Here is a 59959-nt window from a genome sequence, read left to right as displayed (position 1 = left end):
AGAGAGGTTGTGGAATCTCCTTCTCTGAAGATTTTCAAAACCCACCTGGATGCATTCTTCTGTGGTCTGTCCTACCTAGGTGATCCTGCTTTGGCAGAGCAGTTGGACTCAGTGATCTCTGGAAGTCCCTTCCAACCTCTAACATTCTGTGATTTCCAACTGACTCCTGGTGAGAAGCGACATAGATAAAAAGTATTAACATGAGATCTAATTAAAACTCTTAAATAATCCTAGCAATTTGAAGGCTTGTTTTTTTTTTTTTTAATTATTATTTTTATTTCAGGAGTGCTGGGATTATAATCTCTTCTTTGGCCCTGAAAACATCTCCTATAAACTGTTGTTTGGATGGTCAAAGTATTCTCCTCATCCTGTATATAGCTTATCTACTCAGACCCTAGAAAAACCACGCTCTTCTGAACTGATTGGGGATTGGCACGACTGAAGCTTTCTTGATGGCCTCAGATAAACAAATATATTCCTATTCTATGTCAAACTGAATTTCACAAACACATACCCAAAGACAAAGGGGGTTTAAGATCAGTTTTCTTCTAAATAGATCTTGGAAGAAAAATACTTGAGCACAAAGTGTGTGAAATCTGAGAAATGTTGAGGAATGTGCTGTCACTGTGTGAAAGGTCGGTATCTATTTATCTTGAACTCTCCTTCTCTATGAATGTCAAAACATTAATTATATTGCTGTTGCATAAAAGCCAGAGAGAGTAAAATCTGCACTGGAAGTTCTCATACAGACATGCATTGAGCACACAACTGGGTTCCAAAGTCACACAGACCAGGGGTTGCACAGTAGCTGCAACATGTTGAACTCATTTTCCAGAGTTTCAAGATTTCTGCCAGGCCAGGTGCAGTGAGGACAAATATTGCATCAAACTTTGAAGGAAATCCAGTCCTGCTGCTGACAATACTTTTTTGGCAATCTTTCTTTACAACACATTATACTGTTTGCCATTGCCATTACAGGAATTCTGTGTTGTAGAATAATTTTTATATGAAGAAGAAAAAAAACCCAGTTTCATCTATATCAAGTGTACAAAAGCCATTCATGTGGTTGAACGCAGACATCTCTAAAGCTAACCTGTAAACTGGACCCCTGCTATCTGACACAAAGGGCAGCTGCCCACTTCTGTATGAACAAGCTGGTTCCTCTGTAAAGTAGAATAGCTGCATCCATGGGGGATGTCTCTGGCTTGTTTTAGTTCTTCAGCTGTGTCTGGGGACTACTTGGGGACATATTCATTTGCCTCAGGCAGAAAATGCACCAGGAAAAATTTCCACAATGTGAAAGAATGGAGAGAGAATTTCCATGGAGAATCAGCACCACAAATTTAATAGTGCAGATGTAGCCCAAGAGTCCTTTTCTAGCTAATCTGGAGCAATGGACACTTTGTCATAAACAGCAAAAGTATATTACTCACACCTTTAAGCTGCTTATTTCTATTCATGACTGTGAAAGTGTGAAGAGTGACTAGGTGAGAGATAGACATCTCCATGGTAGAAATCTAAAGGTTGGCGAGATACATCTCCTTGAATTGTCTGACAGTTGCATTTCCAACGTAATATTCCATATTAAATTCAGTGGGACTTAATCAATAGTTTAGTTTTAAGCTTCTACTCCAGATATCCTTCTTGCCCATCAATGATCCCTAAAATCAAGGCAGATTCACTGAAGCTGATGGCAAACTCCCATTTTCCTCATTGGAGCGTGGATTTCCACATTAGAGTTCAAGTCTCCAAATAGAAGATGCTTGTTTTAATTGGATTACTTGCTAGTGTCTCTACTGATAGGCAGCAGAGTCTGACAAAAACAATTTTATCTAATAGTCTGGACAGCATTGCTACTCTAGCTCTCCCCAACATCTGAAGAATTGGCAGTTCTTAGAAGAAAGTCCATACTAAATTAGGAAACGTTCCTCTCTGCTCTATATTAACAGCTTGCAAGCAGCAGGAGACCAAAGAGTTTTGCTCTATGAATTATTTTTTAAATGGAGAGAACTGGTTCTTTTCTTGTCCTCTATTTTTGTTGCAACGTTTTTGCCAGGACTCCATATGCCAAGATGTAATTAGTTTTCAGGGAAGACATTTGGAGCTCTGGCACAGACCATGGATAGTTGTAACAGCTTCTTTTCTCTTTCTTCTGAATATTAAGCAGGAGCATGCAATTGTCTGTGACTTCTTTCAAGGCATTTCTGGAGTTTAAATTATATTTCAGAATCAAATGCATTAAAAATAAAAATAAGATTAACACAAAGAAGATATTTTAAGCACATAAAATATCAGGAAAATCAGGGATTCCTACAGTTATGTTGGTTCATTTCAGTGTTAATTCAGCTCTGTCTTTTAATTATACATACATTCATTCTTTCTCTCTTTCTATATAAAGACAAGCAAGACTGAATAAGGACTGCCAGGTGGGTGCACTAGAGAAGAGCTGATTTTCTGAGTACAACTATGTCTTTTAGTATTTCTTGTCTCAGAAGTGCTTGATACTCCATTGATTTCTCTTTATGTATTGTGTCTCTATTTACTCAGCAATTTGGTGCTAACCAGACATCTGGAACTAGCACAATATTTGCTGTGAGCTGGAGGATCACAGCAGGTGAAATGTCACCTCTGTCTTTCACATCACCCCAAAACTCTGTGTGCTTCACATGGCTGCAGTCTTGAGTTTCTTCAGGCTTGCTGATTTTTGCTGGTTTACTTCCCACCGTCTCGTAAGCCTGATATAAAGGAAGTACAACCTCATGACCATGGTGATATTCAGCTCCACCTTCCACCTTCCACTAAAACAAGCATGGGGACAGGAGTGAAGTAAATTTGCCTTAATTCTAGAGACTGAGAATAAATTGTTATCTGACTAAACACTCAGATCAGATTGGAATGGATGTTACCAGTGATGTGCTGGCTGAAGGATGTTCTCATGTCCTGCCGGCATAGTGTCCTTTATGTGTAATGGGCCCTCTGACTACAGCAGCTCTGAATAATTTCTGCAAGCATGCTTGGGTCTTTTTTTATGGGATTTCCACAGCACACATTCACCTCTCAGCTGACTGGATGATCTTCAGCTGTGCAGATGTGTGTTCTCATAGGTGGCTGATGTTTTGAAGTGCCCTTTTCCAAGCTTGCAAAAATGGCTCCTCTGTGCACTTTTCCTGTGGCTCCTGTGCAAATGCAGCTGTCAGTGGGACTTGCAATTGCTGCTTGATGGCAGTGAACTTTTACTTCTGTAAGATTGTCAGTTATGGTAATGCAAATATTTGATAGCCCATTGCTAGAAGATACTCAGACATGGGGACACGGGGGAGACAAAATGGTGAAGTACATAGACATGACATGAGATTGCACTGTGCATGGCAGCTCTGCAAGATGTGTTGCACCCTATGCAGACTCCATTGTTGAGAGTACTTTTCATTTAAGTACAAAAACAGCTGAGGTAGGAAGAAACACTCAAAATATATAGGTCCTCAGTTAAAATAGAGTGCTTGCACAAGTCCAATTTAAAGAGTGCTTAGGATTTTAAACTAACAAGGGCTGAATACATGGAAGACATAACCAAATTCAAATTCTTCCATAAAATACTTGACTGAAATGCTTTTCTGCTTGACTGCAGCTTGGCAATGCAACCAGAGAGAGAGGGGAAAGGGATCTCAGTGTGCTCAGCAACTAAATATGCAGAGCTATCAAACAAAAACTATGTCAATGTTCACAGAGCTGGTAACAGAGACTAATCCTTTGCAAGGCTGGAAGAAATATGTCTTGGGTCTTACATAATCCAGACAGCTTAGTTCCAAAGAGATGTATTTTTGCATGTCAGAAAGGCTCTGGCCGTTAAGGCATTTAACATAACTGACATGGTTTTGATTAAGAAAAAGTGACAAACAAGCAGAATGTGTCGCCTCCCCTTCCCTCTGACTCCTCCTAGACACAGCTTCAAATCCCATGCTAATTAGATGCATGTACAAACAATTGATGTGGCATGCCTTTACCAAGCAAAAGATTGTTTCCTATGAAATACAAAGGTTTGTATTTCTATTAGCAAATTTGTTTTTTCTAATTCCAGCACAAAGCCATGCAAATCCTCCCTGCTTATCAAAGGCAAGGGGTGATAAGAATGGCTGAGCACCACATGCTGTGGATCAATTGCTTTCAACTTTCTGGTATCACTCACCAGCTGACTTCCACTGCCTGAAGTGCTCAGTATGAGGCATCTGCTGTCAGAGTCCCTTCATTGCTACCAGCCCAAAGTCTTCAAACAAGTGCCTGGAATGCTGCAAAGTTTCTTCACCTCTCCTATATGAACACTCATTCAAGCCCCAAACCAGAAGGCTAGCTGTCATCGTTGGAGTATGATAGTATGAATACTGCAGTGGGAGTGTTGAGAGAAGCCATGAATGCTTGATCAAAACTGTAATCAACTTATGAAGTCAAGCATAAGCCATCTGGAGGTTACTAACACACCCAACTCCTCATGAGACCCCTACTTAACCTGCAACCTTTCTGTGCATCCTTCTCCTCTGCGTGTCTAAATTCCTGCAATTGTTCCAGCTGTCCTCCATGCTGTTAGGATCTTCTCTAACAGGATCCTCATTTTATGTTTCACTTGGCTGCATCTCAATCAGCAAAGTGCTCACAGTGAAGGTTAACCGAGAAATGCATTTTTAAATGTGGAGAAACAATGGCCAGATAAAGAGAAACATGATAGTGTTGCTTAGAAAGCTTTCCTTTGCTGAACCAATAAATAGAAGTAAACATTTTCTAGGCCATGTTTCATTTCAGTATTGGCTCATCTTTCTTCCTGGCACAAGGTTATAAGATCAGGCATGGGAAAGAATAATAATCAGTGATTTCTGCATTAGACCTGGTGTCCCTCAGGAGTCCATACTGGGACCTGTACGGTTTAATATTTTTATCAATGACATAAACAGTGAGATTGAATGCAACATCAGCAAGTTTGCAGGTGACACCAAGCTGCTTGGTGTTGTTGATACAGCAGGAGGATGGGAAGTCATCCAGAAGGACCTGGACAAGCTGGAGAGGTAGGCCCAGGTGAACCTCATGAGGTTCAACAAGAGCAAGTGCAGGGTTCTGCACCTGGGTTGGAAAAATCCTCACTATCAATACAGACTAAGGGATGAAGTGATAGAAAGTAGCCCAGTGGAAAAGGACTTGGCAGTAGTAATGGACGAGAAGCTGGACATGAGCAGACAGTGTGAGCTTGCAGCCCAGAAGTCCAATCGCATCCTGGGCTGCATCAAAATATTAAGTGAGGTTGTTCTGCCAATTTACTCTTCTCTGGTAAGAGCCCACCTGGAGTACTGTGTCCTGATTGATGTTCTCAGGTTCATTGATGTATTTGGTACTGCCATTTGAAAGGCTAGGTTTAGACTCCAGAAACTTGCTTCACTCCAGAATTGTACACAATGGAATTCACAGTGAATTTCTTAACTAAAGTCTAAAGAACTCTTGCATTTGTTTTTTATGATCTGCCATATTTCTATCACAATATCCAAGGGTAAATTTCTATCACAATATCCAAGGGTAAATTGTCAGGGTCTGAATCGCCCGACAGAGTGCAGTAATAAATTTAGTGGAATCACTGTAATTGCTTCTCCTCAAAATGCCCATGAATGTGATGAATATGATAAAGCTTCTCACCAACCTCTTACCATTTCCCAGAAAAATACATCTTCTGCAGATACTAATTTGTTAATTGTCAAACAGTCAAAGACATGCAAATGATGTACAAAGTGGATCTACTGAAGACTATTGACATGCAAATAATAAGTTCTTTCAAGTCTAAAGGGAACAGGAGAACATTCAACTCTTTCCAGCTCTAGTGCAGAATAAGAGTTCATTAGCTTTGAAAGAAAAAAAATGTTAAGAAGTAATTTTGAAATGAGTTTCTGAAGGTAAAATTAAAAATTTGCACTACTAGCTGTTATCTGCTGAAATGACCTTCTGATTGAAATGACGTTCTGATTGAAATGACCTTGGTGAAAAACATTTGACAGATTGCCATAGAAGTGAAGACAGCAGATGCAAAGGTCCCAGCAGCTTACTGTCAGGAAGTGACATGGACAAAAGTGCATGGAATCTCAGCATGTTCTGCCGCCTCAGCTGAAGTCCAGAAGGAGGGAGGACTCTTCTCTATTTTGTGACATCTATTGACAACATCTTTTTCATCCTATCATCCTTCATGGGAGAAACCTCATGTGGATTTAACTTATCTGAAAAGAGCCGGATGAGAAGTAAGAAGTGTCCTTTTTTTGTGCTTTTGAGATGTATTTTTAAAATTTCTTACCATTTTGCTTTGTGACCAGCTTCTGCCCTCAGAGATGCTGGGGTATTCTACTTGCTATTTTTGTATCTCCACATAGACAAGCCAAGTTTTTAAAAAGTTACTGATGATCCTGGATCTTCAAGTCTAAACTCCTCCAAGGGAATGACTAAAGATACTGAAAAAGTGAAAAATCACTGCCCTCTAAAGGCATCTCCTATTAGATACAAACCATGGAAAGAAATGAAACCACTAGTCATTTGAAAGCCTCGCTTTTGATATTTCAACTCAAATAGAAGTTGGGGTTTTTTTTGTGAGCATGTGTAAAAGGATGTTCTAGTTGACATAAGGCACTCAGTTTTCAAAAAGCTTTTGACAAGGCTGCAAGATTAGGAGAGAACTAAGATGTTATGGCATAAGAAGGAAGGTCATCTCAAGGATTAAGAGTTTCTGAAAGTCAGGAAAGAGAGTAGGAATAAGTGGTCAGTTTTCACAATGGAGGATTGTCTGTGGATATCTCTAGAGACCTGTGCTCAAAGCTGAGCCCTCAACAACTTCTCAAATGGTACAGAAAAAGAGATGAGTAAGGAGATTACAGAATTTGCTAAAATAACTGTTGAGGTGATAAAATGCCTTGCAGCAGTCATATCAAACTGCCTGAGAAGAGCACAAAAATATCTGAAAATCCCAAGTGGTTGGGTGATTGAATTAAACAAATAAAAAGGGGTTAAAGAACGACCTAACCCACCTTGAACTGTCAGTACACAGAGGAATGCTCTTGTCTAGAAATAAAATTTGAGGCTCCTGTAGACAGTTTTTCAAATGTGGGCTCACTGCTTGACAATATTCAAAAGATAAGAGACCTTTAAGCATCTCTAGGGAAGTGAGAGTATAAAAGCACGGGGCAAACACTTCTTATACATTGTCCTGGTTGTTCTAGGATGTAATAGAGGTAGAAAAGGTTCTGAGAAAGACAGCAAGAAGAATCAAAGGAAGCAGGAATCCCCAAGGAAATGTTGAAAGTCTTAAAATAAACAAAGGTCAATATTTGCAAGGTGCATAATTAGAGCATGAAGCTTGTAGCCACAGGATGCAGAACAGAGGTTTGTAAAACATAGTTAGCATGAAATGACAGCACAAATTCACAGAGTGTTCCATCAAATATAATTGCATTTTAGCCCCTAGGTCAGGATATCCTGTAGCTGCTGACTTGAGATTGTATCAGGGAAGGATCACTATTGTCAACATTTCTTACTCAGAACAAGGCTGATGCTTCCCAGCAGAGTGTGCAAAATGGATTTTTTTCCACCCCCAGAATGAGGGGTAAGGGATTAGGCTAGGCTGGGGTGTGCAAGGGAATCACAATCTCAGTCCTGTCTCCCATAGAGGGTTAGCAGGCATTGAGGGGCTGCCACACACAGCCCTCCAGAGTGGAGGGTATGTATACCGCCATTCCCTGCCTATGCTGGCCTGTGAAATGTCCTGCTTGGTATTGAAACACATCTTAGACTAAATGGATGTCTGATTTGATTTTACCTGGCCTTGCTTATACATACTGCTATGGGCAATGACATAAGAACTTTATCAGCATATTCATGCCTCCTGCCCTCAAGTGATGGGCTTCTGAATTATATCCTCAGTTCTGTTACTGTTGGATTGAGTGACTGAGGTATGTCACTTCATATAAGATTCTACATGTGCTCACCTGTAAGAGGATATCTTTTCTGACTTTTGACTCTTAGTGCACCAATAATTTCAATATCAATGAAGCTGAGCTATGTGTGGGAAGCTTCCAGACCTCCTCTGGAAACTAGTGGAGACTAGAAAAAACAGTAAGGCTCAGGCCCTTTTGGGAAACTGGAGGGTATGATGTAGTGGGTCCTGAAGCAAATGAACTGTGGATCTGCATGCTGGGAATTTCTTACTACAAAGGTACTTTATTCCTTGGTCAGACTGAACAAGAGTTTGCATCCTCTTTCCCAGTCTGAGAAAATCTCCATGTTAAAAAAAAAAACCAAACCAAACAAACAAAAAAAAAAACCCAAATACACAAGGACTTTTACAACACGAAGGGAAACCTGAAGTCTTCATCTGACCAAAGTATAGGTTTTTCTCCTGATTCAAGGACCCAGTGATAAATTTAAGATCTGATATCTCAAAAGCTAGCAGTTGCTAAAACTAATTCAGTGCCTCATAGAAAAGGTAGACTCCTCTGCCTGGAAATTCTCTGAAATTCTCTGCCTGGAAATTCTCTGAAAATTCTCTGCCTCTGATTTCTCAGTTTGTGCAGTATTTTTCTTTAATCTTTTGATTCAGATCCAGTTTATTCTCAATAATAAAATCTTTATTAGAATAAACCTTTATTAGAATAAACCAAACCAGGTTGGAAGAGACCTTCAAGATCATCGCATCCAACCCATCAACCAATCCAACCCACCCAAACAGCTAACCCATGGCACCAAGCACCCCATCAAGTCTCCTTCTGAACACCTCCAATGATGGTGACTCCACCACCTCCCCGGGCAACCCATTCCATAGCGCAATCACTCTTTCTGTGTAGAACTTCTTCCTAACATCCAACCTGAACCTCCCCTGGCGCAGCCTGAGACTGTGTCCTCTTGTTCTGGTACTGGGTGCCTGGGAGAAGAGACCATCATCAGCCTGTCAACAACCTCCCTTCAGGAAGTTGTAGAGAGTGATAAGGTCACCCCTGAGTCTCCTCTTCTCCAGGCTGAGCAACCCCAGCTCCCTCAGCCTCTCCTCATAGGGCTTGTGTTCCAAACCCCTCACCAACTTTGTTGCTCTTCTCTGGACTCGTTCCAGCAAGTCAACATCCTTCCTAAACTGAGGGGCCCAGAACTGGACACAGTACTCGAGGTGTGGCCTAACCAGTGCAGTATACTCTACTCTCTCTCTAATCTCTACTACTCCAATCCCAAAATGATTTAAATGTTCACTTTTGTCAGTTGTCCCTGAATCCTCTACACTGAATCTTGAACTAATACAATGGGAAAGAAAAATGAGCTGGTTTTGTCTATTGAAAGAACATGAAATAGATATAATATTTTCAATGATGAGATGCAGGGTTAAGATGACCCAGGAAAATTAATTTAGCTGAATAACTAGGACTTCCATGCCAAATATTCCTCTGCTACTTAACAAGCAAATATTAAACTATGTAATCCCTTTGAAACAGGCTTCAAAAAGGCTTCCATTCGTTATTAAACCCTTCCAATGCCTTATTAAGTCTAGCAGTATAATCTGGTTTTGATTAACCAGGTTGTTAAGTATCCACTGTCAAATATTGATGAAGAAGGACAATTTGCTTTACAGATAACAGGCATGTAATTATGTATCCTATCACAGATGATAAAGTGTGAGAAATTACCTCCTGCCCCACAGAAATCACCCCAGTACATTTAGCACTAAGTAATCTGTTCACATCTATAAGGTACATATTAACATGCTCCAGCAGCCTTTGACTCTTCACTGTTTGAGGATGTTCAGACTGAGGCTCAAGATTTATGGGAAGAAAACTGAAGAAGTTTGATTGATCTGAAATACTACAGGCTTGTACTGAAGACACGCTTGGAAAAGTTTTAAGATGGTGACTTCCATGCACAAATTCACAGATTGAGCTAAACTGTAAGCAGCTAATTTAATTTTTTATTCAGAATATTGAAAAATAGAGGATTTACTGTAGCTATAAGGGAAGATGATACCTAAGAGAACTTAACTATCTGAAGCTGTAACTAGATGCTGAGCATAGGCACACAGGAAGTTCTGAAAATTATGCAGGATATCAGCCTCTTTAAATGTTCAGAAGTCCAATACCAAGTCTCAGGTTCACAGAAAGAAAAATGAGTGGGGGAAAAATGGACTTGATTCCCTTTGGGGATTTCCACTGCAAAATGGAATTCTGTGCAGGAAAATCAGACAATCTGGATTTCCTTCACAGCTGACGTCATACTTCTCTTCAGCTATACTTCCTAGGTGACTGATAAATTGCTGTGGATGTTTTCTATTTGAAATTTTTATACTGCTGATGTGCTTTCATTTAAACTTGGAAGCATATTGGAACTTTATTATCAATCTCAGTGAAATTCTTAATTAAAAAGTCAGATGGCTGCCTGCCTGGTTGTAAAACCAGAGGAGCCAACACTAATTTATGTACACTGTAAAACAGGCATAATTATGCTGCCAGTAGACTTTCAGATGGTTAGCACGGAAAGCACAAAAACAAGGGTCAAAGCATAGATGCAGCTCACAGTTCTAACCAAATGTTCACCAGTCTCCTCTTCTAAGCACATATTTTCTGTGAAGTTTCTGAGAAATGTTTAGAGTTTAGATCTGAGGAGCTTTTAAGTGCCTCTGGTCAGATGATTTATGCTCTAACTCCAGAGATACTTTTCTGCCGGCACTATGGCTGTAAAAGCCTGAAAGTTGTATTTCCAGTAACTGCAACACAGCTCCCACCTACCTGGTCTTTTGCACCCAGAGATCTAGCACTCTGGCCTTCCTCTGCATCTATCCTACTAATAAAAGAAACTATTGGATATGAGTTTTTTTTCAGTGCAAGTCAGTGGTTGGTTGGGCTCATGACAAAGGGTGTACATATAATTAGGTTAGTGGATGGATGTCAGGTGCTGCAACTATGATTACAATTCTGTGTGGAAAGCTGCTTTTCAACAAGTCCTACTCAGTGCATGGATGTTATGTCTGCGTTAGCCTGCAGGCAAATACTTCTGATCCCACTGCACAACAGTTTCTCTATTGTCATTTCATTTCCAGAAGTCCTTCTAAAGCTCACTTCTGACTGTGGCCTCTGTAACATTTCATCTGAGATCCTAGCCAATGCAGTAATTTCTGTCAGCATCTTTTATCTTGTTTCATAGAATCTTCTATGCAGAAGGTGCTGTTGGTAATGGTGTACTTTAAAAGAAAGAGTCTGGCAGGTAAGACAAAAGCTTAGCACTAAAACCTACCCTCTGAAAGTATGATTCATAAACTTTACAAAGTTTCACGAGGTTCAGTATTGTGTCTGCTTCTGGGCTTCTTAATACAAGAGAGACATGAACGTAGTGGAAAGACTCCACTAAAGGACCATAAACATGATGAAATTGACTGGAGCATATCTTCTGTGATGTAAGGCTGAGAGAGCTGGGACTGTTCAGCCTGGACAAGAGAAGGCTCAAAAGGAACTTATCAATGTATATAAATATCTGAAGGGAGAGTGCATAGCAGAATGGAGCCAGGCTCTTTTCAGTGGTGCCCAGTGAAAGGATCAGGTAATGGACACAAACTCAAACACAGGAGGTTCCCTTCAAGATCAGGAAACACTTTACTTGAGGGTAGCTGAGCACTGGCACACAGCGCTCAGGGATGTTGTAAAGTCTCCAATCACCAGATATACTTGAAATACACCTGGACACGGTCCTGGGCACCTAGCCCTAGGTGGCCCTGCTTGAGCAGAGGATGCTCATCATCATGCCCCTAAGGGAATCAGCATTTGAAACATGCAGTGGGAAAATGTATTTTTTGTGTCCAATACCATTACCCGTACTGAATATGTTCAGATATCCACACAAAACATCTAAGGCTGAGACAAAAGGCAGTTTTGAGTCATGTTTTGCTGGTTTAGTGTATGTTGTTCTGCAATACAGATGTAATTGTAAGTGAGTGCAGCTTTACACTTTAATTGTGTACAGGTCCTCCTCTGATTTCTGGTTTGTTTGGTTGTTTGTTTTTTTTTTTTTTTTAACCCAGTTGAATTAACTTTGCTGTGGGAGGAACCAGACTCTGTCTTGTGCATCAACAACAAAACCCTTGTCCTGACTGTGTAAATACAAAACTTAGATCCCATTACCCAGTTTTAGAGCAAGGGGTAGATTTAGTGGCAAATCCAAGAAGAACCTTCCTGAACCATTGTAGATCCTCTTTCTTCTTGGTACTGCTAGAATTTACATTAACCCCATCCATCTCCTGTCTTCTGGATGATTAACAGGTCTGTCCACTGCACACTGCTTAAATTCATCCACTCATCTACTTAGATGTGAAATACCACAACACACACACACACACACACTTGGAGTGCTCTCTGAAGTGTTAATCTACTTACCACAATTACAAACTAAGAGATAATGCTGTATAAACAGCTGCTGAGTCTGCAGTGGCAGAATGAAGCAAGTAGCAAATCAAAGAGTAGCTCATTTTTGCTTCTTGTAGGTAGGAGCAAACGGCTGCAGTGGCTACTGTCAGAACTTCTAGTGGCTGAGCTTTCTCTTCCAACAGCAGGTGACTCAAGAGAATCCCTTTTTACTACTCAGTGAGAGTTTTCACTAAATTTAGAGAAGCTATATCTGTGACATTTTCTTCCGTCTAATAGGGTGAAAATAACAGGAATGGCATTCAAAAGCAGAACTGACATAAAGATGACATGAGACATTTTCTTAGGAAATCAGGCAATAAAAACCAAAAGAAAATGGTCTTGCCAAATTCAATAATTCTCTAATACAACTGAATGTACTTTTGTTCTTTCATGCAGCCTATTTCAGTCATGGAGTGGTCCAGAAGCTGAGGGAAAGGAAAGAAAGACAGAAAGGAAAGAAAGAGAGAAAGAAAGAGAGAAAGAAAGAGAGAAAGAGAGAAAAGAAAGAGAGAAAAGAAAGAGAGAAAAGAAAGAGAGAAAAGAAAGAGAGAAAAGAAAGAGAGAAAAGAAAGAGAGAAAAGAAAGAGAGAAAAGAAAGAGAGAAAAGAAAGAGAGAAAGAAAGAGAGGAAGGAAGGAAGGAAGGAAGGAAGGAAGGAAGGAAGGAAGGAAGGAAGGAAGGAAGGAAGGAAGGAAGGAAGGAAGGAAGGAAGGAAGGAAGGAAGGAAGGAAGGAAGGAAGGAAGGAAGGAAGGAAGGAAGGAAGGAAGGAAGGAAGGAAGGAAGGAAGGAAGGAAGGAAGGAAGGAAGGAAGGAAGGAAGGAAGGAAGGAAGGAAGGAAGGAAGGAAGGAAGGAAGGAAGGAAGGAAGGAAGGAAGGAAGGAAGGAAGGAAGGAAGAAAGGAAGGAAGGGATAATGTAGACTTTGGTTGCTGAAAATGGTCTGGAGTGCAGAGCAGGGGCAGCTAATTCTATCACAATGGCTTAAACTTATTTCATCCAAAAGCTAAAAATTTCTCTTGATATTGTTAGGGGAGTCTGAAAAAGTTGGAGCAGTTTAGAGTAGCTGCATAAAGGAGGACTGGAATGGTCTGGTTGATTTCATCCAGGCTCCCCATGGTGCGACATCTGAGATACTGTGTTCATCCTCATTCTCTACCAAAACCTTCAAAGAGTGGCAGTGCTCCACGAGGTCCAGCATTATTCTGGAAAACTTACCATGTATGGCAGGTTACAGCAAGGTCTCTCACTCTCAGAACACTTTGTTTTCTTTTATTGTTGTCCTCTATGAAAAACATTGAGGGAACACATGGAGATTTTTTGCTACCTTCAGTTTAGTAAGAGTAATCACAAATCTTGTTACTTCTCTTTTTCTACAGTGATATGTCATCTTCTAAGCTAGACAGTGAATTCTTCAAAGAAATGTTAGTCTGACTTATATGCTCCCTATTCTGACTTGAGACTTACTAGGTAAACAATCCAGAAAAGAAAAAAAATACGTATATAGCAATACACAAACAGAAATTACCAGAGAAAAGAACAGGTATAACAAAGATATTGTTAAGGAATGTTATACTATTTGCAAGTTCAACTCTATTATACTTTAGATATAGGGAAATGAAAACAACCCAAGCGCACACACCATTTATTGAGGCACTATTTGAGAATGCTTTAAACTAAGGGAGGCACATCTTCACTATTTTCAAAATCAACATAAGTATGCTTGGCCTCAATAATCTTCCCTAGCTGTAGTTTAATAGGCCCCTGTCCAGGTCGTTCCTTTTCTTGGATGATCTTGGTCACATCAGGGAATGAATATTTACCAGGATCCACTTCTAATTTCTCAATTTGTCCACTCCTGAAACAAGAGGGAAACAAAGGAACAAACTCAATTTCGGTGTCAAATATAACAAAGCTATTTTGGGTGTCAGCTTATAAACCTGCTGACATCAGTGTGAGAGTTGTTACTGAGTCCATTTAAACCAAGATTAAGAGCTTTTACAACCTGAAAACTGATTGTTATAAGAACCCCCAATATATAAATACAGAAAAGTACTACAAAAATCCCTAAGGTATTGTACAAAAGAATCCTTAGCTTACAATGTAATTTTCTTTACAGCAGACTAAGATACTAAGACTGGTATCACATTCCAAATGGCTGTCATTTGATATAAGACATGTTTTTTTTTAAAGCTGATTGGGTTTTTTTGTCTTCTTTGTTTCTGTTCATTTTTATCACAGTTCCTTCACACTACCTGTCTGCTGATTTCTATGTGATGGATTCATCTTTGGAAAGCAGAAATGCTTTTATTTAGAATGAAAATGTAATTGTATGCATTTATTTGCTTCTGTCAGCTAATTTTTATGTTTTGTATTTTAAAAGAATATTGATATGAAAGTATAAGAAAGGTCAGAGCTATATCAGAATTTCCATTTTCTATTACTAGGAAGGATACTCTTTTAAATTACACTTAGAAATGTGTACAGGGCATTCATTAAGGCAATGTATCTACATCACACAATAACCAAAATTTGAAATATTATTATCTTTTCTGTCCTGAAGCATTTAAAGCCACTGTTCTTCTCTAATAAAAGAGCTCAAAAATTAAATAGGAAAAAAAAAAATCTAGCTTTTCTGGAAGTAATTTGTAACTGTTTACATGAAAAATGGCAACATGGAAATTTAATTGCAGACTGATGTTCTAATTTCTGAAAATTCCAACATCATTTTACATCTCCATACTAATTTTCATATTATACTGAGTGCTACTTTGAGTCAGAGTTCCAAGCTCAGCATTACCAAAGTTAGTGCATCACTCTTAACAGATGTGAGAAAACTTCATGTTTACCCAGCAGATCAGAAGAGCTCATTAGAACTGGAACCAACCAAGTAGCAGTCACTCGATGAAAGAGTGCAAATTTTTGATGACAAAGGTCATGAAAATATGTAATTAAAATATATTGAAAGTTTTTTTAACTTAAAATACATCAACTTTATATGTTAAAACAGAGAATTTTGCCAAGCAGCTTCCTAATCTGCTGGTGATTTTCCACCAAACCTCCATGAGACCTGATCGGACATCACAGCCCACGCTTGTGTGTAGCATCTCTGTCCCTGTGAAAGAGAAATGCTGAAGGATTCATGGGTGATTTCTTCCTCTCCTCCTATGCTTTGCTGAGGAAAGCATGACTAACACAAGTCATCAGCTTAGCCACCTCTTTCAGCTTTATGCCACTAGATTTTTCTTGTGATAGAGGAATTTTTTGATTTTTTGCTGAGCAGAAAATAACCAAAGAAGCACCCTGATGTAATAATCTGGATAACCTTTTCCAAGAAGTGGCACAAACAAAAACTGCTCAGAGGAGAATTTTGTGGGTAGTAAGGACAGATAAAATTCTTATTTCTTAACCCTTAATGTTCTTCAATTTATAAAGCTAGATTTTTTTCTTGTACTATGCAGTTTAATGAAATAAACATGGATTCACTTGTGGTAACTTTCTAGAAAATTATCATTCCCAAAAGTTAAGAGATAATTTTGTTTAAGGTGTGAATTATGAAACGTGCTGTGACTGGCACAGCAGGTGTTATGAAGATCCCAAAGGCAGCACACTCTTCAGAATCTTAATCCAATAACTAATCTGAAGCACCTCAGAAAAAAAGCATAACTATGAACATGAATTAACCTCAGCCTGCCTTTGTGCCATAGATTAAAAAACAAAATCTGTGATTTGAAGTCTTTAATTAGTAGTAGCATTTAACACTTGTTCGTCAGCTCTAAAATTGCACAAATTGCTAGCCACGAAACTACAATCAGTTCTACAGAGTTGGAATAGCTTATTGTTTAGTAGCAGAGTAAACTTCAATACACCAGATATGAATTAACAGGGAGCAACGTAAAATTTCCATTAACAAGCTGTGCAAGGATTAAACACATTGATCATTCTCGAAATATAACCAGCACACAATATCTAGGAGTATCTATTAGCAACAGACAGTAGGAAAGACTGAGAGTCAAGCACAAGTGATTTTTTTATTTTCAGAAAACAAGTACTTGCTTAGTAAAGCTTCATAGTGCTCTTCCTATTACCAAGATGCAAATATTTGTCTGAGAACAAGACTCAGTTATGCTGAACTAAGTTCATGAGAATCTGCTCCTCTCATCACGTGGTCTATGCAAAAAAAGGAGGCATAACCCAACCACCTGAAAATGTTTGGAAGAATGAGGTGTAGGTCATCTAAACATTTTTTCTGTGAATTCTACTTAGCAAAATAAAATAAGAAGCTCTTCCACAAACAATGGATGAAAAGAATAATACTTGCAGGATGAGCTACAGCACGTATGAAAATCTCAATGTTTGTAGATTATTTGGATTTCAGGTTTAAGAACAAACAAACCAAAATCCAAACAATGATATTCACAGTTTTTGGCACTGCTAACCTGCTGCTGAATGTTCTCTACTCAAGGAAAAATTATGGTCTGAAGGTTAGAGCATTGTATCAAAATAAATAATACTGGATTTAACATTTTTTTTTTCTGACTTTTCTTTTTTTTTTACAGCACCTGCTATCTTAGGCAACCAGTGCAATCTCCACTTAGCTAAGAGGAAAGACATTTCTAGCAGTCAGATTTGCAGTGCTCAAGCTACTCAAATAGAAATCACTTCTATCTTACATTCCTTATTTCATTATAAAAGATGTGTATAGAGCAGAAATTGCTGATTTATTTCTAATCCTGCCTTGTGAAGTACCCTAGAAATTCTTGCTGCACTCCTTTGCCTCTTCAATTTCCTCAGTATCTCTCAACTTCTCCACATATAAATCTACAGTAAACAGTCTCTCTCATATATTCCTGTGTATTGTTCTTTACTAGGCGTATTCCAGATTAATTATTTTGGTTTAATTTTCCAACATCTTCAAGGAAGAATAATCTACAGCTGAGGGTGAGACAATGATTATTGACTTTATGTAAATGTAACTTTTACAGTTTCCAGTATGAATTTGGAAAAGTCAGTTTCTACCTAGTTCTGAATTTCACCTACGGTGAACTCAGCTTCTGTGCCTCACAGATGAGGCCAGTAAAGAATGCCATAGTCAGCTACTACATTAATGGAGGGTTTAAAAGTATAATAAATCAATCAGTAAGTATAATAAATCAATCTGTCAAATTCCTCCCATAGAACTTGTCTCTTTGAAGATTTAAAATACAGATTTGTAGACAGTCACAGAAGAAATCTCTCTTACGTGGTAGAAGTAAAGATAGTATCATCATGTAATCTAGTGAACAAGAAGTAAAGACATTTAAAGTACTACATTATATTTTAGCAGATTCTATGTCTGACAGCATTTAGCCAAGACATCTGTAGCTGTCAAGTGTAATCACTGTAATGAATATTCTTCTGTAATCTAAGAGACATCTTTTCAGCAAAATTTTAACATCTGGCAAGTCAGCGACTTTTCAACTAAGGAGGTCAAAGCTTACTATTTTTACCAGAACTGCAATTCAAAGGACTGTTTTTACTTCTCCTTTTGTGATACATATTCATCTAATATTTTAACAGTGAATTTTGTATTTTTCCTTCAAAATCTGAAGTAAGTATATTCATAATTTCTTTAAATTGCTTTGAATTCGAACACAGCCTTGGAATTTTGCTATGCCATGGAATATCTTTAGTTCTCCAGCTCTCAGGAAAGGTTATCATTTCATGTTAGTACTTCCATTAATTCCGTGTTGCCATTATTACTCCTGTTTAGACATTTACTGTGCAGACAAAACTAAAAGTACACAGAGGGCTCTAAGGAAATATACAACTAATCCACAAGTTGCCAATTCTTTCACCATTTGACACAGTCCATTCAGAAGAGATGATGTCAATTATCTAATGAAGGAAGAACTAGTTTTCTCCTGGAAACAGGTTATGACACTTTTCAAACTTATTTAATATATCTAAATCATTAGCTGTACTTCTGTGGTAAAGAACCATTCCTTTTGCAAAGTAGAATCATAGAACTGTTTGGGTTGGAAGGGTTGCTTAAAGGTCACCTAGCTCAACTCCCCTGCAGTGAGCATGACATCTTCAGTGAGATCCAGTTGCTCACAGCCCTGCCCAACCTGGCATTGAATGTCTCCAGTGATGGAGTACCTACCACCTCTCTAGGCAACCTGTGCCAATGTTTCACCATTGCCAATAAAAAATTTCTTCTTTCTCCTTAGCCTGTATCTACTCTGCTTTAGTTTAAGACCATTAACCTTTGTCCTGTCACAACAGGCCCTGCTTGGTGTTATCTGCAAACTTTGCTGAGGGTGCACCCAGCCCTGCTGTATGTCATTGATGAAGATACTAGGCAGCACTGGCTTCAGTAAGGACCTCTGAGGGACACCTCTTGTCACTGATCTCCTGGACACTGAATTGCTGACCACTACATTATGGATGTGACCAGGCATCCAGGCCCTCATTCAACAAAGAGGCCATCAATCAAATACATCTCTCCAGCTCAGAGAGAAGGATTTTGTGAGAAGCTGCATCAAAGACTGTGTCCAGAGAAATGATACTCATAGCTCTTCACTTGTCCACTGATGTATTCACTCCATCATAGAAGACCACTAGGCTGATCAGGCAGGACTTGCCCTTAGTGAAGCCATGCTGGCTATCTGGAATTACCACCCTGTCCTCCATATCCCTTAGCATAGCTTCTAGGGGACGCAATTCCATAATCTTCTAAGGTACAGAAGAGTGGCTGACAATTTCCTTTTTTCAGCTGAGTGTGATGTTTCCCTTAATAGTCACCAGGGACTTCACCTGACTGCCATGACTTTTCAGTTATAATGAGGAGAAAGTGTGCACCATTTGGCTTGGATCTTTTAAAAATATTTTAAATATTCAGTAACCACAGTGTTCCTCTGTAGTAATCACTGCTTCCTAGGGAAAGGGTGCAGTGCATGTGGCTCATTAGGAATCTCAACAAATCCTTTCTGTTGCCCTATCATAGAATCAATAAGGTTGGAAGAGACTTCAGAGATCATCAAGTCCAACCTGTCACCCAACACCTCATGACTACTAAACCACGGCACCGAGTGCCACGTCCAATCCCCTCTTGAACACTGCCAGGGATGGTGACTCCACCACCTCCCTGGGCAGCACATTCCAATGGCAAACAACTCTCTCTGTGAAGAACTTTCTCCTGACCTCAAGCCTAAATCTCCCCTAGTGCAGTTTGAGACTGTGTCCACTTGTTTCGGTGCTGATTGCCTGGGAGAAGAGACCAATCCCCTCCTGGCTACAATCTCCCTTCAGGTAGTTGTAGAGAGCAATAAGGTCTCCCATGAGCCTCCTCTCATGTAGATCATTCGAGAAAAGAAGTCATGACTTATTTTTGTTAAAACCAAGAAATAAAAAGCAGAATAAATGATACTGAACTCTTGCAGTGCCATTTTGCCAGTATCCTAAATATTGAAACCAAGAAGAGAGATATTTTTTTGCTAACTGCTTGGCTTTTGCATCAACATTCACCACAACAAAATTAAATAGGGAAACAAATGCAAACCTCCAAATATAAACCGATAAATGTCTTAAACTTTGTTGTTAGTGCATCTTATTCTGGCATGGATACCATAGTCTACAGCAAAAAGAAAAGGAAATATTAAGATATACATCATAGTATTTGTACTTAGGCCAAGTGTCCAACAAACCTAGTACCCATCTAAAGCAAAGGCTCGTAGAGTTAAGTTAGAAAACAGTGTACCACTGATATTTGCTTGCTTCTGGCAGTTATTAACTTCAAAGTTTCAAGAGTTGGTGAGCACACTACATCTAATAGAATGGATCTATGTTATAAACTTTCAGAACTGCTTTCTTGAACCATTTATTCATTCAGTAGCTAAACCTCTATACCAGCAAGCAAATATATTCATGAAAAACATTCAAAATCATCCCATTCCAAATGGTTTTCAGAATTGTGTTACATATCAAGGAGCTCTGGATGATAGGTTGGACGTGATGATCTTGAAGGTCTCTTCCAACCTGGCTTATTCTATTCTACTCTAGTATTTAATCTATCAATATACCAGTTTAATAATCTGAATGATCTGATGGAACAAAAATGATCAGCAGAAGTAAGTGCTTTTTCTGGCTCTGCTATTGGAACAGATCACTTTATAAACACCACCAGACAGGCTATTAGTCTCGAGCTTTCAGAGAAAAGTTATACTCTACAAAAATCAGTATTTTCATACTTCTGATAATAACCTAAAAAGCATACACATACACTCTGGCATGTGAATAACACATAGACACACAATAAAACTAATGCAGAAATAAAAGTGAATTACCTTCTTGCATTTTTTTGCAGTGTATTGCAGTCAGAACGTTTAATTGAAGTTGATACTTCTTGCTTAGCCAGGATTATTTCTTTAGCCTGAAATAAAAATAGGAACAGAAATAATTCTCAGAGCCACTGATATTTATGCTCAGAAGCATTTAAATCATCTCTCAAAAGTAGACAAATTAAAAGAGTCCTAATAATTTTTCTCAGGACATTTATTCTTACAGTTAGATTTTAATGCTATTTGCTCAATGTGAAACACATGCTTGAGGCAATTTTAACCAAATTATCTCAATGGAATTATATTCAAGTACACATGTATGAGATTCTCTGTGTGTGTGTGTATGCAAAGTTTCAATATCTAAATGTCTTTGCATGCTGTCTTGTTTAGTACCATGTTAATAATGCACATTACTGATTTTCTCCCTTGCTAACTAAATAGTGCATCATGTGCCTCTCACTTGCATCTCAGTTGTGGTGTCCATGTGCTAGTTTAGACATTTTTACTGAAGAATCTGCTGCAGGCTGGACTTCTCACACTTTATAAAAGATACAAGTGACTATAAACTCCCTCAGCTCCTTTGCTAAAAGAGAATCTCAAGTTCAAAGTCCAAGTGAACTCTCCTTCCCAAAGTGGGGAATCGCATGGCAATCACTGGATTTTTGGAAGATGGGTTATTGAGAAAAGGATTTCTCATGTTAAAATAGCATCTTTCCCTTCTTAATATCATGGCAGATAGACTCCTTAAGTTTTTAAAGTAAGGAGGTGATCAGGAACTATACCAAATAGTTAATTTTATTGACTGTTTCTTAGTGTAATTGATTTGATGATCGTCTGTTTGAAAAGCCCAGTGAATTTAAAGTATATGTTCTAAAGTCTACAAGAAGTAAGACAGCACCTGGAGCTGCTGTCATTCATTTCTGAAATTCATTGTGAAATGGCTGTTCTGCCAATTTTGCATATACTCTGGTGAAGGAGAGGCTCTTTGGACCTTCTCTGTCTTTGCAGGAGGCCCTCTAGTGTTCTGTTCTTTTAACAATAATTCATTCCTCAGATTCTCTTGAGAATAAGGTTCCTTGCTTTGCCTTCAGAGTACATTAAAGACAGTGAGGAAAGCTGCCAATTCTGCAATGAACCAACAGAAATGGCTTCACTGACAAGAAGTGATCCTGGAACTTGTGGAAAGGTTACAATTTGCCTGCTAGAACATCTACTATGAATTATCAAATATTATTTGCCATAAATGCTTTTCTGCACAAAAGATAATTTCCTCCCTCTGTTCAAGAAAAAAATAAAGAAAAAAAAGAGGCATATTCTCTAAATGTTCTTATCTTTTGAAACAAACCCATGTGAAATAATGGTCTGTGAGCTTCGCCAAGCCAGTAGCTGACTGTATGTGCTAGTTTAACACAGCCTTTTCCCTACGACACAGAAGCGAAGGAAAGTAACAGACACAAAAAACTCCAGCCTGAGATAAAGAGCTGAGATAAGAGTTTATGTAAATGAGATAACATAATGCACAGCTACCTTTTACCTTAGCCTATTTGCAGAAAAAGCACAGCAGAAAGCAGTAGCAAGCAGAAAGCTAGTGGACTAAAAACACAAGCCAGGGAGCTACTCCTCCATCCCTTCCCATTCAGTTGCTGTGCCAGCAGAAAAGAGCCGACACCCAAAACCCGGAATCCAAAAGCAGCAGCCAGAACAGGAAGCCTCTCATGTTACAGTCTGAACTTCAAGCCTGTTATGAAATTATTAATATTGATTCAGGTGAAGATATCAATAATTATAGCCCCATAATACTTTCCTCCAGCCAACACTATGATTTTGAAGCTGGCATGAGGAAGGTTGGTATGAATAGACACAGATTAAAACAACTTATGACACTGTGATCAGCCGAGGGTAACTGTTCTGGAAAATGGAATTGACACAGCTTCAGCTGTGGCAAAAAACAAGGTTTTGAGGTCAATAGAAAGACAACTACATAAAATGGAAAGCCTGTGGTATACAGGAAGACAGACTAAATTAATACAATAAACCTTTCTGAAAGCTATTGTATGAAACCATTGCTAATATTTGCATTAATTAGGAGAAACAAAAGTCTTACAAGTATTATCAGAAAATTCTAGACATTGATGTGTTAAATCTAAAACATATTTAAGAAAACAGAAGCAAAATATGAAAACAATATTTATAACCTGAGTCATCTTTTTTCAGTCAACATTTTTTTTTCCTACAGTGTCTTTCCTCCTCTACAATGGGAATTCCAATGACTAACAGTTTCACCGAAACACTTCTATTCTGGAGAATGAAAGGATTTATAGGGTTCTCACCTGTATGGCTCCACCTGCCTTTGACAGCAATAAAATATTACTGCATTCACCATGCCTAGATAAGTGAAAACTATATAATGAAATTTTATCAGATAACCTTTACACCGACATGCATAATATATATCATTCCCATTTTAAAATTAATTAGGGAATCTAACTCCATTGATCTTTACATTTCTAACTGTTTTTGAAGGCTCAAGCAATAAAAAAGCTGTCAGAATTTATTAGTGACTGTTTATATAATAAAGAATTAATCTAAAAGTCCACATTTTAATCTCTGATTCACTATGAAAAGTGAGGTTTTAGAGCATGACACAGAATATCTCAACATTCTCAGTAAAAAGTGCTCATAACACTGAGGTCTCATGCTTTTTCTCAGACATTAATTAAAATGCTATTGGTGTAATTAACTGATGACATCTTACAAAAATCACTGACTTAATATGCCAATTTTGGTCAAATTGTATTAAAGAAACTCTTGGTTTCTGCATGATTGGCAAAGATGACTTGGCTAGATCATAGAGTTTGAAAAGCTTCATGTCACAAATATTTTTCCCAGAAAAATTAAGCATGTACAATGTAGTCACTATCAGCTCCTTACACAAAGGCTGTGCAGATGATGGTTACTGTACAAACACCACACCTTTAAAGTGTCACTATATCATTTCACCAAATGTTGTGTGCTTCAGTTTGTTTCGATGACCCTCCAAAAAATTTTGCTGGACACTGTCTTAGACACCCATTCTGCAGTGATTGCTGTGCAGGAAATAGTCCATTTAATACATTGTTTTATTTCTTTCACTTCATATGGAATATACTCTCTTCAACATCTGTAATATGTCAAGGTCATGAGAGACAGGGAAAAAGTTTGGAGTTTCATTTTAAAGGCTAAGGAACCATAAGCAGGTTGGAAGATGAGTGGTGGAAGGTTAAGTAACTGGATTAGAAAAATCACTGAAGTAAATGGCAAACAGTGAGTTCAGCTATCATTCTATTCTGTTACTGAGAAGAGAGAGATCTTTCCAGGACACTGTTGCAAGAAGCATGTCATAGGACACCATTTCTATGTTAACAGCATTTTTAACAATCCAGATACTTAAGGAACATGCTAGATCATTTATCTAGTCACCAATAATTTTATTTCTGTAGTAGCTGTTAGTCTTACCACTCATATAAGCTGAATACAATTGCATTAACTTTCTTCTTTCCATTATCTCACTAAATGAAATTCATACTGAGTTGATGATCTCAAATCAGTATTCTCAAATGTTGTTTATAATCTCAGCCACAATGATTTGAAAGAAAATTATCTTTCGGCTTTCCACTTCTGCTCTTCTTTTTTTATTATACTTTGCTTCCCAGATTACATCCCATTAAAACCAATAAAATTTGTAAGGTAAATTGTTTAGGAAGCTATAAATTCTCATGAACAAATTTTTGAAAAGCAAAACATGGAGCTTAACAAAATGCATACAATTTTCAGCATTCTTCAGCATTTCCTGGTGAAACTGCAGGCTTGATGCTAGAGTGACAGTTTGTGATTTAATGAGAGGCTGTCCAAGTAGGCAAAAACAGATGGTAGGGGATTGGAGCACAGAAAAAGCCATAAAAGATATAGGACTACAAGTGGAAAAAGCCAAAAGCTGAAAAGTAACATATTACTTACATCTACTAGTTGCATAGTCTTAGAATTAAATCAGACCACAAAGAGAAAGAAATTACCCCATATAGCAGCTGAAAGTTCCTCTTTCAGGAAAAGATGCTATAATTGATATGTCCTGGCAGATTCATATGTAACACCATGTCCTACTGCTCCTACACACCAGAGAAACTTGCTAGAGGCCAGAAGGGTAAAGCTACAGCAGCAAGGATTATTTTTTTCATGTAACTATCCTTGAGAAAGGTTACCATGCTTCTGAAAGCAAAAAAATACATGATGTAGTCCTAGAGGTCTTAGAAACAGCATAACGGCAGAGAGCAAGATGATGAAGTTGATTACTCTCTCCCACAGCTCCTAGAACCCCATCATATAATCCATTCTCACCTCGAGAACTTTACCTTCTTCAAACTTCCACCCCCAAATCAAAATACCATGTATATATCCAAGGTGCAAGCTACATTTACTGAAGACACACAGTGCACATGAAATGGAGATACCTATTGGTTTGCTCTCATTTATATTGCAAGAACTGGGCTGGGCAGGGAAGAGAGTACCAAACCCACTTGAAGACAACCAGCTTTTTTTGCCAGCAGAATTCTCAATTGACTTGAATCCTGGTCAGCACTATACAGGCAAACATCAGAGCACAGGTGAGGTAGGAGAGCACAGAGTGAGGAGTATTAGGGGAATATGTCTTTGATGCAGACTTCTTACGTCCTAGGAGCTACTGTGCAGCATTTTGCAGTTGAAATACCATGTTGCCACAACCCTTTTGATTACATATACTCTGTACAGCTGCTCAGAGGACACAGTCTCAGGCTGTGCCAGGGGAGGTTTAGGTTGGATGTTAGGAAGAAGTTCTACACAGAGAGAATGATTGCCCATTGGAATGGGCTGCCTGAGGAGGTGGTGGAGTCACCATTGTTGGAGGTCTTCAGGAGGAGACTTGATGGGGTGCTTGGTGCCATGGTTTAGTTGTTTAGGTGGGTTGGATTGGTTGATGGGTTGGACATGATGATCTTGAAGGTCTCTTCCAACCTGGTTTATTCTATTCTAAATTCATTCATATTCGATTCTTTCCAATCAGGGAGAGCGTAAAGTGAAAATGAGTTAAGAAACTCTTCCCCTGATGACCTGAGATGTGAGAGCTGTACATCAGCTCTGCCCTTGAACCAAAAATGTAGTGTGTGCCACACAACTCTCGAAAAACTGATTTGTTTTTATTATTTCACAGGTAGGAAAAAAAAGAAGAGGCAGGTAAGTTGCTTGTTTCCAGTATTTTACAAAATAAATCTTCTTACACATTTGTGCTGCACATTTCACAGTCTCTTTTCAATATATATAAAAATAAAGGAAATACTGATTTTTATAATATTTTTTTAAAGGGGTCTTAAATGCTAAAGTTGGGCTTTATGATTAAATTGTCTTTCTGGAATATTCTGTCTTTGGTAAATATGCCCTGATAGAAAAGGCTAGACTGAATAACTTTAGGTAGCCAGATGTTACCTGTAACTCAAAAACATTCCCAAAGTACTCACAGCATTTAAGTATCTTTGTGTGTTTATAGTTTCTGTGCATGTTTGTAGTTTAATTTACATACCTTTGGCATGCTGACAACTAAATGACCAGTTGTTTGTGATCTTTTAGCAGAGCTGCTGTCTGGCTTCACTTCCTCAGGGAGCACAAGCTGAAATGGCTACGAGAAAATCAGGGGTTTAAACATATGCCAAAATGCATCCTTCTTTATTTTTATTCTTTTTATATTTTTTTAAATTATTTTATATTTTTTTTACCTAGCCAGAACACAAGCAGAAACATCCCTATCACATGCTTTGATTTTAAGGCTAGTATAGGTCTAAATCCTCCCACTTCATATGTAGTATTACTAATCCTAATAAATTACTAGAATTCTAAACAGCTTTTCCTTACAAGTATAGTCATATGAATATTCCTGAACTGCTGTCATTCCTGAAGTGACATTTCCAAAGAAGGTTATAAAATGATGTTTGACTTATGTGAGTGATTAAATGATAAAGATCAGATGTAAAGTAATTCTGAAATTTTATTTAGGCCATTAGTATAGTCAAAAGTAGTGATTTTGGTTTGCTGTTTAAGTACTTTGTGAATTAAAAAAATAATAATAATAACAGAATTAAAACCACTGAGAAGAAAGGAAAGTGGAACAACATTTTAAATGCCCTTTAAAAATAATATATATCCATTTGTTTCTGTCAGCTACAATTTCCAGATTGTGAAATTGCTAAATTCTAGCCTAGGGCAACTAGCAAGCTCCTTTCTTAAGTGAAGTGTGTGGGGGGAATATGAAGAGAGAAGGAGTCAAAAAGAGAGTGAAATTTCATTTCAGGCTTACATGTTTTCTGGTTAGCACCTCCACAGTTCATGTTCTCCAAAATAATGCAAGTATGAAAGAACATTTGTTCTGCTTAGGTGCACACAGTTGGTAACTCACAAAAGTCAGATCCAGAGTCCACTGAGTAACTATGGTAAGCAGTAACTCTTGATTTGAAATTAATGTGGTAAAAACCCACTAACCTTTCCCTTCACCAGTACTCGTATGTAAGTTGGCTGGACATCAACTTCAAGCAGAGAAGTATCCAAATGTCTTAGGAATGAAATATAAATAAGTGAATTAATCTAAAGTACAGTCCAGTAAATAAGCAGTGCAGGGCAAATAGCTCTTTAATGATGATTTCTCCGTTTATAAACTACAAACTTAATTTCTGTTATATTTACTGTCTTTGGAAGAAAAACGTGGTCTTCCTATGTGTTCACAGAATGTCAGCTAAATTAATGTCTAAATTCTGTCAAGTCCATCACAATGACTGTTGTGTAACTGCAAGAAATCAAAATCTGTGTTGAAAACAACAGATCTTTCTTCTATTAGTTTAGAGTTTTACATTAATATGAAACTTAATCCATTTGCTATTTAAAATTGTCCAAGTATTCTGCTACTTTTCTTTCTAAAAGCTTAGTAGTAAATATATAATAAAAGTTCCCTTTTTTCAACAATGAACTTCTGTTCATACTTCATATTCCCAGAAAACACAGTGCTTTACATTTCACAATTGTTAAACAAAGTTTGTGACCCATAAAAGCTCCACTGTAACATCTCCTCTTCATCATGTGATACACACACTTAGATGAATACACATGTATGTATTCCATATTTTCCTCCTCTTGTAACATTATTTCTCTGTTGAATCTTCCAGACTAGTCTGCATTTCTTACAAGTAAGCATAAAATATTGTAACATATCCAACATCTTGCATCTGGACAGGTTTTCTGAGGCTTCAAATAATTTTAATTCTTACTATTTAGAAACACAGAACAGTCTTCTTTTGAGGGAAATTAATGAGCTTTAATTGAAACATACATGGCCTTATTAGTGGTTTTGTGTTATAAAACTAGTTCAAGCTTTACTCTAACATGTTCTTGTTACGGGTAAATAAGCTTCTGGGTTTCCAACTGCTTCCTGAAGCATGGTCAAGACCACTCTACTGCTCAGTAGTATACACTGCCAAATACTTATAAGGTTACCTTGTCATATTTTGGCATGGTTCAACCAAATTTCTTCCAGGCAATGCCCTGGCACAGTTCACAAAATATCATGGGCCAGGGGCTCTTTCAAGTAAGTAAGGAAAGTAGGACAAGGCTATGCTATGCTATTCTGTCTTGCAGAGAAGAATTTAACTAGAAGAACATGAACTGTACCAGAGCACTTTTAAGGCCAGATGGGCAAAATACCATTCCCTATAGCCCTAATATGTATTGGAAAACATTTCACATAAGTATAAAAGGACAGGTGTGGAGGCAACCTGCCTGCAGACTGCAGAAAATATCAACTGAAAAACAAAGACTATTAGACACAGTCCTCATACATGAATAACAGGACTGTCTGAAGGGTCTTTGGTTTAATAAGCTTCATTACTTTGGCACAGGCTTCCAGACTGAGTCCATTACCCACTATGTTATTTGTTTCCCTCTTGAAAATTTCCCATTAGAGAGAAAAGTATAACAGAAACACTGTGTATGAGAACTTAAGAATGCCAAAAATTAAGAGAAAAACAAATTCTGACCTGTAAACAGCAAGATCCAAGATGATCTGGTTGTTTTCTTCATCATCTTTCAAAGAGAAATTAAGCCTAATAATAATGACAAGAAACACCTCCAGAATAAGTACAGTTGGAGTAAACAAGCAAACATCACAGTGTATTTCAAATTCATCTGCTAGCAATTTTAGGTGGCATTTGAACCAAAGTGATTCTAGCATTTACTTTCAGCTCTCCCAAGCCAACCCACAAGAAAAAGAAAAAAAAACAAATCCTGCTGAAGGTCAGCTAAAATTACATTGTTTGTCCATGCAGAGAGACAGAGACATCTGCTGGCGAAACCTGCCTGCTCTATTAACAGCTTCAGAAGAAAAACAGTTCATGAAAAGCACGAAGGCCTGGAACTTGAGTCCTAACCTTATCATATGTTAAAAAAATAAATAAATAATTGCATCTTCGTTCATAGCACTTCATTTGCCTGCAGCACAAAATATCTGCCTATGCATTCCCAAAATAAAACATGATTTGCACAAAATCCTTGATTCTACAAGCTTTGTCGTACTTGTTGAGAATGGAAGTGAATCATTAGTTCTACTAGCTGCCTGTTTGAGATCTTGCTGGCTGAGTTCTTGAGACTGGGAAAGTATCTTATCAGTTACAAATGGAAAACAACATTTTTTGCTACAACTGTAAGATGCATTCTAGGCTTACAAGTTCTGCTTATAGACTCAGACATTTCTCAAGTATTTAAGTAGATTTAATACATACATAAATAAATAAACCCCCAAAGCAGACTAAAAACCCATCTATAAAAGAGAATATTTTTATAAATAGTTGATGTGTTTTTAATGGAAAACTGAGAAGTATACAAACCAACTTTGTTCCACGTTCATGGTTTTTTCTCTTACTGCATCACAAATTTTGAGAATTCACTAAAGCATGTAGGGTGAGGGAAAGAAAAGAACTGCAACAATTTCTAGAAGGAAGCTTGATAAGAACTGAGGAAATAGTCTGCTGTCAGCAGCATGCAGATATTCCTTTGGTTAACCTTCCAAAAGAACATCAGAGAAGCTTAGACATTGCTATGGACATCAGATTTCCACACTGAAGTAAAAACTTTGGAGAACACCATCTGTCTAATTGTGTCTCTTTATTTATGTCTCTCCAAAGTACTGCCAGATTGCAGTGAAGAGCTTGTGATACTTGTGTTGAAGCCGTGACAAAACCTGCTCACTGCTCTGGCCTTACGTGGGCACATCCAGACTAAATTCTAATCCCAAAAATGTAGGTGACACAAACAGGACTGCTACTAACAGGGAAATCCAGCGGACTGTAATTCTTCTGAAAAGATAGCTAGGGCTTTATTCTAAATGTCTCTGCCCTTCAGGGGCATAATCAAATTCCACTAACACAAGAACTGTTTAGAATTGTTTCCTTAAACTGTTTTTTTTTTTTGAGTCCACATACTTTTATGAAAAAAGTACATCAATGCAATTGTACCTTCTGATATGGGTGGAATAAACACAAGTTCTTTTGCCACTACCTTTAATTTTCCCTATGCCACTGAAAATTATGCACTGACCCTGTAACGCAGGCTTTCAAATTCCTTGAATTTGCATGGATTAATGAATTTCCAAGATTTAGAAAGCATTCTTCATGCTAACAATAAGCATGTTATTAGCTTTGATTTTGCAGCTAAATCAGTCTTAAGATGGAAAAACTTGTTCAGAGGGCAGCAGACAGGTGGCCCTTTGTATGCCACTTTTTGATCACAGTCTCCTGTAGGAGGCTCTTTGGGAATCCGTTTCTAAGGAAACAATGTTTGCACAGTCTCCTGTTTCCCTTTAGAAAACCAAGGCTTGGTTCAAGTGAAATCAATGGCAATGAATGGCTGATATCCCTTGAAACTGATGTCACAACACTTGGATACCCAGGTGCCTTTGTCAATGATAAAATACAAGATGCTTCCCTGTATCACCAGCCTCTTTTGCTAGAGACCTCATTCAGTGCCAAAGGAACTTGTGCCACAGAAGTAAATTACGTATCTTTCCCAATTCTGCCAATTTTATATCTGCCATCAAAGGACAGAATGATTTTGTCCAGAAATATTACTTGAACATATTTTTCCACATTTAAAGTGGCTATTCATAGATATTGATCTTCAACAGTCAAAATGGATAAAATTTTTCCAGTGTTACCAAGATGCTCCAAGAAAGAGAGCCCTACCATAGAAGGGAAGAGAGTAAAACATCTTACATCTTTTACAGAAAAAAAAAGTTCTTCATGAAAGATCAACAATAAACTAAACAACCTTCAACACTTAATTTACTAAATAAAATAATTATTTTTAGAGCACTGGAATTTAGAAGCTAGTTTGCCCACCAGGAATACAACACTGCAAAGAGAATTTGTCAGCCATCTCATTTTTATATTTGTATATCTTGAATTATTTGACAAATAATCCGGAAAGAAGTCACTCTGTTTAACCTCTCAATCTTGCATACTTTGGCACATTCACATTCAGAACTTTTCCTTCTGCTGTGACCAATGGCCGGAGAGGCTTCTCTCTCTTTTTTGATCCCCTTAACAAAACAGAAAGGAAAATGGTTGAAAATTTCACATTCTGATATTTTATGTTTAATACCAAAAAAGAAATGGCAAGAGGCAAGAATTATCTGGTATTTGCTGTAAATGCTACAACCTATTTGAACAACAAAGCAGGTTAAATCAGAAATCCAGTGACACATTAAAGGCATCATCTGCAGATAAGCAAATGCTTTGTAAGGGGAGGTTTAGACTCGAGGTGAGGAGGAAGTTCTTCACCAAGCAAGTCATTCGGCATTGGAATGGGCTGCCCAGGGAGGTGGTTGAGTCACCATCCCTGGAGGCATTCAAGAGGAGATTGGACGTGGCACTTGGTGCCATGGTCTAGTCATGGGGTCTGTGTTGATAGGTTGGACTCGATGATCCTTGAGGTCCTTTCCAACCTAAGTTATACTGTGATACTGTGATACTGTAACATTATGTCTTACATTGATAATAGCTTCTTCAGCATATTATAATATGCATTATCAAACAGTAATATATCAGCTTTACAGGTAAATTTTAAGAAATCAGTGGATTGCTTAAACATATGAAATGGAACATTCTTATTTATGAATGGTTATAGTAATCATGAGGCATTATTAGTATGTGCAAGCAATTCTTAAGAATTTTTTTATACATGCTAATTTAATTATTTTTACTGAACAAATGCCTGCCATACCAGTCAACAGTAATACATTGCTTTTTGGGTTCCCAAACCAATTTCTTATTTTAAATGCAGGAGAACTCTAAGGATAAATTACTAGTGTGGGAAATAGGGCATTTAGACCCCCTCATGGTGAAAAAAGAAAAAACTAAAGAGTTTACAAATACATTGTATTTGAAGAAGGAATAAAAACATACGAGTAGATCTACTGGGATGACTAGATAAAATCAACTTCTGTTTAAGAAAGATTCACAGTTATCCATACATTAAATATTATTCTATAGAATAAGTCAGAGTTTTAATATGGAATTTGTGGGCTATGAGTTTCTACACCTGAATGCTTACTCTTGACAGATGCAAAGTGAATACTCCAGGAAATTATATCTTGATATCTTTCAGCTCTTAATAATCTGTTTCTAGATTAAATCTGTTGGGTCATGTGAACCATTTTAAGGCAAATTCAGTTATGTCATAATCATCAGGGTTTAAGGTATCTTTAATACTGTGCTGAAATGAGCTGATAGGTCTTGTACTGGCAAAGAGAAGGTAAAGGAGATCCTGTGAACCTTTCGGCTGTAAATGATTTTACAATTGTCTGAATTTTCTTTGAATGAAATTGCAAATATTCACTCCTTTGGCAACAGCCAAAGCCACTTAGTTTGTTATCAACTGTGCAATGATACCCAGCTGACAAATTTAATGTGTGTTACCATGTCATACAAGGGTTCAAATTTAGCACTGGTCTGGTTGAGTTCATGTCAATCTTAAACTAAAACAAACATCCTTACATACTGAATAACGTACACTGATGTTACATTTCAGCTTCTTTTGACCAGCAAAGATGATCTGATTGTAGGGCACTTTTCAGTTCTCATCTTTCTTGTGCTATGTAACACAACCCTCACCACCAAAACTAAATCATGAAAGGACATTTAACTCCTTTAAATGCCTTGGAAATTAAGGAAAATCCAGAAAGGAATTATTCTATCTTTATTATAATGCTATTTAGGGAAACATGGAACACATTTGCTTTTCACTAGCAAGGGATTCCCAAACATACCAAAATTCTATCTAGCTGGAACCAGGGTTTCACAGTATATCTTCTGGGAAAATGCTAAACCTTGAATTAATGATAGCCACAAGTTATGCAAATTCCTGTGTTTCTTGTAGACCTCTCTAGGACTGTCTTTTTCAATACTAAGGCCTGATAAATCTTTGAAAAAGCATTCCCTTAAAAAGAACAGCTAAAAAAGTCTCTGGCACAAATGCTGTTACATAAGAAAGAGAAAAAGAAAAAAAAAAAAAAAGAACAAAAGAGGAAAAAAAAAAACTTTGCTTACAATGTTTGTGAAACTGAGAAGCCAGAAGCAATAAAATAATTATTTTTGCTAGTGTCTGCATTACTTTTGCATGTTCAGCAAAACCAGTGACAACTTTAGAAAGTTTTTAAGGCTTTTCAAGGGCCAGACATCCTCAGATTCACCATGCCAAATAGCATAGATAACAAGGAGAATTTTTATTACTTGGGATGAGCATCTTTGATAAAGTATGTGGAAAAAATTTCTAAGTCACAGAGGAAAAGTCCTTGAAATGCCACTTGTGCAAAAATTTTGTATCATGGCCTGCAGGGCACTTATAAAATGCAATCTACACTCTGGAAAAATGGTATTAGCAAGGATATTACACAAAATGTATTAGTTAGCTGACAGAAAAGTCAAACTTTTAAAGCCCATAACATGGAATTGAAAAGAGAAATTATATTTAAAGCTCTCTTCGTGAAGAAAAGCAAAAATAAAGGATATCATAGATATAGTTTAATAAATGAAACCAAACAAAATAAACAACTTGATTTTATAAGCATGTTTAGATTTTATAAGCATATTTTCACATGCAATAGATATTTAAGCTACTAGTCCTTAGTAATGTTTAATGGCAGTCAGTTACCTCTCCCCTGTACCTTTGAAAATTTCCCTTTCTTCAATTTATGGAATATATTAAACCAAAAACGTACATTACATTGTCTTTAGATCTCCGTTTTTCTTCCATGTATCTATGAGTTTCTAATCTAGATTCTGGAGTATATGGTGTGGGCTCCTCCCAAAATCTTCGGTGGTCTTCATCATCTTCAAATATTCTCCACATCTCTTGTTTCTCACCTCCTTCTGCTTGGTCATTTTCTTTGTCCTGTAGGGAGTCTGGGCTACACAAGATCACATGGATTACCCCATTGAAATGAAGGAAGAGTGACAGTACTGGCTAATGAATTCTTGCACAGAATTTTTTTAACCCAATACTAACAGTTCTGTAATTCCTATGAAGAACAGTATCTTTTACATTTGGATAACATTCTCTGCTCTGTTTCCTTCAGCAATCAACAAAACATATTTCAACAAAATAGCTTTTGTTTACTAAACTAAGAAGTGATACTGTGATTTCACCTAAGAAGTGATACTGTGGTTTTGTCTATCCATCTGAAAACCCTAATAGATCAAGGGATTTAATTTCAGGAGCAGAATTTTCAGGTACCCTCACAACTTTCAGTTGATGTAATGTTGTAACGGTGCAATACTCACATATTCCAAATGTCAGGCAGAACTAAAGTAGAAATTTATAGGGTAGCAAAATTTTATTTAGCCATTTCCTGAAGTGCCACCTTAGAACTTGAATCATTTTCCACCCCTTACCCTAAGCCTCTGTAATGTTCAGAAACTAATTTTGTGATACAGATATGAGGACAAAGTTCCATAGCCAGTTCTGTGGGACTTAGTATTTATTGGATATAAAGTAAAATGGATGGCAACTGCAGTGGAAGATGACCACACACAAAAAAAAATCTGCTTTCTAGGCAATCTCAGTGATATTAGGTGGAACAAGTATAGAAATCGATATTCCATAGCCTTTTACATCTTGAAAGATCTGAAATATTCAGTTTAGGTCTTCAGAGGCAATAACTCAAAAGCAAACTACATGATATGTGAACAGCTGCTTTTGGCGGAACCTCTGCATTACCTTAAATTACCAGGATCTCAGGTAGTGACAGGACTAGGGGGAATGGAATGAAGCTGGAGGTGGGGAGATTCAGGCTGGATGTGAGGAGGAGGTTCTTCACCATGAGAGTGGTGAAACCCTGGAATGTGTTGTCCAGGGAGGTGGTCGAGGCCCCGTCCCTGGGGGTGTTTAAGACCAGGCTGGATGAGGCTCTGTCCAGCCTGATCTAGTGTGGGGTGTCCCTGCCCATGGCAGGGGGGTTGGAACCAGATGATCCGTGTGGTCCCTTCCAACCCTGAATGAAACTATGAAACTATAAATAACAATTTCCACCTGTTCTCCTGCAAGAAGATATCAATTACTCTATTTTGGCACCCAGACAATTTAGCCTGGAGTTTTGGGACAAAAATTATATTGTACTGTCAGTGATCAGTTATGGTTGTAAATAATTATAGTTTTTGTTAGTGATAACATTCATGAGAAAAATTAATTCTGCTAGAATTAACAATGAAGAAAAAATACTTAATTGGAATTATATGAAGTATTTCACAAGGAAAGAAAAAATTCATGATGAAGGAATAACATTTACTTGCAAACTGTTGCTGCTTCCTGTTACCTGTCAAATCCAAGCTTAGATTCCATTTGCTTTTGTCCCTTGACCTTTCTTTCTTGCATCCTTCTTTGAGCCTCTTCTTTTTCTCTGGCCCTTTTGAGAAGGTAAGCTTTTTCTTGTTCCCTGATTTTCTGTTGCACTTCTGGGTAGCTTTGAAGTGCCTGAATCCTCTCTGACCGTTCTATTTCTTTACCATCCAAACACTTCCCAAAGGGGGAAAAAAATCAATATCGGTATATGAGAAATTTAAAACATATTCAAATCAATAAAGCAATCAAACTGTAGGGTAATTTTTAGAGATTGCCTTCTGCATAAAATAAAACCCCCTACCTTTACAACCTCCATAACAGTAAGTTATAGCATATCAAAAAGAATTAACACTAAGTTGCTAGTCAGATCTGAAAGTATTTTTGCATGTTTGAGAGCTACTGTTTGCATTTTCCAAGACTTTCAGTTGGGTTTATTAGACTATGCAATAGAGTCCTTTTAGTCATTTCTGATATTTATCTGACCTTAATTCAACTAATAAAGCTACTATAAAATTACTTCTTTTGATGTGTTAGCTTATTGCCAACTAAGTTAGTGGAATCTATCCTTAATAAGTTAAGCAAGTGCTCATGCTTCTCCAAGGGAAATTGTTAAAGCATATTTCAGGACTCTGCCCATTTCAATGACAGAAAATCATTACATCAGTTCACTCACTGCACAAAACCACAATCCCAAAGTATTTATTTACAGCCAAGGCAATACAGTGTATTTTTTACATCAGTACCGTTTTCTGCACGCCTTACACTATTGGTTTAGTATGTATGGTCGGTATGGTAGCAACAACCTGGTAGCTTCTTGCAATCATGAAAATAACTTAAAAATATATTTTGTATATAAAAAAAAAACAATTGAGGAAAAAAAAAAAAAGACAGAGCTGTACATTTCATTTTTTTCTTCAAAATGTTGTTTAAGGTTCTCCAATAAAACTGACAGAAAAGATAACAAATACATGTGGGTCAGTCAAAAATGAACCAATTTATTATCACATTATTTACTGGAGTCACTTATACTTCAGAATAGTTTCATTTCCTGTGGACAGTAATAAAAATGTTACTAGCTTTTGTTTGGGATTAGTATGTTCCATCAACAATGCTCATTACTTATTTTGATATGAATTTAAGGTTTTAATCTTACTTTTAATTGCTGAAGAGTTGCCACTACAAATTGTCTATAACCTTCAAACTGAGTACATGGGTTACCAACTAGAAACAGTTCCTTCAGCTGTATGTTGTATTTTAGGGCATCAATACTGGAGAGTTCACCAATGAAATTTGCTGTCAGGTCAAGCTTGCTCAGTTCCTCACAGCCTATTTGGAAAACAAATTAATTCGATTTGTCCACAGCATAAATGCACACAAAACACATATATACACACATTGAGTATAAAACTGCCTGCATTTGTTCTCTCTCTACTATTTTTTTCTTATTAGAGCACATCCTTTCCAAGCAACAAGTCAAAGAGTAACTCATAGCTTAAGTTTGTGAGGTCACAATACTTATAGAAAGGAAAAAAATCTTGATAAAATAAAAAATATCAAAACTTAGTATTGGTTTAATTGCTGTCAAAATTTGTGGTCATTGCTGGTATACTAGATGATGGACATTTACCAGTCTGATTTCCTTGGTACTCCTCCTCAACTGAATCTTCACTATACAGCTACGAGAGAGACTAATGGCTTCAGGAGAACAAAATCAGTTATGAGTTTAATTTCTATCTCCTGTTAATCTTAGCTAACATTATTCAAGTGTAAAGATGAGGTTTTCTAAAAACTCATTCCAAGTCAAGGTTTTCCATTCTATGGCCTCAGATGTAATGAATTCTTTATCACTGATTCAATTGCAAATACAAGTGAGAAATTGTTGTTTGTTAACTAAAACAGTTACTAAATCATCTAACAAAATGGAAATATAAACCCCAATTTATCAGCCTCTGTCCATGAAGTATAACCTTGACACTACAAGTGAAAAAGTTTAGCTCAGGGCAAGCTCAATTTTGATGTTCATCGTTGCAATCACTTATTTTCCTTTGCAGGTCTATTTGGTGTTTTATGCATAGTGGAGCTGAAAGAAAACAAACTACTCAAAATTATTTATTAAGGGATTTAAATAACCCAAATTTTTGCAAGGCTCATTCCCAAAGGTTCCGATTTCTCAGTAAATGACAAATCGCAGTAATAAGTAATGCAGCCTGAGAGAAGAGCTTAAAATTTATTGGCATGAGAATAGATGTAAGTTTCTCAACAAATTGACAAACATGTAATCTACTGCCTACTCCTTCAACTTGCACAAAGTTGTATTTAGCCTATTTACTTACTTTTTTTTATTTAAGCCATACTCTTGAATTTGCTTGCAGACTTAAAAGAATGAACCAAACCAAACAAACTAAACCCCACCAAAACAAACAAATGAACAAACAAAAACACCTTTTTTTTTTTTGTTTCCTTATCAAGGTGGACACTTTAAAGATATAGCAAGTGGCCTAATCTGAATCAAGGAAAACAATTGATTTAGAAATTATTCAGTTACTATGTAATATATTTATGGGTAGCTCGAAGTCTTTGATTTGGATCTTGGAAAACGAGAGATCATTGTGCATGCCATTATAGTGACAGAATAAAGGATTAAACACAGATAAAACAGACAGGACTTCATGCAATGACGAAAGGAGTCATCTGAAAAACTCTTAAAAATACCCTAGATTGCCAATGTGCACAGAGTAGAACCTTCTTGTGTGTGACACTTGATTGTTGAAGATGACTGCTGAAACATTACACAAGAGTGTAGTTACAGTCTGCAATGCATTAAAATAACTTTTTTTTTTTAATAGAAAAAACAGCATTGTTCCAACTAAGCTGTGCAAAAAATTATCAAATGGGGAAATACCAATTTCATGCACAATTTGAATTCCCACTTTGTAGAGTACTAAAGAATGGAGCTATCATAGCTGTCAATGCTGGTAAGAGTATGCAAAAAGCAAGTGAAGATACAGGCAAGAAAACTGAATGACAAACTTCAGCTGTGGGAAGCACTTGCTATAAAGTATTTGTTGAAATGCTGCACACAAAAGGCTCTTTACTGGTGGACATACTTAATGGCTTCCACCCTCTTTTGCAGTAAGTCACTAATTCAGTGTTTCAATATGAAAAGGCAAAATGGTTTGTTTACAGTCTGACCTTCCAGATTTTCAATTCTTTCAATGTTGTTCAAAGCTACATTTAAATATTCCAGCTTCTTTAGTTTGCCCACATTTTCTGTAACAAAACACAGATCTATTATTTCAATTGTCTTCATTGGAATAGGCATTATCATTTTACTTGCTTACTTCAAAGAAAAAATAAAGCAGAAAAATAAGGACAAATCAGAATATATATCAGGTTACTGGGCACTAATATTTTAATACTAAGAAAAAGCCACAATCCAAGAAGCTCTCTGAAAACAAAACAAAAGCAACCAACCAACCAAACAAAAAAAGAACACAAATTTTATCTGAAGTCTGTAAAACAGATATGGTGAAACATTTCATTTGTCATGAAATTCAGAAAGAATCAGTCTCTGCTTAGACACCTACTTATATAGAAAATATTGGCTTCCCTAATGTACATTTAATTTTTAAAGATCTTTTGTCTACAAGGTTAATACAAGAAAATTCCTTTCTCCCTTTTAAATTTTAAGGATTTATATGGCTTCAGGATGAACAAAATATAGTTGCACATAATCTCACATCCCCCTCCTAGTGTAATTTGTGTGACAGTTCACCAATCTCTCCCAGTCAGGACATTTTCTAGTCCATGGGGGTTGGACCAGATGATCTCTAAATCATAACCAGAGAGCACTTACCAAGTTTTGGAATTAGATTATTCTGAAGATAGAGAATTTTTAAATCTCTACACCATTTGTCAAGATGCTCTAGTTTTTCTATTTCCTGCTGATGTAAAGAGATCTCTTCCAGTGAAAAAATTTCACAGTTGTTATGCTCTGCACGTCTTCTAATAAGATCTTCAGTGACTGAAAGAAACATTAGATGTCATTTTCTGCCATCTGACTTATGAACAACATAAAATCATTAAAAACTTCTGTTCCACCATACCAAACAGCTATCTGGTAGGAACACCACCAACAATAAAATCTGCTAGAAAAGACATCACGTAGCAAGTAGTTTCAGCCAACCCAGATACAGTTCACATCATTTGTGAAATACTTTCACATCACCTGTAATATGTAGAAAAAGCTGTATGAAAACTGCTGAGTGTTCAATAAGTGTGATACCACCCTTGCAAAAAATGAATCCACCATCCACAATTTTCAGCATAGCTCCAATTGATTCACGTAGACATGCAATGGGGTGGTTTATGCTCTTGTATTTCTTGATGCCAGATGTTCACAGACAGCAGTATAAGCAGCATAACTGTTGAACGTGGGCAGATACTTGAGGCAAGTCATAACTAATTCAAGCTTATAAATGTTCACATTAGAATGAAATTTAATCCTGAGTAATTTTTAGGCACTAGGCACTACAAGCTCGTTAGCGGCCAGTAAAGGAGCTTCAGTGGCCAAAACCCACCAGAGACTTGGGTTCAGAGTTGTGGGGAGGTTTAGACTCGAAGTGAGGAGAAAGTTCTTCACTGAGAGAGTCATTCGTCATTGAAATGGGCTGCCCAGGGAGATGGTGGAGTCACCATCCCTGGAGGTGGTCAGGAGGAGATTGGACATGGCACATGGTGCCATGTTCTAGTCATGAGGTCTGTGGTGACAGGTTGGACTTGATGATCCTCGAGGTCTCTTCCAACCTTAGTGATACTGTGATACTGTGAATATTTAATGCCAGGCAACCTTTTCACACAGTAAAAAGGCTCTGTATAATGAAGGTAAAGAAATTCTATGAGAACCTGTCCTCACTCTAAAGCTACATGTTATTACTTTGTGTCCAGCCTGCTGCACCAAAAAAGAGCTAGAATTCTCTTTGCCTTGACAATCAGTCAACTACAGTCACGTACTGGTATTTTTAAAACACAGGGTTTCACCAAATTAGCATAGGTATTTTTCACCATGGTTTATGAAAACAAACAAACTCACAAAAATAATCCCAACAAAAACCACCAAACACAAAACCACCAAAATAAACCCCCCAAACCCAAACACTCTAGCAAGCTTTTCAAAGGGCTCTGAAGTAAAATAAACTTTTTAAAGTGAAAAATTATACAGAGATCTGTGAGAAACAATTGTTCCCACCATATATTAATCAAAACTATTCGTTCATTGCCTCTTTGCCTCAAGGAGGTTTTGTGAAATCATCAGTTTTCACTAGTGGTCCTGGAATGGCTGCACACATTCACACAGGCTAGTTTGCTACATGCTGAGTAAACTACAGGGCAATACAGCCCAAACTTGCATGTGTCAGTGCAGCTCCACTATCTACAGCCTTTGGGAAAGGAGTGGAACTGGTCTTGCAAATATTATATATTATTTACAGATGACAAGGGTTAAATCTCCTTTATGTTTCCTTTATGTTTCCTCTGATATGATTTACATAATGGTGAGACTGGTATTAATGGAAGAGGAGATCCTCTTTACACATAAAGCACATTGGGAAAGGTAAATGTCTTTTTCTGGTTTAATCATGTTGAGCAGGATTGCTGAATCTGAACAACCATTGTCCCTTTAACAAACCTGATTCAATTAATAGGTAAAAGAGAAAAACAAATGCCAATAATAATAACCAAATATTTTAGTCTTCACAGAAAATATGAAAACCACTGGTACTTCTAGTAAGGTACTTGGCAAATCTGATGGAAAGTAAAAAACAAACAAGCCAAACCAAAACCCACAAACAAAACAGCAGAAAAGACACACACAAAGAAAACCCCAAAACCCAACCAAAAAAAAAAAAAAAAACCAAACAAACCAAAACCCCAAAAACAGCAGCAATAACAAAAAGATGCTAAAATAAGGAAACCATCCCACATCAAACAAACAAACAAACCAACAAAGCAGCCTGCTTTCTAGTGTGTTTGACAACAGTATTTCCAGTGGAAGGAAGTATTTTTGAGCAAGAAAACAATGTTCCATAATTTGCATACATCCATATTGGAGACAATATTATGCTTCCTACTAAAAAAAAGTCATATGAACTATTTCTGACAGAGTTTTATTACAGCCAGATTTCTCTTTGCTGATGAAAAGAAAACGGAAGTGTTTGTTGCAGCAATTACGCAAAGATGTCCACTTTCATTATCAGCTCTTTTACAAGGCAGAGACAGCAATTCCCAATGGAAGCAACGGTGGAGCTTCAAGGACCTATTTCAGGGACATGTTGTAGGGTAATGTTTGAGTATTTGACATTTTGCATGCTATCTAGTTCACGTAAGAGGAATGAGGGAAACAAACTTGCAAGAGAAAACAACATAAAAGCTTTTCTAGGACAAAACACATTGTAACACTACATCTCACTGAGAAGTTCATTAACCAGGCTGTCTCACGTGGCGTGCAGCAACAGGAGAATGGGCCAGTGATCTGAGAGATCATAAATACTCTCCTATTCCTATGAATGCAGGAGGAAATAAGAGATGGCATCAATCAACTAATCAACTGGAGATAACAGATCTAGAAGATTTAACAGCTCCACTTCCAAAAATTATATGTTTATTAAAAAAAAAAAAGAAAAGAGCAGATACGAGGGAAAGGATTAAAAGAATTGAAAGAAGCAGGTGGACAGCTGCAGGTATATCAAGAAACAGCAGGGGAGCCTGCATTTCAGAAAAGTGAAGAATTCAACCATGATTTTAAGATTCATATCACACTGTTCAGGAGATGAAGCCATTCTCCTTCAGGCAGTGTCTGCTTGAAGTGGGCACCTGCCAGCTTCCTACAGAGCAAAAGAGTTCCTTTCCAAAGCACAATTTTAGCTCAGCAAGGGACTGGCAGTCCACTGACAGTATGCAATCAAAATGTATTACAGGGAAAATCAGGGAATTCCACAGTAGCTTTTTTCCTTGACTGATTTGTGTGTGTACTTAAGTATTTTAGATCATACTGCTTTACTTTCAAAAAACAGATTAATAAGAAATAGTATGGTGTATTATAACCTCATTCAGATGTCTTTTACATCTCTGACAATGCCTACATGGTCCACTTCTATTCTAAAATTAAAAAATAAAAATTAAAACCAATAATCATGTGTTGTTCAGGATCTGTAACTGCAGGGAAGAGACAGCACTGACAACTCAATGCCCTTACACAAGCATCAAGCATCACCCCTTGCAGAGGGCTGCCCCGCACACCCAAAGGTCCTCGCCGGGGCCACCCTGCTGCTGTGTGGTGGCTGTTTCAGGAGCACCTCTGTGCTGTGAAATAACATAGGTTATTACCGGGGAGGAGGGCAAACAGATAAACTAGGCAAGTGAGGAGAGCAATAGAGGCAGGAGGGCAGAGAGGCTGCCAAGGGGTGTGGGGATAGTGAAAAGCGGGGGCGAGCGTGGGGAGAGGGAGTGTGGTGACCAGGGAGCGCGGCATGTCACGGGGAGGAGGGAAGGGGCCCGGGGAGGAAAGCGACTCTCTTGACACTCACTCCGCACCATGGCCGCCCTCAGCTTCCTGCCGCCGCCACGGCCGCCGTTACAGGACGCCCCGCGCTGCTATGGCAACAGGCCCGGTCGGGAGGCGGTCGGCGGGGCCGCTGCCGTGGGTCGGCTCCTCTGTGCCTGGGGCTGCTGCGGCAGCCCTTCCCTCAGGTTTCGCGATTTTTATAGACCTGTTTTGTCGTGTCCTTGTGTGCCTGCCCGAGAAGCCAAATGGGCTTTGTGCAATCCAGAATTGAGATGTCTACTACTCTGGCTGCTGCTGACCCCTTTCTTTCACTGGGCAATCATATATGAAATGCAGAGGCATAGATCTTTCGGCCGTCCACCACTAAATCATGTCCCTAAGAATCACATCTACACGTCTTTTAAATACCTCCAGGGATGGTGATTTCACCATGACATTCTCATGTCGGACACTTTCGATTTTACAGTTAATACAATGGCGTAGCATTGCTTCACATCCTTGATTAAACAGGTTCTCAACTGGCAATGTTATGGCTTGTTAAACCTCACAGAAACTAGGTGGGACTACATGTTTCAAGAGATCACTTACGAGCTTCCTATGGAGTCCTTCATCTAATCCTCACCTGCCGACCACCAGTGTGAGTTCAGTCCAACTCAGCAGGGCAGAAGTTGTTTTAACATACTGTACGCTTGATCTCAAGATAATGAAACAGTTTTGGTGGGGTTTTGTTTGTTTGTGGGGTTTTTTTGTTTGTTTGTGGTGGGGTTTTTTGGTTGTTGTTGTTGGTTGGTTGGTGTTTGGGTTTTTTGTTTGGTTTTTTTTTTTTTCATACTTAAATTCTTATTTTCTTCTTTGTATATTAATATATCCTGTTGATTGCCTTGATCATGTCCTTTTAATAGCCCTCATCAGTGACTCCAAAACTTGTAACAGAACACGAACTGGCACAATTGTCACTGGATCAAAGTGGAAAGAAAGGGAAGTCAGTATGTATGCTAACAGGTCTTCATTAACCTGAAGTTATAATAAAACCTAAAGCTAATCTACTAACAGGAAATTCACATATAAGTTTAAATAAGGCTCTAGTATTTGTATTTTTATTTACTTATCAAACTAATTTATGAAGTTATTACCTCTGATGTAATAAACAGAACTCCCCAAAGCCACTCTGCAACTTTCTAATTGCATTACTACGTAGAGGATGGGAGAGAGGAAGTGCCATTGAGTTAGTGCTCCTAGGATTTGTGGGGAGCAGAAAGTACTCCTTTATGGATGCATAAAGGAGCAGAAGTAGTTAATATACTTTAGTTTAACTCCCCCATACTTCTCCTGGTCTGACTGAGTAAGTAACAAATCTATGCTGAGGACAGGGATGTTTACACAGCTGTTTGGATGACATCACCACATGGGCCACAGCCATTCTGCATAGTAACAGAGATTAAAGAAGGGTCACTGGCCTTCCACTACCTACCCATTTATTTCATATCAAATTGCAGGCTTTTTCAAATAATTACTTTTATAGATGTGCTTTTCCCTAGAACTATTAATTTTTTACCTCAGTACATAGCTTTTAATGAAGGTAATCAAGAAAAACAACCCAAAATAGTCTTGCTCTTGTTGTGTCCAGTTTCTTAAATGCATTGCACAGGAATACTTAGGATCACAGAATCACAGAATCACTAAGGTTGGAAGAAACCTCAAAGATCATCGCTAAAAACATGGATTTTATTTTCAACCCTTTTGCAATGATTCTCTGTGATAGTTCTGAAGAAAAGTAAAATTTGGAATGAGTTAAAATGGCTATACACTTGGGTGTGGTGGGTTGACCTTGACTAGCTGGCCCCTGCCCTCTCACCTGCTCCCTCACTAGCCCTCCTCAACAGGATAGGGGGAGAAAACAGGACAAAAAGCTGGTGGGTCAAGGTAAGGACAAGGAGGTCAATCACCAATTACTATCATGGGCAAAACAGATTCCACTTAGGTAGATTAGCTTAATTTATTGCCAAAAAAGCAGATTTAGGATAATGAGAAATAAGATCAGATCTAAACTCATTTTCTGGTCTTGTATGCCCAGATTTAAACCCCAGTTTGTTATAATGAGTATCTATGCAGGTTCTGATTTGCCAAATTAGTTAAGCTGTACTTGTTTGAGCAGGTAACTCCTCTCTTGGGACAAGCATAAAAGAGGCATTCTCCATGTACCAGTCACTGAAAAGCTCTCAGTGTATTTGTTTTCATCTTGTGATGAACAGCTTTGTTTATGACTCAGGGCTAGAGTATTCAGGAAGTCAGAAAACAGTACTTTGAAGCAAGTATTTGAAACATACTAGTCCTAACCTTGTGGTCTAGCACACATGGGGCAATATTAGATACTGCAGTAGGATAATCACACTGGTAACTTGTCCTTAAAACTGCAAGCTCTTCAGAATGAGTATCCAAGGTGCAGTGCTAAGTCTCTTGGATGCTCAAAATCTCAGCCTGTCATTGCAATATAGCTCTATCAGTTGTGCCTTCTTGCTTCTAACTTCCAGTATACTCAATTCAAAGGCTAAGAGGTCAGCCAGATTTTCATATTGCCCTTGAAATACACTGAACTCCTCAAACCTGACACTGTTTCAGACAAATATTATCCCATTGAGCATCACTTTGACCACATAAAAATTCAGATAAGCCCAACTGGTTTTAGTCTTAAAAGGATTTTAAATCTTGCGCACTCAGAAAAATTTTCTGATGCATGGAAAAAATGGTAATTCACAAATTCAGCATATTTTGGGTTTGGTTTGTTGTTATTAATAGTATTTATTATTATATTCTATGCTGGTAACTGTTACTTAATAAATAAAACAAAACGAGGGTTTCATGTTCACACCAAAGTATCAATAAATCCTCTTGCACAGAGCACACAATGTACAGGGCAGGCCATAAGATCACAAATAACAAACTAATTGAAATACATGCAGTTCCTAATAATAATCTTCATTATTGACTGCACCTTGGTATATAGGAAATAAATGCAAACAGGAAGTGCCAGAGATAAGGAAAAGTAAAAACAGCATGAGAAACCATAAAAAAGAAATAATTTAAAATGGAGAAACAGTTTTGCTCAGTGTTTATTAAAAAGTGCAAAGATGTTTAAAAACCACTGCAGCTAATTCACAATGAAATACATCAAAGAGCAGATTCTACAGAACTGGACTAAATGGCCATACCTGCATTCTGTACCAGTCAACCTTTGTATGGTTTGGCTTCTATGAGTAATGCTTCCAGGATAAATACAAAACAGATTTGCTTACAGACTCAGAATTTTTTAAGTAATGGGATACTGAAAATACCATCATCATGCTTGCTACTTTTCCCTTCAATACAAATGTTGTTGCTATAAAGCACTATGTATTATATACTCAAGATTGACCCTGAAATTCAGTTGAATGCAGCAAGAAGTAAGAGAATATAAAACAAAGTCTGAAAGTCTGGATTTAAATATTTAGGTTGCAAAATCTTGTCTTCCATTTTTTCAGCAGGCAGATCCCAGTTTCATGTTTTTATCCAACAAGACTGAATATATTGTGCTTCTTTACAAGCCTCAATACAACACTTCCTTTTATGTCCATTGGAATCTATGGAAGAGAACCTCCAAAGTCAAACAGACTAGTAACTGAATTGAACTTTGTTAATTCAGCAGTAATGAATATCACAGAGGGCTGCCAAATTTCCCCAGAACTTCCCTCTGTCCAGATCAGAAAAATTCTAATTTATTCACACTCAGATTCTAGCAATTCATTTTAGACCAAATTTCTGGCAAGGTGAATCAGCTTTTTCTTCAGTAGTTTACAGTGAACTAACTAGTTTACTGTGAAGTCGGGTTTTTCTAGTTTTCAGCATAATTGCTTTGAGGACTGCAAGGCAATTACACTCTTGGACTTTTCCATCAGCATTGGATTATTTTTTCTAGATTATTCTTCAAGAGAGTATTTAAAGATTCTTTATAATCCTTTAGTTTTAAAAGTGCATTTAATGATTGATGTGTCATAAGTAGTAATAGGACAGGTAACATATTTATACATATAGACAATGATATTTACTCTCAGTTGTCTCCATAGTTAAATAAAGAAGAAGAATTATTTAGTACTGACAAAATTATTCAGGTGCATTAACTACAAGTATATGTGAGGAGGAGTATTGTAACTACTATTATATTTACATAACACATCAGTTTTATGAAGAAGAAAATTCTATTGTCACCATTTATTGAAGCTATAAAACCTGGTCCTTGTCACATCAAATGGTCTGTCTTCATATAAAGCCAAATTAATGCCCTGGAAAAAAGTAAATGACTATATAAAATTGATAATTTGGGTGGCATTTCCAGCTTTGTGCTCATGCTGCTTATCATCAAAATATAACCAGCATGCATTTCTGAAAGAGAAATGTAGATTTTAACTTATTTTCAAGCACCTTTTTCTTCATTTAACTGTTTGTTTGGATTTTCAGTGCTAGAATTATGGCATCAACCTGCTTGAGTTTGTCTTAGACATAATGTTGGACAGTGCTCTTTCAGTTTCATTGACTCTTTCTTATGCCAGAACCTTTCCTTTGTGCACTTTTGTTGCAGAACTCAAATCTCTGCCATTATGCCTGCCAGCATGATGGCAGTCCATGGGCAGACCTATCCCTTCCATAAGCAGCATTTCATGTCTGACTGACTCTCTGGGGCTGTGATAGCATTGCATTTAGCACAGTAGGGAACAAGGAGACCAGAAGCAGCACTAGTTACAGAATGATTTAGTGGGCAATAGCATCCTTACATATTAACATTGTTTTGTTGCACAGGAAGATGAAATCCACACTGTCCTAGATAAACTGGGATACAGGGAGATATTTTAAGAAGCAGATTATTAAAAGCTTGGAGCTACAAGATAACAGGTTTAGGTTACCCACAGGTCGCACGTCTAATATATTCTGTGGCAGCAAAAATCCAAGAAGAAAAACAGTGTTCAGTGTTTCTGAAATTAGTACCTGCAGGTTTTGTATTTTTCACCTGAATCCAGGTAATTCAGATTCATTATTTCTTCTCCACATTCTGACTCCTGGCTTTCTCTATTTTTTTTTTTCTTCCATTTTTCTTTTCTTAATGCTCAGCATAAAGGCCAAAAGGCAATACGCACACATGATACAACACAGCCTCTGAAATATGGAACCACATGTACTCAGGTACTATCCAAACAACAGCATGTTGTTACAAGAAATTAACATAAATTATCAGAAGAAATCAGTTTTTCATAAAATCCTGATTCAGTGAAGATTGCAAACACTTTTAACCATCCATTTATCATCTAAAGCTGTGTAGGACATCAGAGACTGCAGGTACAGTAGTTGCTTCACATGACTGCTTTCACATAGTCATCAAGGAGTACAGCCTCACTCACAGTTTGACCACAATAAAAATACAGTCAACATGAATCTGGTTTTAACAGAATGCTAACAATTCTGTTATTTTTTTTCTTGACAGGAACAAATGTAACGATGGCCATAAGGAGGTATTGAGCAGTTTGATGCTGAAGAGCTGAGGAAAATAAATTTGAGAAGTAAAAATGAAAACTGTTAGTGAATTGATTTTGAAATACACAGTTGTAACTACTCCCCTTTTAAGTCTTCAGGAAATGCAAAAACTAGGTTGTTTTGAAATGCTAGATGTCCTATCTTGCAGTAATTTGGGCCAGTCTGTATTTAGTTTATTCCTGTTGGGCAACAAGTCCAAAGTTCCTCACTCCATCCCATTGTACTTCTTTGGTTAACATTGATACTGTCTTTCAAAATCAAAGTTAGCTTTAATGCTCTGGTGTTGCAGCCCTTAGTTAAACAGTCCCACTGACTTTAAGAAGTGCTAGATGTAGCATCCACTGCTTGGCAGGCTAGATCAGTAGACTGTACTTTTCATCACAGGCTTTAGTAAGTCTGCAGTGTGATCAAATGTCTGCATACCATTTTGAAATGCTCAGGGTGAACATCCTCTTTTCAAGGACTGACTGAAAGGTTTTGCAGGTTGTGTCTGACGCTGTGCAGCTGCTTTTAGATCTCAGAAGTTGAACTGCACTCTTCCAGTGAACTGATGAATGAGACTGTTTTATCAACACTATAAGGAACATAAACCTAAACACAGCTCCACCCACTTCCTTCTTTTAATAATTTCAAAATAAACAGGTAAAGAAAAATACAGACCCAGGACTGTGATGGCCAAGTACATCAACTCTCTTGTTTTAAGGGTCCTGAGCGTCACTAAAACTTAGAATTGCATGATAAACTGAAACTGGAGAGTGAAGAAGAGGATTGACTGAAAAAAAAATGAAAGTGGGAGAAGATTCTGTTTCCCAGGTATTTTGGACTACTACATGTTGATGCTGCATTATGCCTGCTACACAGCACCTGGCCTACTATTCAGTTTAACCTGGAAAAAAGAGAACTTGATTTGCCCATTATAAAAAAACATGTTTTCTCTGTGCTGAGGCATACTAGTTGTTTAACAGTTTACACTCTTTAGCAACTGCTGTCAAACAACAAAAAAATATTTCATCCATGTAAGATTAGAGAGGAGTTTTAGAGAGCAAAGTGGAGTAATCACAGTGGAAACTGCAAGGGGCCTGCAACTAAACCATTTAATGAGAAGTCCTGGGAAACTCTCTGGCATGCTTGAACCTTGTTTTGTTACAGGGCTCACCCCAAAATGTAAGGAATTCTTTCTACACTTAAACGTATACTCACCAATTATTCTTTCTTTCCAATCATTTTCTGAAGGAAAAAAAAAACAAACACACCATACATTTTTAAAACAGTTTGTTATAATGAGTCTCTATGTAGGTTCTGATTTGTCAAAATTAGTTAAGCTATAGTCATACTTGTTAGAGCAGGTAATTCCTCTCTTGGGACAAGCATAAAAGAGGTATTCCCTGTGTAGCAGTGACTGAAAAGCTCTCAGAGTGTATTTGTTTTCATCTTGTGATGAACAGCTTTGTTTATGACTCAGGGCTAAAGTATTCAGGAAGTCAGAAGCAGTACTTTGAAGCAAGCATTTGAAACACACTAGTCCTAATCTTGCGGCCTTCATTTAACTGTGAATAATGACATAAAAACAAGGTGTAACATACCATCCTTGAGTATCTAAGCCCCTTGGATGCTCAAAATCTCAGACTGTCATTGTAATATGGCTCTCCAGGTTGTCCCTTCTTGTTTCTACACTAATTCAAAGGCTAAGAGATCTGCCAGATTGTCTTGGTGCCCTTGGGAAACACTGAACTCCTGAACCTTGACACGGTTGCAGAAACAAACAATATCCTTTTGAGCATCACTTTCACCACATAAAATTCAGATAGGCCCAAATGGTTTTAGTTTTAGCAGCACTTTAGATCTTACACACTGATAAGAATTTGCCACTGTGTAAAAAGGGCTTTCAGCATGGAGGCGTATGCGTGAGCCTCCTCTAAAGATGTAATTCAGACCTTCTGTATATGCAAGTCTTTTTCTCCAGAAGGATTTAGAAGCTACAGCTCTGTGCAAAACTTTGAAATAAAGCAACCTGAAACAGCAACATCAGCATGTTAAATCAATTCCTCAGGCTGATTTAATATTTCTAAGACATATCAGGCTACAGTATAAGTCAAAGGCCTTAAAGCTCTGTCCTGAACCTTGCAGGTGCATTGTGGTAATGGAGTCAAGTCATACCAATTCTGTAGACCCTGAAAGGTGGTGATGTGGATAGCAGCATAGTTAGCTGGTTTTAATTTTTCCAGACAAACTAAAAAAGCTTAGTTTGGTGTCCTGGGACTGGACTTCAGTGCAAGGCTTGAAAGCACACCTTTGGATTCAGAAGTTACTACTCTTTCTCTGTCACTGCATCTTTATGTTATGGCATATTAGATTTAACTTACTTTGCTGCTAGCAAATAGGTGTTACAGAAAATTTTCATGAATAATCAGTAATGCCAAAGCATCCATTAATTACTTCAGATCATCACTTCTATCTTTTGACATGAAAACAACAGGAATCTCCCATTTCTCAAAACAAAATTTCCAAATTGTATGTTCATCACATATAAATCCATCATGACACTGGAGCCACTTACCAAAACTTTGTTGTTTTGAAAGACGTGTTAAGACTGAAGAAAGACGACACAGCAGCATCTTGGGACAACAAAACTGTGAAATTTAAATGCAAAATCCTGTAACTGATTGAAGGTTACATTCTGGCCCTATACGCCCACATGTTGCTCTTATTAGCATCATTAAGAGCCATGGAAGCATATTCAAGGATGGATTTTGGTCCTCCAATGTGCCTTAGTAAAATATTGTGTGTTTGATATAAAGAAAGACTGTACTTACAAGCTAAAATTGTCAGCAACAAAGTGGCAGACAATCCTCCCAGAAAATACCTGAGAACATAACAATACCCATAAAGGTTAGAAAAAGGCAAGGGATACATTTTGGGTTAATGGAGGTGAAACTGGGTGGGAGGATGAGAGAAGGTTCTTGCAGATGAACTCTCTGAACTCTGCTAAGTGAACTGCAATTTGAAACTTTAAATTACTTAAGCCATAGAGGATAACCTAGAAATGAAAACCTCAGTATTCCCAGGTTGAGAGAAGTGCTCATTTTGGTCACTTAGAAAGACACTGATCCCTTCTGATTCTTCTCAGCCTTTCAGAACACCTGTCCACACACACTTAACAAAGTAGTTTTTACATGTGCATACATATTTATTTTTGCACATATCTATACAGCTCAGATATTGCCTGCATCAACTATCACACAAAAACTTATTTTTATACTAAGATACATCTTAGAAAATGTCACCCTTAATTTATGTTTTATTCAGTAGTTGAAATGGAGTAAGCACTAATATCAGAAAAAAGCAAATAAAGGAGGTAAAAATTACCTTGTATCTATCGAAATGATTAAACACATGATCAGTACACCCATCTGAGAGAGGACACTTCGCACTGTCCTGGATTCTAAAACAAAAAATAGGAAAATCATGAGTTTTCAAGAAACTAAACAGGAGGTGTTTGCAAAGACTACCTTAGCCTCAGTTTCTTCAGTTTCTTCTTGAGTTTGCCTAGGTTGATTCAATGCAGAAACCTAATTTCCATGCTCTGTGTGTCTCTCGGGAGTCTTTCCCCCCCTACAAACACAGAGACACTGTGCTCTCCATGCTCTCAGAAAACAAGCCTTTCTGAATCACTGCCTAGTTCAGGTTTTGTTCCCATGCCCTTTCCTCCATTTTCCTCTTCAGTACACTTTTTTTCTTTTCCATTTATCACTTGAAAACAATAGAGGAAAAGATGTCAGCAGGGAGGAATGAAGAAGTAAAATCAAATCTAATATTTTGTTATTTTTAATCAGCTATTTAAAATGTACGTTTCAAGAAATAAATTCTGTTCTGCAAGGGGCAATATCAACATTCTTAATGTATTTTCTATTCACTCTAAAAATGAGGCATTTCAGAATAAGAATGTCACATACTTGCACTGCTCGAAGTCTTTTCATTTGCATTTAACTTAAATGGAGAGCTGGATTGTGAATCACAGAATGGCTTCCCAGGCTGAAGAAATTCCTCATCTTTGGTGAGAGAGGCTCCATTAGATGCTGGAGTCTGCCTTTGTGGCACATAGCTGTCATATTCACAAGAAAAGTCTGAATCACCTGAAAAAAAGTGCATATGTAACTGAGACTGCACAAAAGAAGAGCTTTAATACTTGGTGTTAGTGATTTTTGCAGGGGGAAGAAAAGAATGAATGAATCATAGGGAAGCTTCCAGATTGTTAGGGGTAGGGAATTGTAGGTGCAGTGTGTGCAGGAGAAAATATGCAGAGAAAGACAAAACTGAAGTTATTAAAACAGCCAGGTATAAAGCAAACAGTGCCAGATATTAATGACACCACCTTAAATGGCACTGGTGATTACTCTGGATTCACATTCAGTCTAAAAATGCCTTTTTGGCACAAAGGCCTTTGTGAACTTGTACTCTTGCGTTAATGGCAGGCGCACAATTCACCTCTTACACTTTTGATGTTCATCTATTCTTTACCTGCACATCTTGGCAAAGATCCCATGTATAATCTATAGGAAATGATACTCAAGTCCCACTAAATATAGACTACAATGCTGTAGCTCAATTACTTGGTACCTGGTCAGGGCTTACCAATATCACTCTGACCTGCTTCTAGCTTATTGCATCCATAAAGCCGAGGATCATCTACATGGGAGGAATTCATATCGCTGAGGATAGTGCTGCTGAGCCATGAACTGGAGGCACCAAGACTGAATAAACTGTCAAGAGAGCGACGGATTTTCTTCCTTCGCCTGAATATGCTAGAAAGAAAAGACATTGTCAAGGGACAGAGCAAGGGCAGAGCTTTACAGCTTGCATGACTGAAATGAAAGACCAGGTTTTGGGTTATGTCTCTAGACCTATTCTTGACTCTGGGCTTGTCACCAAAAATGACTGCTGCACACTGCAATAATGTGAGGGAATGTATTAGCAGCATGGCAATATATCATGCTGTTGTGATACCAAATGATATTACAGTTATTGGGCTCTGATACTGCCCTGAGTGGTCTCATGCTACCCATGAGTTTTACCCTACCATATCCCATCTGATGCAGCCTGAATCCAGTATTTCTACTTTTTTTTTTAATGACATTTTATATATCTTCCTAAACTGCTGTTCTTCTGAAATCACAAGAGATTTTTCCCTGAATAAAAGTTCCAGAACCAGACCTTTAAGATATATGAATTTCCACACCTTTTTCTTATTCCTTATAATGGTAATGATTCAATGATGAAATGGGCTGTAATTTTCTTTTTACATTATTGCACATAACTCCAGTTACAGCAACACCAGTGTACTGAGGAGTGCTTGGGTAGAAAGATTAGACATGACTCTCTAAACTAAGTGAATTGAGATGTTCCCATTAAGAAGCAACATTGATCTTATGCCAAGCAAAACACAGGCAGCCACAGTGGTACCTCCAGATGAATTTAGAGACGTGGAGGCATTGGCCAACATTCAGTAAAATCTGCATATAGTTCTCTTACCGAACTAAATTCTCTTTGTATGTAACACTTGTCTGGGTTGATGTCAGTGTTACATTACCCTCTTCATCAGACAGAAAACTGTCTTCTGTCAAAACATAATAACCATTAGAAAGCAGTCGAGGGCTGTGGCGACATGTGGAAAGAAAGCCTGTCAGAGGACTTGTGGAACAACACTTGTAGGCAGGGTCATCATCCAAAAAGGCACAAGCGTAACTGCAAAGGAGAAATGAAACCCTATGATTTAGTGAATGTCTAGAAAGAGCAAACCCATGATTTAATAATAATGAATTTACTTTACCAGCTAATGGAGTCTGGTAATGACACAGATTTAAAATTAATGTTTATAACAATATTACTTCTGGATTTAGGGAGTTTCAGTCTGCTAGAGTGTGCTTGCATCACACTTTCCAGAGATTCTGATTACAGGAGAGTTTCATGCTGGCTGAAGCATTTCATGAATGCATGGAACTTGCTTGAATTGAGAAGTGTGCATGGTGTATTTCTGTGGCAGTGCTTTTGAAAAGGAGTGCTGCCACATCTACGCCTAACTAGAGACATCGGAGGTAATCCTGTATTTTGCTTCCCTGAGTAGTTACTCTGCATGGTGAATGCCTGAGTGACTCCGAACCAGGCAAGATTTATTTGCTTCTTATAATCTAGCCATACTTCATGAAGGCCTAAAGATATACATGACTTTTAATTCTTATAAATCCATGCTGCTAGACCAACATGGGATAAATCTACACATGTTGATAACTTCACCTAGAACTGAAATGTAGCACAGAAAAAATATACTACATGGTATTTAAAAAAGGAGTGAGTAGTGATAGAGGTGAATCTAAATGTCTTAGACATTTTTGTTTACTCAAAGAAAATAGAATTTTTGGTTACTCAATTTCTCCTCAACATCTTTTGAGTCCCAAGTGGCCATGCAGTAGTATCCCATGGAAAGAAAGGAAGACATTGGATTGATTCAGTGGCTGACATGGGTTTCAGAAGCAGGTTTAACTGTCCCATATGGCATGTCACAGAGGGGTACCATAATTTCAGTGGTGGGAAACCCAGATGGAACAGACGTACTCCGTAACCTTTTAAGTACAAAGCCTGTGCTTCCAGTTTCCGTGGCAGTACTTCTGAACTTCCATTTCCATTAATAACAGTGTTGCAATTCTAAGGGGGGCCAGAGATTTTACAAGATCTATAACAAAAAAAAAAATTTAAAAAGTATACTTTTCCCCAATACCTTGGAAAAACACGTTTTGAGAAGTTGCATCTGTGTTCTCCATTAAACACTGTTGAACCTGTAAAGGGAAGGGCCAAAAAAGAAGTTATTATCATACCCAGAGACAGCTCAGTTGACAGCTCTTCACTGACAGCTACTTTGTGCATATCAAAAAGAGACTAAAAGAAGCTTAAAAAGAAAAGGAATTTAAGGGAAAGATTAAATGAGATAAAAGAGCTAAAAGAATGGGGGGAAGACATAGTAGGACAATACAATACAGAATGAGAGCAAATCGATCAGGTACTTGTACTCTGCACAGTTTACAGTCTTCAGAGAAATAATTATGGACACAAATACAATAGTTGCAGTAATTTTAATGTTTTGTTTTGTCATTTTCTGGGTTTTGTGTGGGGTTTTTTTTGTTTGTTTGTTTTTTGTGTGGGGGGGTTTTTTTGTTGTTGTGTTTTTTCCGCCCACAACCAGTATATGTGCTGGTAATGGATACAGTGTAAGATGGATGAGCCACCATTACAATATATTTCAGATTAAAATTGCAATCAACAAAGCAGGCCCTGGGATATCAACAGTGACAAAGATTTGACAATATTGTGTCAAGAGTCTAAGGAAATAAGATTTGTCTGGATTACCATGGCTCACGTCTGGAAAGTGCTGCCAGGTGTTCCACATTTGACAGAATCAATGTTATGAAATATGAGCAATGCCTATCCATTGGGTGAATTTATAGCTGTTATTACATGGAAAGATTAAAAATAGGACATTTCCCTACACTACCTTTACCTCCTGTGTACTTTTAGAACATCATCCTTACAACACTGTTAGTACATGCCCATAATTCACCTATGAGAGGTCTAAAAGAAAATATGTATTTTTTTTCTTTTTTAATGTTCTGTTATGAGCTGAGGCAAAGCAAGGACATGAAGGTCAATTTTTTTTCCACTTTGGTAATATTGTTTATCTTCATTTGGAGCTCAGTTGTCAGTCACAACCAGGATGTGAAGACTAAATGAGCCTTGGCAAAAGGCAGGGTCACCAAAAAAGGGTAAAACCTCCTAGGGTATTTTTCACCAAACTCCCATGCATACTGCTTCTCCTACACTTTGAAAAAAAAACCCAACCTGTATCACTTCACGAGAAAATTATGCTCTAACCCTTGCAGAAAGCAGCTTGAGGAGGAGACAACTGAAAGAAACTTATTAGAGGTATGAAGAGATGAAGTATCATTGTTCAGAATGCCACAGAGCAAGTTGTACAAAAACTGAGAGCAGTGGTGCATTTCATAGACTGACATGTGGAAGACCTATTTTTTTCAGATACAATTAGCTCCTAAAAGAATTCCTTTTAGACAAAATCATTACTTTCAATTTAGCAAAAACGTTATACTCAAACCCATGAAATTAATCTAAACTCTAAATGAAAATATAGGAAGAACTCAATAGATGGTTTGTAGATCTGGATGTAAATTAAAACCTGCAAAATCCCAAATCTTGTCAAGACCCCCTCTACAACAGATTTTTTTATTTCAAAGCTCAGGCAAATGTGCACAAATTTACTTCCTTTTGGTGTTGATGTATCATGTGATACTCCATACATCTTGGAAAGATTGTTTCATACACCTTGGGGCAACAGGCAATCTAGATTATCTGCAAAAGAGTTTAAAAAGAAACAGAAGTATGTTTTGTCTCGTTTGAAAATCATGATGTGTAAGATATTATCATCAATAGATATCATACCATTAATTATCATATATACTCACTTAAACAAGAGGGATCGATTCTAGGGCAGATTTGTTTGGAAAGGGATGCAGACGTGTGCCTCAGCACCAGTTTATATATATTGCAATTCTTTAATAATCCGAGAGTGAAACTTTCCAGCAATGGAAACCCCTAACACACTTGTACTGCATGTGATTTTCTCAGTTATGATAACACAATGTAGCAAGACTAAGAATAAGGAACTTTTAAGAGTTTTAAAAGTGAGTGATATACATAGACAAATGTACCACTGGGTAGGCAATTACTTTCTGTCTTTTGTAGGACAGTTAATGGGCAGTTGCAATTTGCTTTCAAACTCTTTTAAGTAATAAGACCAAGTTTCTACAACCAGTCATAGAACAAGTACTCTGATGGAATTTTTTGCTATCCTTGATCATGAATATGTTTAATTCTGAAAATCATAATTTAATCAATGCATGGAAACATCATGTTGTGGACAATGCTACAGTGTTCTGCTTTCATTTAATATTCAGGCCCATTTCTGGGCTATTAATAGCGTGAGAAGCATCTCAACTACCACTACGCATTGACTCAGCAGTATTTTATCTGTAATCAACAAAAGGAGCATTAATACAGAACCTTTAAACTATGACATGAGAAAGGCCAGCAGCTTTAAGAAATCTCACTAGAAGTGATTCTGAGGTAAATGTGGTAATATTTTCTGCCAAGAATACGAATACAAGTTTATGACAACAACCCCCCTTGAGTTTCAAAACACCCAAATCCCATGTCACGCTATAAAAATGAAAGTCACTGTACAAAACAGTATGTTTTCATCACCTTTTCCATCAAAAATCAAATTAATCTTTAAACCAGTGATGTCCTTAGCTGGCAGCTAGCAACTCCCTGTCCATGTTTACATTCCAAATATTTATGCTAATGCATACTAAATTCTAGTGCTAATTATTAAAGCAGCTGAAGTCCAGGCAGACAGTTTTAGTCTACTGTACCTCCAAATGCCTACAAAGATGGATTTATTTGTTCACACATCAGTCATTTTTGAAGAGCAGTCTAGTTTTAATCTCTTTGCAGGTAATGATAACAGTGTTCACAAACCCACAAAAGTTACTGAAGTACAGAAATTAATCCAAAGCTTAGTTATTCCTTAGCTGACAAGTAAATTAAGAGTTAAAAATGCATAAAATCTTCCAAACCTGGAAAGATCCATTTCACTACAAACACATGTGTGAAAAAAATTTTCTCATCATCAACATGAGATCCTCTGAGATGTGAAGTGGAGGGTGCTCCTTTCTGCAGCTTCCAGGAAGAGATCGGCCCTGGGTCTTTGGAAAGGCAAGTCTATCAAGTCCCCTGTTTCCTTTTGAAAACAGCCCGTGCAATCAGCGGCACAGAGGCAGAATGAGGTCATGCTTCCTGTAAAGCAGCCTCACATCAGAAGCACTCAGTTTGAAAAGCAAACTGAGGATTAAGTTTAGCCCAGTGAACGCTCTTGCAGGCTGCTGCCAAAAAGATACACTGTAAATAACGTTTAGTTCCAACGGTCATGTGGAGAAGACAAATCCTCTTCTCATAAAGAAAAAAGACACAGATTTTTGTTTCAGCTTCACTTTTCTACCTCACTCAGAAAAATTTAAAGTGGTATATCCAAATCACTCCATTTGTCGAAATACTTGTGAGCCTTATGAGCTTTGATGTAGGAAAATGATCCAGCTACCAAAAAAATCCATGTACAGTAACAGGACATTTTGCAAAAGCATTATTAGAGATCAGAGTTGTTTAAGTGTCACAGTCAAAAATATTATTGCAAATATATATCACGCAATGTGAAGACCAGTCCCTATGAAAAGAGAAAGGAATAAAGCCATTTGTAAATATATTAATCATTCCACTCTATACATTTCATATTATGCAAGTTATCAATTCATCATACCTTAAATCATATAAAGTCGTAGAATTATTGAATCTACAAGGTTGGAAAAGACCTCAAAGATCATCAAGTCCATCCTGTCACCCAAATTCATGTCAAATTCATGTAAGATAAATGGAGCCACACAATCAGAATTATTTGGCTGTAGAACTATTACACACAGAAGTAATACAAATCAGCTGCTTCACACTGAAGATATAACCTTAGGGGCAAAACTTCACCTCCAGACAAATAAGCAAACAATGGTAGTAGATATCTTTCCTGTTGCCTGTGTGTATCACTGACTGAAAGAAAGCATAAATCCAGTAACATATGGTTGATTTGATTTTTTTTTTCCCCTGGAGAAAGAAAAATACTTCCAGTGATAACAAAGGAATGTAAAGTTCTCAGACAAAAGAGAAGGAAACAAACACAGGAATTAAGCAATTTTTAAAAGGGCTTCTGTTTGGGAGCTAAACTGAAATGAAGATTTTAAGATCATTTTGCTCGAACGTGACAAAACAAGGTGATGCTCATTCTTTACACGATCTTTTTAATTCAGTGAAATGATGCTAATGAGGAAAGTTAGTCCAACACTGTTTCTGTGGCTTCATCATAGTAGGATTTCCCAGGCCACACAGTCTCCTTGCAGGCAATGGGCATAAATTCCCAAGGGTTTTCAAAACTAGGTCACCTACTGAAGAGTTTCTATACATACATTGATTTGCAGC

General features: G+C 37.5%; 1 protein-coding gene across 2 annotated transcripts; it reads right to left on the bottom strand.

The window, feature by feature from the left end:
* Positions 1–13711: 13711 nt before the first annotated feature.
* On the bottom strand, positions 13712–58755 carry LOC137449730 (dynein axonemal assembly factor 11-like). 2 transcript variants are annotated; one of them, XM_068155517.1, is made up of 16 exons: positions 58516–58755; positions 57145–57229; positions 55590–55649; positions 54347–54559; positions 53450–53619; positions 39554–39721; positions 38890–38967; positions 36851–37023; positions 35672–35871; positions 34079–34267; positions 31322–31399; positions 28845–28910; positions 27301–27370; positions 26348–26443; positions 20764–20849; positions 13712–14294 (listed from the first exon to the last, which is right to left on the bottom strand). In XM_068155517.1, exons 2-16 carry the CDS (start codon positions 57177–57179, stop codon positions 14108–14110), a joined length of 1869 nt encoding a protein of 622 aa, XP_068011618.1. In that variant the 5' UTR covers positions 57180–57229; positions 58516–58755; the 3' UTR covers positions 13712–14107. The 2 variants fall into 2 exon arrangements, with proteins under 2 accessions (XP_068011618.1, XP_068011617.1); XM_068155516.1 differs by lacking the exons at positions 53450–53619; positions 54347–54559; positions 55590–55649; positions 57145–57229; positions 58516–58755 and adding an exon at positions 43281–43328.
* Between the last annotated feature and the right edge of the window lie 1204 nt (positions 58756–59959).

The sequence above is a fragment of the Melanerpes formicivorus genome, unplaced genomic scaffold (genome assembly GCF_026170545.1).
Source record: "Melanerpes formicivorus ecotype bairdi unplaced genomic scaffold, bMelFor1.0.p_v2 SCAF_32, whole genome shotgun sequence".
NCBI classification, from domain to species: domain Eukaryota; kingdom Metazoa; phylum Chordata; class Aves; order Piciformes; family Picidae; genus Melanerpes; species Melanerpes formicivorus.
Note: the sequence above shows the minus strand (reverse complement) of the source record. Positions and strands in the feature narration are given on the sequence as shown.

Bases quoted from the DNA above. Each gene is read 5' to 3' on its own strand.
- LOC137449730 (XM_068155517.1), bottom strand. From the start codon at position 57,179: ATGTATGGAGTATCACATGATACATCAACACCAAA. The intron at 38,968-39,553 runs GTAAGTGCTCTC...GTTTTGTTACAG, and splicing joins TAATCTAATTCCAAAACTTG to AAAATGTGGGCAAACTAAAG. The intron at 34,268-35,671 runs GTAACAGGAAGC...GATCTTGTGTAG, and splicing joins TCTAAGCTTGGATTTGACAG to CCCAGACTCCCTACAGGACA.